This window comes from Tenrec ecaudatus, chromosome 5 (assembly GCF_050624435.1).
Source record: "Tenrec ecaudatus isolate mTenEca1 chromosome 5, mTenEca1.hap1, whole genome shotgun sequence".
In the NCBI taxonomy this organism is placed as follows: Eukaryota; Metazoa; Chordata; class Mammalia; order Afrosoricida; family Tenrecidae; genus Tenrec; species Tenrec ecaudatus.
Genome location: NC_134534.1, coordinates 55014925 through 55087013, shown reverse-complemented (window position 1 = coordinate 55087013; position 72089 = coordinate 55014925). Strand labels below are relative to the sequence as shown.

General features: G+C 38.4%; 1 pseudogene; it reads right to left on the bottom strand.

The window, feature by feature from the left end:
- Positions 1-42768: 42768 nt before the first annotated feature.
- Positions 42769-43463, bottom strand: LOC142448729 (small ribosomal subunit protein eS8 pseudogene; annotated as a pseudogene).
- Positions 43464-72089: the final 28626 nt, after the last annotated feature.

Sequence of the window (72089 nt, the reverse complement as noted above, 5' to 3'; positions counted from 1 at the left end):
ATCTGAACATACTCTTATTGGGGTAACTATACATGACTGCTTTTCCCTAGCTGATTTTATTAACTTCTCCTTTTCCTCATGGATAGTTTGACAATTATGTTTTGGTGACTTCTTCTTGGGATTAGTCTGGCTGGTGTTCTTTCAGCCTCTTGTATGGTTGCTTGATTTTGATTTATTAAGCTGGGGAAGTTTTCCTCTAAGAATTTCTTGCTATTTTTGCTGTTGACTTCTTTGTTGCTTCTTGTTCCAGTAGTCCAATTATTCTAATTCTGTTTCTTTTCATAGCATCTGACACGGCTCTCAAGTTTTGTTCAGCTTCTTTGATTATCTTATTTGACTGTTTTTTCTGTTTGCTGAGGTCTGCTTGGTTGTCCTCTAGGTCACTGGTGCGATTCTCTGCCTCCTCTAGCCTATTCGCAGGGTCTGTCAATTTGTCACTGGATTCTATTATTTCATCCCTTAACTCTTGGATTTCCCTTTGATGTGCTGCCTTTATCTACTCTATCATTTCATCTTTTATCTGATTTGCTTCCCTCATATCCTTTAAAATTTTAAGGAGCCTTTGAACATTTCTTTTTGGGCAGGTTAATATCTGCTTCTTCTGTGCACATCATTATGTTCCTGACTTCTTCCGTCGTTGTTTTCTGTTTTTTCCTGCTTTTTCATTGAAACTGTTGGAACTGGTTGCTGTTTATGTGTTATTTTAGAGGAGCCTGGAGCCATCTTCCTGAGTCAAAGATCCCTGGGCTCTCTCTTGGGGGATTTGTATGAGTACTTCTATGAACTATCTGCTGGTAGCTGTTTTGAGGGGTCAGGCTATCGTTATATCTTCCTGTGGTTTTACTCTTATCCTAGCCGTCCAGTATTCTGTTACCTGGAATGTGTGTTAGGTATTCCTCTCATGTGAAACTGGTCGGAATTTTGTGGGCCCATGATGGCATCACTTCTCTGGCCTATCTCTAAGTAGGCTTCACAGTTCTTGGAGTACCTCGACTGTCCTGTGGTGTTTTTCTCTGCATCTGTAGTGCTGAGGAAGGCGTACAGGTATACCCTCCTTGGTGTAGAGCTCTGTAGCTGGCAGGGGAATTACTGTAGGCAGAGACATCACCTTGGAGGTTGGGTGGATGTTCCCGCAGTAGTGTTGAGTCTGACAGTGGTGATCAGGAGATTCCCCCAGTCACTTGTAGGGCCTCAGGATTTAGGCTGGGGATGCCCCCACTTTTTAAGGTCAGAACCCCCTGCTACTTGGTGTGTGGGAGAGGACCGGCATGAATTCCCCAGCTGCTTGCCCAGCCAATAAATGCGGTGGGATATCCCCCAGTTTGGCCTTCCGAGTTGCCCTAGATAGAGGCAAGTAGCCTGGAGGCCGCTAGTGTCTTGTGGTAGGAAAGAGCGTGAAAGGAGAGGAAAAGGTGATAAATAGGAATACACAGACTAGTGAAATAATTCCAAGCAAACTGCCACCCACTCACCCGCGCACAACTAAAATGTACAGAGTAAACAAAGGTGAAAACAATAAAAATTATAAAAGAAGATGGAAAATAAAACAACTTAAAGGAGAACTAAATATTTTGAGGCAGTGGTAGAAAATAGAGAAACGCTTGAAGGAGAGTAGAAAAGAAGAAAACCTGTGAGAGCGCAATGAAAGAACGAGAAGAGAAAAGGAAGGAAGAGAGAGTATTTTAAAATTAGGTAAAGAAATAGCTGACCCTGTGCTGTGCTGTGTGCAGCAGTGTCTTAGAAGTCAGACTGCCCACTGGGAGGACAGGGTTGCCCTAGGCTGTGTGTAGGGGTCTGGGAACCAGCAGTGGTACGTGCAAGGAATGAGAGGGAGCAGAGAGAATCATACAAACAGAGAGAGAGGTGAAGAGAGCAAGGACAGAAAGAGGAAAGCAAGAAAAAGAGAATAAAGAGAAAGAAGGAAATAAACCAAACTGAGTTCACTAAGATTGGCTGTGATGGTACAGAGGGAGGAGAGAGAGAAGGAGGAAATAAAGAATAAAGAGATAGCAGATCCCTGATTGCTTGGATTTGGGGCAGGAGGGTTTAGACCCTGCCCCCAAATGGTAGGTTGGTGTGTCTTTTTAATGCCGGTACCCAGGGGTGCTGGGTAGAGTTGCCCTAGTTGACGAGATCACCTTAGAGGTCTCATGGAGGTTTCCTCAGCAGTGCAGCACAGTGTAGGTCTATGTCCCAGCTGCCTTGTGTGGTGTACAGCACTCCCACAGAGGGCAGGCTGGAGTTCCTCCTGCTATTTGGGTTGATTTTCCCTAAGCGGAGGGTAGTAACCTGGAAGCCAGTAGTGGCACATGATAGGAGAGAGTGGGAGAGAAGAGGAGAAAGAGGGGAAAAAGAAGAAAAAAGAAAATGAGAAAATAAAACCCCAACACAAACCTAAGCTCATTGAGAGTGAGTGCGGTGGAAAAGTTAGAAGGGCTAGTGAATAAAGTAAGAAATAGAGTAGTAGGTAAGGAGATAGCTGAAACTTGATCACCTGTCCTTGAGCCTGGAGGAGTTCCAACTCTTCCTCAAGGTAGCAGGGTGGTGTACCCATTTCGTGTAGGGTTCCACAGATGCTGTGTGGGATTACTTTAAAAGCAAGATCGTGCCCGTGAGCAGGTGTCACTTGGGTGCTGGAGTTCCCTGGTGTACCTGCCTTGTGCTGTATATAGCACTGCAGCAGGGGCTGGGGGTGAGGGGGCACTGGGGTGTACTCTCATCACTGTCTAAGGCCGCAGGACAGGCAGGGCCTCCCCAGCTATGTGTAGAATCACTGAGAGGGAAGCTGGGCTTATTGTCCCATCTAGTCTGCTTGTGCTTACTAGATCAGAGGATTTTATTTTTTAATTTTTTTATCTCCCTGGACAGCTAGAGTATAATCAATTTAAATTGTCTCTCACAGTCACTGGGCTGCAGTTCCTTGCAGTTTAAAGCTGACACTTGCTACAGGGGGTCTTTGTTATGCTAAAAGCTGCCAGGCCCTGTAGAGGAGTTCTGACATTCTTTAAGTAGGTTGCTTCTTATGATGATTTATGTTAAGGGTCTCCTCCTATGTGCTCTGTGAGGCTGAGCAACCAGACTTGGGTTTGAGTTTTAAACCAGTAATACATATTTCACCCTTTTTTTTTTTTTGCTTGTGATGTGCTCTGATTTGGGTGCTATCTGGCTGAGCCCCAGAGGGGGAGATCCAGCTTATTATGGGGGTTGTTTACTTCTTGGCCAATTAGAACTAAATTTGCTCCCTGTACCCCCGACTTTCCACATATTTTCTCCCACACTGCTATCTTCCTAAGTAATAATATCTTCCTAAGTAATAATTTATTTTTATTCTAAATTATGGCTACCCGCCACCAATCCCTTGGCCATGAGTTCAAGGCAGCCAACCATGCAGAGAGCTCCAGTGTGGGGTTCCCTCGTGTCTGGGATTCTGTCCCCTCTTGGCTGTCTGCCTGCAGAAATCGCTGCTCCTGGCTCGTCAATGCTATAGTGCTTTAAAGCATTCTTGGTTTGCATTGTGAGTAGAAATCCCACACAAAAAGGGTTCAGGAGAAACCCTGGTACCCTAGTTCTGATTTCAGGACTCCACCTCCCTGTTTCTCTGGCCTTACCTCCCAATTTTCTGGCCTGGCATCAGGAGCTCCGGAGGGATGAGTCCTATCTGGTTGCCATTTTCTCTTCTTCCCTTATCAAGCTTTTTAAGGAAGCAAAATTCATTTCTTTATTTAGTCAGTAGTTGGTTCAATGGCTTTTATCAATACAAAAGATAAAATAGTGAATTGTTAGGTGATTTTACTGGTTTCTAGAAATGCACAGGAGTAATATATTTGTTTATAATGTAATGTATTTATTCCTGTTAAATATAATCTTTTTTTTTTTTTTGGTGATCCAAATGGGTTTTATTAACGAGAGAAGGTGATAGAGAAGAGAAGAGAAAGAGAAGAGAGGAGAATAGACGAGAAAGAGGGGAGAGAGGGGGGAGGGTAAAAGAAAGGATTGAGAGAGAGACCACAGCAAAAGAGCTAAATGTAATCTTTATGTGAGTTCTTGTCAATCATAGAATAGTAACCTATTGACATTTGAATGTGAAAGTCAAGTACGTCAAGATTAGAAAGCACTGAAGACATAGTCTGGGGAGAGAGGCAAGACTGTCCAGACCACACAGAAGTAAACTAAGAGGGACAGAGAGAGTGGACCTCATCATGGCCCACCAAGCCCCTGGGGACGACCTCCCTGCTCAGAGCAGCTGATGTGCAGATAGGACTGTAGGCCAGCTCCACCAGGAGACATGACTTCCCTCACTGACCCATAACATTACAGGGGACAACACTGGAGACAATGTGTGGAAAGTGTGCCCAGTCTGCCCCATGAACAGCGGGGAGAAACGCAAAGGGAGTTCCACGGGTAAGCCAGAGGAGCAAAGTAAACAAGTCCCTGAGGAATCCTCAAAGTAGACTTCTGACTTGACTTGACATCTCATCAGACTTGATCAGAAAACATATAAGGGTCAGCAGACAGACCTCGAACTATTATTTTTCTTCTTGCTTTGTTTGTTTCTTTTCCTTTCACCCTATGTCTATCTATATAAGATAAGCAGGGCAAACAATCCTGAGGAGAAATCAACAAGACTGGTGGTAAGGGGGAATCAGGGTAACATGGGAGAGGAGGGGGCGGAGAGTGGTGACTGGGAAGCCAACGAACTCAGAGATAAGGGAACAATAAGAAACCTAAAATTAATGACGAGGAAGTCATATAATGCCTGGCAGGGTTTAATCAAGTGCAATGTCACCAAAAGTAATTACTGAGAGCCAAATGGAGGGTGAGCATGATAGTGGGATTAGGAGGAAGATTAAAGAAAGCAGAGGGAAAAAAGTAGGAGGCAAAAGCTATTTATAGAGGTTTAGCTGTAGGCATGCATCTATGTAAACATCTTAATTTTTCATGAAATGGATAAAGGCCAATGTACCTATATTTATATGTTAGGCATTAAGATAGCAGACGGACTTTGGGCCTCTACTCATGGTCTTCCTCAACACAAGAACACTGTGTTCTAATAACCTGGCACTCTCTGATGCTCACCTACAGGATGACTGAAGAAAAATGGATGCATAAGAAAATGTGGTGAAGAGGGTGGATGGTGTCCAGCTATCAAAAGATATAGCATATGGGGTCTTAAAGGCTTGAAGTTAAACAAGCAGCCATCAAGCAGGGAAGCAAATAACTCCACATAGAAAAATCACACCAGCCCGTGTGATCATGAGGTGTCAATGGTATCAGGTATCAAAAGATCCTAAACAAGCAACTATATGGATGAGAATGAGAGGGGTTGAAGTAGAAACCCAAAGCCAATCTGTAGACAATTGGATAGCCCTCCTGACAGAAGGATGATTCAACACAGGTACAATATAGCACTGATGAAACACACGTCATTCCTCTAGTTCCTGAATGCTCCCCCCGCCACCCCACTACCATGACCCAGTTCCACCTTAAGAATCTGGCTAGACCGGAGAACACTCATTGGTGCAGATAAGAGCTCTCAACACATGGAATTCAGGATAGATAAACCTCTCAGGAACAGTAGTGGGAGTAGTAATATCATGAGGGTAGGGAGATGGTCAGGGAGGGAAAAGGGGGAGAAAGGAAGAACCCATCTCAATGTTGGATATATAACCCTCACCACTGAAGGGGTCAAATAACAGAAATGTGGGTGAAGGGAAACAATAGACAGTGAGAGATACGATATAATAATAGCAATATATAATTGATCAAAGATTCATGAGGATAGGAAGGTGGGGGAGGGAGGGTGGGAAAAGAGGAGCTTATACCAAGGGCTCAAGTAGAAAATGTTTTGGAAATGATTATGGCAATATATGCACAAATATGCTTGACACAGTTGATGTAAGGAATTTTATAAGAGCACCCTATAAAATTATTAAAAAAAAGAAAGTTGAGTACTATTTGTGGCTTTTCAAAAAAGAATTTAATAACAGTAACATTAAGTTTTTGAAAGGAACTATTATTCATAGGAAATATTTAAGTTAGTCAGCTTATATGTTTTCAGGCTGAAGTGTTTTGTACTCAGATTTAATATAGAAGTCAAGAAAAAGTGACATAGTCTAATACTTTGATGGTAAGGTAGCAGACAGAAATTACATTTATGATCTGGCTTAGGAAACACACAGAAAATCATGACAGAATGTAACTTACATAAACACACCCAAGATTTACAATGTCACTTGGCCATACTGAGAAGACTGTACATGGCAGAATAATATTTTTTCATTAAAAATTGAGAAACAGCAAAATTTTTTAATCACATTTTAATTTTTGTTACTGAAACCTTTTTTACTTTAAAAGCAAAACAAGGCCACTACACTTTGGTCAAATTATTTCTACTTATTTCTTGGCTATAATGGAATTGTAAACCAGCAAGCTGAAAATTATTCTTTAAATACATTTAATTGAAGCTAAATGTGCTAAGGAATATAGTTGGAAATAACAGAATAATCAGGCTGAAATATTATTCAAGTGATATTTGTACTGAATTGAAGATTGTATGTGGATGACATTTAGGGTGAAAATGATTGTTTTTCATTCAGCCAGTCAACATTTGTTAAAAGGCCTTTTATTTGACATGCTTTGTGATTAAAACGTGAAAAATAAAGCCTAAGCACGATTGCTGCTCTCAAGGAATTAGAGACAAATATATGCTTTATATCTCCAGCAAAACAGTGACTGAATGATGGACTCAAATATAACAATGATTATGAGCATGGTGTAGGATCAAGTGGTGTTTCATTCTCTTGTACATATGGTTGCTTTAAGTCTAAAACAACTCAACCGTACCTAACAACAACAAACTTCCAACTAAGGCTGCACTTTTTTTTAGTCTCCTAATTTCCAAATTCTTAACTCTTTGGGCAGTAAACTAACATTCTATTAGTCTACCTACAACACAAAGAAAATACAACTCAACAGACTGAAATGCCTTTTACGTTTCAGTCCTTTATATGTTGTCCCTGTTGCACTTCGTGAATCCCCTGCCCTGTGCTTCTAGATCACTACTTGTTGGAATCGTAAACAGTTGCTCATTCTTCTTCTTCTTTTTTTTTTTGCAGTTCTGTATCTTCAACAGCTTAAACTTCCCTTTTTCTCAGTAATTATACATACACACAATGGAATATCATGCATTGTATGTAATACTATGCACTTTATCATAAAGAATCAGAATGGAACTGGGAAATGCCTCATAACATGGATGGAATGTAGGGTGAGTGAATCTAGCCAATCACAAAATGAAAAATACTGAATGAGATTAATGATAATGGGGTAAAAATATCAAGAAAAGGTTTACGTACCGAAAGGAGCAAATTCTGATGGTGACTAGCGATGGAAGTTCTCTCCGCCCTTCAGTTAATCCCACAGGTGTTCATTGGTCAGGTTAGCACAAGAAACCCATCACAATCCATACCTTGCCAACTTGGCACTTGTTCACAATTCTTTAGCCATATATAATTTCCAAATATTAATGAAATCATACTTATACTTAAACACACTGAGTCTAATTGTATCTGATACATCATACATGAACATAGGAAAGATATTCAATAAATACATATAAAGAAAATAAACTAACAATCACAAACCTCACCTTTCCAATTGATCATGTGATCATAACTGATTGTTAGAACTACCTTCTTTTACTGATCATTCTGTATTACCTTTGCCTCAGCAAGCACCTTAGCTGGCTGTGGTTTTTTGCCTGGTGGGGTGACCCAGACCTTCATTCCTGAGGGGTCTAAGTCATTATAAGGCCATCAGGATTGTGTCGCTGTAATTTACCATTTACTTTAATCACAGGTCATGGTAGCACTAAGAGTTGGCCTATGAGATCTCCTGGATTCCAGACATATTCTTCTTTACCTTCATTATGTAACACCAGTCCAATTTCTCCTTAGTAATCAGGATCAATCACACGTCTTAGTACAGTGACACCCTTCCTGACCTGTTGATCCAAAGGCATGAGAAGCCCAGAGTGGCAGGAGGCATTCTCAGCTGCAAGTTCAGTGGAATCCATGCTGTGTTTCCAGGTGGGAGAGTTTCTTTCTTCAGCACCAGGACCTCCAGACCTGAAGCACATAGGGTTGCTGGGACAGGAGGCAAAATGCTGCAAGCGGATCACTAGGAGTAATAGTGAGTGGTGCCACTCCAGCTTCCACCACTTGATTCCTGGATCCATGAATTCTGGCTATTGGAGACACAGCACCATATATTGGCTGCTGGTTTAGAGTGTATCCAGCTTCCTGGAGAATATTGCCCCAGCCCTGCAAGTTGTTGCCACCAAGTTGGTGCCATAATTGTGTCTGTAGGAGGCCATTCCATCATTCTATCAAGCCAGCAGTGTCAAGATGATGAGGAACATGATATGACCAGTGGATTCCAAGGGCCTGGCCCCATTATCACATTGCATTTGCTGTGATGTGAGTTCCTTGATCTGAAGCAATGCTATGTGGGATGCCATGCCGGTGGATGAGGCATTCTGTAAGTGCACAAACGGGAGTTTTGGCAGAAGCATTGCTTGCAGGGAAGGCAAATCCATATCCAGAGTACGTGTCTATTCCAGTAAGAACAAAACGCTTTCCCCTCCATGATGGAAGTTGTCCTATTTAGTCAACCTGCCACCGTGTTGCCAGTTTATTTCCCCAAGAAATGGTCCCATATCTTGGACTTTATGTTGGTTTCTGCTGCTAGGAGATGGGGCACTCAGCAGTGGCAGTGGCCAAATCAGCCTTGGTGAATGCAAGTCTGGATTGCCGTGCCCATGCATAACCCCCATCCCTGTCACCATGGCCAATCTGTTCATGTGCCTATTAGGCAATGACAAGAGTGGCAGAGGAAAGAGGAGGACTAGTCTCCAGAGTGCATGTCACCTTATCCACTTGATTGCTAAATCCCTCCTCTTCAGGGTCACCCTTTGGTTAGCATTCATATGAGGCACGGTTATCTTTATCTTCTTGGCCCATTCAGAGAGGTCTATCCACATACCTCTTCCCCACTGCTAATCCAGGTGCACATAAAATAGCAGTCACCGGAGCCTTCAGAGATGCTGGGCCCACTTCACACACTTGCTTCTGGTGCTTGTGGTGAAGGGTATGTCCTCAGGAGACCCCCTTTTTTGCGTCTATGGGAATATCCTGATAGATCCATTCCAACGTGCCCATTTCCCTAAGCTTTTGGCTGCCTTCTTCTACAGTGCACCATGGTAGATCAGGTACCTCAAGTTGGTCTAATCTGGGCTTCAATGCAAACAACTAAATAAGGAACTAGATCCTTTCTTAACCCTGCTTGATGTGGCATTTTATTACTCCGCCCTTCAATTAATCCAACATGTGTTCGTTAGCCACAATAAGCCTACCTATCACAGAGGGGGAAGGGAGAGCAAAGGCTAGAAGGGAGAAAGAAGGGAACCAATAGGTTAGAGTATATCTACGGAGTAATTGAGTGAAGGGAAATATAATGTCCTACAAGAGGAAGATGGGGAATGAAAAGGGGAGAAGAGGAAACAAGGCAAAACATTAGAAGTTTGGTAAGTTGTTGAATACAAAAATGATGATCTGATATGTAAATCCCACGTAATTCACAATAAAACATTAAAGCAAAATAATATTGGTTACCATTCTGTTACTTGCAGTCAAAAACATCTTAACAGAAATAGTATGAGGATGCATTTTATTTTCATAGATAAACAATGATTTAGGGAAATAAGACACTGTCAGTTGGAGTCCAGTAGTGAATTATGTTTTGGCCTGCTAACCTCAAGGTCAGCAGTACAAATGTGCTTTTGGGGAAAAGACGAGTCTCTCTCCTCCAGTAGAGGTTTAAAGCCTGGAAAACACACAGGGGCAGTTCCAGTCAGTCCCATGGGATTGCTGTGAGTCAGTCAACTCTTGAAATGGTATTTGTATAATCAAAACCAATTGACATCTAAAATTTGTTTCCTTTGCAGAGGAAAAATCAGTAAAAGTATGAATGTGAGTACAAGGGATGTCCAAATTCATCTCCCAGGCAGCTAATCTTTCAAAATGGAAGCAGAAGTTTGTTTGGTTGTTTTTTTGTCTTAATTGCTATAATATAGTATGAACATTTTGTAGAAGTCCTAAGCTGTAGGTGATAATTACATAGAAAATCTTTTATTTATTGTCTGAATTGGCCATCCTGGACAGACTGCCTGCTGTAGCATAATGACTTTTAAAAAACAATATTGGAAACCAAGTAAAATTGTTGAAATAATATTTATACATATGTCAATTCCTTATGGTTGACTACCATATATACACTGACTTGTGTGGGATCTATGTATGTGCTATATTTATTCATGCAATAATTGTTTTATAAAACTCTAAAAGCATGAGTTCATGTGGTAGTTATATAATCATTTGTCAATTTGAGGATTAGGAATGTAGGGGTGGAGTCTAGCCTGTCAATCAGATCATAGCCAATGAGGCCTCTGTGTGGGCGTGACCTTCTCCTGAGAAGTCTGGGAAATCCGGTATTTCCTACTTGGTGACAGAAGAGACACTCTTTCACTACCTCACTCCCTGGGAGACACTGCAGCTGACAAGACACATGGAACTACCCTAGTGCCCTGAGCCGGACAAGCCACATGGATGCAACCAGACATCTGAAGCCAAAGAAGCCAGAGAGACCCCTGGCAGCACTGAGATACTTACAATGCCACTGGACCCAAAAATGTTCTACCCACTGGCTTGTGATCATCCTGCATTTGGCTTCATTGCATGTGTTTCATGAGTCTGAAGAGGTATTTATAGATTGGTATCGGACATATGGGCTAATATCAGACTTATGACCTTGTACTGGGCTGGGTTGGGATGCTTTCTCAATGTTCAATTCCTCTTGTATATAAAACTCTTTCTTATACATATGTGTGATTATGAATTCGGTTCTCTAGTCTACCCAGACTAACACCATATATGAATGTGGTAAGTTAATGGATGCACCAAGGAAGCAGTAATTTACCATAGTTGAATAATTAGGCAAGAGCTTATTTTAAAAGGATGTATAAAGCCAGTGCTCTAATATATACCATATATACTTGAGTATAAGTTGACCTGAATATCAGCCGAGGCATCTAATTTTATCACAAAATGTATTTTTAAAATGTGCTAAAAAGCTCAGCTTATACATGAGTATATATGGTATTAGGAACTAAACAACTTAATTTGTACAGAACATGGGCATCCCAGAGTGAAGAACTTAAGCAAAATTTTAGAAAAAATGAAAAAATGTACATGCTTTCACCTGGCTGTGGGATAGTACATAGAAGAGCAGCTAAGGCTAAGAGAAGGGCAGAGAGGTATCACCACAATTTTACATTGTTTTTGAAAATATGACTTTTCAGCTTTCTTTATGGCAGATGGTTTAGCACATGCTCTCGTTTATGCTGCATGTAACCTTAGGGTCCTTAACACGTCAATCCAGGCAGTCACTGCCAAGGTGTTTGAGCGGCCATTTGAGAAGATTCCTCATTGGCAACCCTATGATGCTATATTGTTAAAGAATATTAATGAAACACATGGAATCGTGACAGCCTTTTAGAAAGCTTCCCTTGGGATAGCAAAGAGAATAATTTGGAAGGAAGCAGATCATAGATATAATTTCTCTTTATGAATTATAACATTGATTTGTTAGCCAAAAAATTAGTAAGAAAATACTCTGGCAACAAAAGAAGATTAGAATTTTCTCAAGAGTAGTTTTAAGCAGCAGAGAGACTACAATTAGGTGCACTGGGTCCTCTTGATGGCCAAATTGCCAATGGGTAGATTTTAAATAACTTCAAATTAGATAGCTGTGTATTCTCTCCATGATATAATTTACATTTTCACCCTGCAACAGTCGGGAATAAAAAACACTTCAACACCTCCTACATTTAGTCTTTCTTCTCCTCTAGTAACAGTCAGGGTACTCATGGCAAAGTCAACCGCATGAGAGCAGTATGGTAATAGTCATGACAATTATCTTCAAAGAATTAGAATGTACCCAAGTCATTCTGATCTTAAGTATAAAAAATGTTGAGGGGAAAAAAAACGCAAAAGTCTTCCTATTCCACTGCATTCTTTCTTTTCTTTAGTAATTGGTCTTTAATTGGAAATGAAATTTGCATATCAAGATACCAGTGCTCCCTTGCATTGTCATAAGGAAGAATGAACAATGCATCAGCTAGGGCAAGGTGAAGTTGATGCCTGAATTACGCCTTAGTGTTGGAGAGAGCAGTCGTCGGTGTCCTTTCCTGTTTGAAACATAACTTCTGCCGTATCTGAGTGAGAATCTCTCACTGAAGATTATATAAGGCTCAAAATATGATCCACAAATTGGGAGAATAGAATCGGTGGCTCCGACTTAACACCTATTTCAAATATACTGTTGTTGTTTTCAGTGTTGCGAAGTTTATACCGCTCCATAGCTCTCAGAACAAACTGTCGCCTTATCTTCTGTCATCTCCATGTTTCAATCAACTGTTTTGACTCTGGTGTCAATCTGTCTAGTTGAGTATTTCTCTCTGTTTGCTTATCGTCTCTTTTTTCGTAATCCGACATCGTTTTCTAGCACTTGGTCTTCCTGATGATGTATATACCTAAAGCAATGAAGTCAAATTATCTCCAATTTTGCTAATAAGGATCATTCTGATTGCATTTCTGTCTAAATTTTTACCAGTTATTTCACAGAGAGATTATAGTATTTTAGTAAAATTGTACTGTTTTCAGAAGATAAGTTATCAAATATGTATGTATACATTTTTAATAGTTAATGGGAACTGTAATGAAAAGATAACGAATTCTCCCATCAGCAATTTGAAGCTCCCTTGTTTCTGTTCTCATGGAGAAAGGCCACACCTTAATTACAATGTACATATGGGACCATAAGTTATCACTATTTTTTGAATACTCCAGTTCATTCACAACGTGTTCCTAACTATAGCATGAAGTGGTGGACCCTTGTACCCAAAGATTGACGTGACTTGGAGACAAGGGAACAGGATTAGGAGTCCATGTCTAATGTTTCAAGTTCAAAGTCTATTATCCTAGGGAAATAATGTAAACCCCACGATTCAGCTCTCTGTTCTTTAAATTTTCAAATAAAGCATATATTAACTAAATTAATGGTTATTTTTATAATCAAATAAGACAAAGCTAATGACAATACTTCCTAATACTGAATTGTCATGTGTTGAGCCACTATAAAAATGAACAATACTGTTGTTATTGCTTTTAGCACAGTCCACTTAGTAGATAAATTGGTTGAATATTTTCTGTTTATAGTTCTACACACATTGAAATGATTTCCCACATTTGAGTCACTCTGTCAATATCCTGGGGTTAAAATGGAGCCTCAATGCTAGAGGCATAAATATTTACCATTTTAAATTTCCTTAGACAAGTGCAAACATCTATGATATATAGTTCTTTGTAATACAGATTAGCCATAATGTGTGGAGCTAGTCTCCCCAAAATATCCCTAAACATTTCATAACTGAATTGCTTGGGTTTTCCTGAAACCAGAGCTCAGGATGAAGATGTGCATGAAGATAGTTTATTTGCTACATGATCAAAAGGGTTCTAAGCCTATTTTTAGTTATAGGATTCTTTGAATAACACAGAGTCGCTTCGCTGTAAGAGCTCTGACCTCAATATGGAACAAATGTAACGTTGCAAAGGATTTCCTACTTTCTCCAATATTATACTTTCTTTTAAAAACCATCTTCCAAAGTCAGGCAACTAAATCTTGAAAAGAATGTCAGAAAAAGTGGCCGTGTTACTGCAAGCACCGGAGGCAGCGACTTTCCTTTCGTTGCCGATCCTTTAAAGCATCCAAGGGACTCGGTTTGAATCAGTCATAAATATGTTCACAGACTCGCACAATTTTCCTTAAAAGCATATGTAAATGACACTGGCTTTCGAGAGCTTTTCATTATAAATGTTGACCATGTAATAATGCTTTATAGGTTTTCATTTTATATCCAGGCAAAGGCAATTAAAACTGCTGGTTTATATCATTTATTTGAGTCAGGGATTTTTTTTTTTATCATTTTAAAATGTCTTCCATTTAAATCCTGGAAGTAAAACATTATGCAGCTCCTTATTGCTTGCTGTCGTTTAGAGAGACACAGTTTTCTAAAATATTGAATTCAGTTCAGAAATAGCATTAGCAATTCAGTTTTTCTGTGCCTGGCTGACAGCTAGTAGAAAATTTACTTGTGCTTACAGATTGCTCCATGTGCTGTCAGGTGTATTGGTTAATTTTAACTGTTACCATTGCTTGCAATTGAACCATTATAATGTCATTCTATTAGGAATTCAGTCCTAGCAAAATTGCAGGCTTTTACGGTTTTGTTTTCTTTCATTACTTTTTTCTTAAACTTAAAGTTGAAATCTTTAAAAACTAGGCAAGTATGACACTGAAAAAAACAAGCAAGAGTATATGCCAGAGGGAGGATTAAATATCCTGTACATTCCCAGTGACACAACACTGTGATCACACAGCATTTTATACATGTTTCAAATTCAACAAAAGCATTGGGTGCTTCCGCACCCATAGCGCCGCTGTTGTAGCTCCCTTTTTCAGTTGTTATGCTTATCCGCCTTGTTGAGATCCTGATGCTATTCTGGATGATTCTTTTGGCTCAGTTTATTCTTGGCTTATCCTTCTTCTTCAGGACCAGTGAGAGCCAAACCAGAGCAGGGGCCTGGGAGAAAGCTAGGGAAGAAGCTCCTCTAGATATTTTGTGTCTGGAATGCTTAAGAGCTACCAATTGATACGAATGCAAGAATAATAGCAATATAAAATTGTGCAAAGTTGTCCTTTGTTCTCTTTTGTTTTTGTTTAATGCTAGAGAAGAAAAGGCAATGGTGCTTATGAGATAAATAAAAAGCAAAAGAAAGTGATTCAAACTCACTTTTGTCATTTTCTCAGATCCTTCATTCTTAGATTTAGTTTGCTCTTTGAAAAGTGGGAATAAGAGTACTTGCTCCTTCAAGACCATTGACTTGTAAAGATCAAAATCTGCATGAGGTAACGAAATGCAAATATATTCATACATGACATACTTTCCAAAATGTGTAAGGTAAGTAAAATTCTAAGACAGGCCAAGTCTCTCCTGTATAAAAAAATATAACAAGGAGCTTTTAAGAATAAAATTATTTCTTTCAACTAAATCAGTGATTTCTTAGTGAGTTAAAAAGACTGAATGTTTAACAACAGCCTAAATAGAATGTAAACTGTATATAAAGAAAATACTTAAGATTAAATGAGTCAGGTCTTTTAAAGGTAATCAGGTTCTGATTTTGTAAATTGATTTACATATCATAGGCATGAGATCAAGGATGTTATTTTATTACATAAAATAAATAACTTTGAAGCCAAAACAACTGAAACCAAATCTATGATTCCCTTCTCTTCTCCTTCACTGAACAGCGCCCACTGTTCAACTCAGCTGACAAAGCTCATTCATCAGAATTGCAGCAGGGAGGACACCTTCCTTTTTCGTTGTTCTAAGCAAAATTTTGGAAACTATATACTCTGTAAAAATTCATTAGACTAATTGGTAAATGTCATAGGTAAAGCCAGGATGTTTGAAACTACAAAGATTTTTTAAGCAGACTGAATAAATATAAATCATTTTTAGAAATACTGTAACTAGTTTTTTTTGTAACTAGTTTTAAAGTCTATTGTTTGTGAGAATTTAAAAAGAATATGCATTTATATAAATCTCAAATACCTTGGTTCATGCATTCTATTTGTTGAACTGTTCTTTCTTTCACTGAAATGATTGGGGATTGAGTTTGCATATTTTAAAAACGTATTACTTATTTTATTAGGCTGATTATGTGACACTAAATGTAGTTTTATATAAGTAGGCGTGTTTTTATGATACTATAAGTTATGCTTCTGTTGTTTCAAATATCAGCCTAGTCACCAATGGTAGACAGATTATAGAGGGATTTAAGATGAAGAAGAAAGACCTGGTTAACTAATTATTAATATTAGTCTAATGTAAACTTTATGGATCAAAACATAATATTTTTTGCCGACTTGCTTACTTTTTACATGCCATCTGGATAATCAATCAAGTGGTAAAGGGAGAAATCATGCTTGGTGAAATAGGGGGGGCTAAAGACCGGGGAGACCATCGGTAGACTGTATTGACACAGCAACCACAATGATGCACTTAATCATTCAGGCCATTGTGAGGATGACACATGGTAGCTGTCTGTCATGTATGGATACAGTAGTCTAATACACATTTTAGGTGGAAAAGCAGATGTTCAAGGATGCCATTATGGTTAGAAACCTAGATGCTATAGTCTAGCAATGACAGTATAAAATTGGTAAACTCCTTGACATCAAGTGGAATCTGACTCATACTAGCCCTATAGGACAAGGTCAAACTGCCCCTGTGGGATTCTGGGATTGGAACTCTGTGTTGTTAGGTGCTGTTGAGTCGTTTCCAACTTATAGCAACCGTGTGTACCACAGAACAAAACACTGCCTGGTCCTGCGCCATCCTCACAGTTGTTCTTATGTTTGAGCCCATTACTGCCGTCTGTGGGTCAATTCCTCTTTTTTCTTGCCCATCTACTTTACCAAGCATGATGTCCTTTCCAGGGAGAGGCATCTGCTGATAATATGTGAAAATTATGTCGGATGAACTCACACTATCTTGGCCTCTGTAAGGCATTCTAGCTCTACACCATCAAAGATAGATTTGTTGGTTCTTTTGAAAATCGACAGCACTTTCAATATTCTTCACCAGCCCTGTCGATCAAATGCATCAATTCTTCATCCATCTTCCTTTTTCAGTGTCCAGCTTTCACCTGCATAGGAAGTGATTGAAAATACCAGGGCTTGATTCTGGTGCGCTTTAGTTTTCAAAGTAATGTCCTTGCTCATCTACATTTTAAATGGTTCTTGTGCAGCAGACTTGCCCAAAACAAGATGTCTTTTGAGCTCTTGACTTCTGCTTCTATAACCATTGAGTGTAGAACCAAGGAGACCACATCCTCGGTAACTTCTATCTTTTCTACATTTATCATGATGTTACCTACTGCTCCAGCTCTGAGGATTGTTGTTTTCTGGACATTGAGTGGTGATCTCTACTGAGGGTTGCAATCTGTGATAACCTCATCTTTTCACCACACAGAATCTGGTGGTTTGGAACTGTAGACCTTTTGGTTAGCAACCCGAGGCAGAACCACTGTGCAATCAGGCCTCTTTAAATATGCCAATCGATAATATATTTTCCAGTATTTTCTTCACTCAGATGATAATCTTAGTTATAATTGAAGTGGGGATAGGTAAACTTCCTGTCTGTCTCACACACGTGCACACACATACACACACAATGCTAGAGAAGATATGTAGTCTTTGCCTCATTAAAAGATACAAGTGTAAGAAATGCTGGAAAACTCTTATTTTACCTACAAGCCCCAATGATACTTAGAGGTCAACCATTGCATCTTTCAAAGTTGTAGCTAGCTATGGCTTGCAGTACTTTGCTTTCTGATTGATGTATTTGCATGCAAGAAGTTCACTTACGATGATCAAAACTGCCTACTATGTAGTCAGAAATGATGGTGATGTGTTAAAATTATACCTTGTGCACACTTTCCTTCAGGAAAGTGAGCATTAGGGTGTTAGAGTCTGAATGTTTTTCGGTAATGCACGGTGACCTTGTCAACCTGTTGACAAAAAGGTGGCAGGTAAGTATATTGTGTATGGGTCACTGAGTTTTGTGTTTGTCAAAAACATGATCCACTGCTGTGTCTACCTTCATTTCTCAGCGGGAGCCTGTCTGAAATTTTAGTACAAGAAACTGCACAAAAGAACGGGGTAAAGCCTAACTAACGCTATTAGAGCGGGGAAACTCTCTGAGCTTCCTCACTGCTTAGCTACCTCACAGGAGGTGTCATTAGAAATACTTGAGTGCAGTTATTAGCTGGAGTTAATGTGGGACCATGTTAAAATATTTGAGCTCCCCTATCCATCATCCCCAAATTACCAGGCTTATTTCTACATCTGTTTCCATGTTGCTTGTCTTTATCCACCAGATTATTTAAATTAATATTTATATAATAAAGGTTAAATATCATTTGAGAGATCATTTTACATGTGATCTTTCTGTGCTAATGTTACATACTGATTCTGCATTTAATACAACAAATAAGGTATTTATGTCCCTTCAACTTGAAATTGCAGTTATTAACATACTCCCTATTTAAAAATACCTCCCTAGCCACGTTGCAGGATGAACAAGAGCTGCTGAGCACTGAATGTGGCAAAACATTGTAGCAGTTGCTACCGGGTAATACTCAGATGTTGCCTCAATGGTTTTCAGTTTGTTTGTTTGTTTTACTTTTGATCAGTTCTTGAATATACTTTTTTGAAGAAATTCATCAGACCCGTGGCACTTTCCCCTCTGCTATTAAATGCTTACTTATTACAGTGAAATAAAGAAGCCATTGGTGCAACACTTAAGAACGTGGTTGCTAGTCAAAACGTTGGTGGTTCACACCCACCTGGTGGTTCCATGTGGGAGAAATCCTGATGACTTTTTCTTACAAAGAAAATTACTTTGGCAGTTCTGCTGTGTCACGTAGATTCACCACAAGTGGGAATTGACGTGGCAACACCTAACCACAGCAACAGGATCATATGAACTGTTTATTAAGTTATCAATGTCATATTAATAAATGCCCAGAAGCCTGGAGCAATATTTTCTTTATTTTTTTCCTATCAGAGGTATCAGACAGCAATTCAAAAAGTATTGTACTAAGGTGCCAATTCATAAATATGAAGATGGAATACTGAAAGAGTTTACTCTAGGAAGACTAATTGAGTCCCTTGAGTATGCCAAATTTTTCATTTTAACCTGATGTAAATCCACGAGCACAGGATTTTTTAAGGGAGAGTTGGAGGCACTGTTTTTCCATGATCACATCTAGCTTTAATTATAGTCTTATTACAAAGGATGATAATTTACATATGTAAGTTTAAGGATCAGTGAATCCTATGCAAATATGCATTTTTTACTTGAAGAAGGGATTCAAGGTTATTGCCAATAAAAATTGAGGAATTATATAAATGAATAGATCCAAATTGGTTAATAATTTTGAGAGACTGTATATTATGTAAGTTTATAGCATTCAGTGAATCAAAATGCACATTATTGAAAATTCCATATTCCGTTTTACAAAGTGTGTCTAACTAATGCTTGAATTGAAAACATGTTATCTTTCACCCACCAGTAGTTTTAAATTAAGTTTTTCTTTAGTGATAAAATATTAGATTCAGAAATGTAGACAGATGCTACTTTCTTTGTGGCTAGCTTTTCTCTGATAGCTACAATAACAAGTTTTCTGTGTTCATGTAGGACCTCTCATTGGCTATTTGAAGCTGCTTGTAGCATGAAGTGTATGCTTGACCTTTTTATACAAAGTCAGAAGAAAATGCTGAGTGAAACGACACAATCCTAAGGATGACTGGGTCCATCCTCTGGTTTTCTGTTTTTCCATTTACAGGTGTATAGGTTTACTGATGACCATTGGAGGATTAATGTCTGCATCTTAACAATGGGATGGTAACCACTTCTTGGGATAGTTGTGAAGGTTATATAAGGTATATTTTTATTAAACACTGTACTAAAATAAGTTATCAAAAGTTACTTAATTCTATAATGTTATTGTGAAATATACAAGTTTACTACTTCCAGTTTTGATATAAGAAAACAAAGACTCAAATCGATATTATCACAGTCAATAATTAACGGAATAAAATCTAACTTAAATTTGTATGTTATTTTTTCCAAAACAAACTGGTTTCACCAAAGTGGCAAGATTATGGTAATTAAATATAATATCCACTATAGACAAAACAATGATCCCTGGTGGCACAGGGGTTAGTGGTGTGTTGATCCAGGTTGACTAAAGAAACAAATCCAGAGGCACTAATATGTGTATGAGAGAGTTTTATATGAAAGAGCAATTGCACACGTCCCAGGAAGGGGCAGTACAATAGGCATACACATTAAAAAAAAAAAGAAAGAAAGGAAGACCAATTGTTTATTGAGAAAACATCCCAGCCCAGTCTAGATCAAGGCCATAAGTACAATAGTATTCCATAAGTCCTGTACTAGACCATAAATCTCTCTTCAGATTCACATAGCCACACACAGTGATGCAGAATGCAGGAAGGGCACAGGTCAGTAATTGCAAAGTCTTGTGGATCCAGTGGCGGTAGATGCATCCTCAGGGTTTTGGCTGCCATCAGCATGGCTCAAAATAGCTCATAAAAAGGAAGGTGAAGCAGAGGGAGAGTGTGGCCTTCCTCCAGGAAGAAAAAGAATAAGTTCCAAGAATCGTCATGCGAAGGCCACACCCACAAGGAAGCATCATCAGGCTGTGACCTGATTGACAGGCTAGACTCCAACCCTACATTCTATTTATCAAGTTGACATGAAATTATATAAATCCCACAGACCACAGCTTGTCAACTTTACACAACTCTAGCCATATGTAATTTTAAAACAAAACAACAATAAAATCATGTCTGTACCTAACAGGACAAAACTGAAATGCATGCAATTCAAAATATGCCAGCCTCATTTAAACATAATATTCTATAAGTGAACAAAACAAAAATATTCAATGCCTAACAATTGCAGTTAAATGAACACCTATACCATATATTCAATGCCTAACAATGGCAAATATTCAATGCCTAACAATTGCAGTTAAATGAACACCTATGAGCATATACCCCCACCTCTGCCTGTTTGTAAGCCAGCCACTTCTTGCTTTTATCCTCCCCATTTTGGGTGCCCAATGTCTATACTGCCCACTCCACTCTGAGGAGACAATCATATTCTTTGATGTGAAGAGTCTTCATTCCAATTGTACCTTGTGAGTCTGCACCACTAGCAAAGTCAAATCAAGCTAGACCATTCATAAAGTCAGCGGCCACATGCACCAGTTCAGAGGCCCAGAAATTTTATCTTCATCTGGTTGGGTTCTGAGCAACATAATGTGAGTTGCCTCACTTAGCCATCCCAGGGTGACGATTGGCAACCTCACCTTTCAACCATGACCCACTTCACAAATTCTCAACAACCCTGGCCCCCTCAGGCTAGGTCATGAACTTCAGATCAGCCTACCAGCTCTCATCTTCTCTTCCAGTCTCTGAGAGTCTGTCCACAAGTGTCAGTGGCCAGACTCAAACTGTCTCTCTGTTGCTGCATTTCTCCCACTTCCACTCAATAAGTGGATCCAGCTGTTCATTAGCAAGCATTTCAGGCTGTCAACTGGCTCTTTTTAACATCCTGTACTGGAGAGGAGTTCTTCATGGTGCCAGATTTTTCCAGCTTCAGGCACAAACCTCTAGCACAAAATTCAAGAAGCCAAAGGGTTCCTTTGTTTCTTCTCCAGTGTGCCAACTCCCTCAGCAAGTCTCTTCAAATTCGAATATCTTGCACATGTAAGACACTGGGTGGGTCTTATCTTTTTAGAGCCTTCTTTGCAGGAGTGTCCTACACCCATTTAAAGATCCAATTTATTGTCTGAAGGCAAGTAGGCTTATAAGCTCTCTATTTTTACTTCCTAATAATCATTTCTACCACATTCTTTCAATAACAATAAACAGAAGAAATCAGTATCATCTTAGGATAGCCAGGTCCTAAAAACATTCTTAAAAGTCAAATTCAGTCCTTATCAAAACTTATCCAAAATTGCCATCGGCTCTGGCAGCATTACCTTAAGCCAGGGCCAGGTCTTCTATGATCCATTTTAATCTCTGTTAGCCATTTTGACTAAGCAACATGGTCTCAGAGGTATTCAAAGAGTGATTTCACCCCCTGAGCTCAAAATTTACATTTATCACATACCTTTCCCCATTTCAAACAGAAATATCCAATGATAATAATCAAAGAGAAGAATCAAAGCTGTAACTTCCCGTAGTCTTTCCAGAAAACAATTAAGTAAACAGTGTAGCTCTATCTGACCTCCGGCTAAGCCAAGGAAAAAAAAAAAACTACGTGAGGCAGTGGTCAAACAAACATGCACTCTCTGTCGTCATGATTTCTTTCTCTAGTACCCCACACCTGCTACCATAATGTGTTAGCCTGGCTTGACTCGAGAGACAAATTTAGAGACACTAATATGTGAAAACATCCCAGGCCAGTCCATATCAAGTTCCTAAGTCCAATACTAGACCATAAATCCCTCTTCAGACTCACATAGCCACACAGAGTGATGGAGAATGCAGGCAGATCACAGGTCGATTAGTGCAAAGTCATGTAGACCCAATGACGGTGGATGCATCTTCAGGGATCTGGCTGCCATCAGCATGGCTTGAAGTGGTTCATAACAGGGCAGTGAAGTAGAGAGGGAGAGTGGCCCTCCTCCATGGATAAAAAGAGGAAGTTATGTAACTACTACAGTGCTCAGCTGCTGTCTGAAAGATTGTAGGCTCAAATCCACTAACAGCTCTTTTGGAGAAAGATGTAGCCTACTTCCATAAAGATTTATGTAATTGGAAACCCTATGGGGCAGTTCTACATTAGCATACAAGGTCTCTGTGAGTCAGAATCAACATGGCAGGAATGAATTACAAACAATACTGGTCAGATTTTCTAGAGAGACAAAAGAAATTGGAGAACTGAGGGTAAGAACAGTGGCCAGCAATATTGAAATGATGCAAAATAGAGGAAAAATTTTGCTGTTGCTTCTTCAAAGTTCTCATAAAAAATCCATCTCAGTCTCATAAACTTCATTTTATAATCTGTCTCACTTCTACTCCCTCCAATCATCTGCTAACTACTAAGTAAACACAAACTCACACACACACACTTATGTATTTTTAGTGTCTCTATATGTACAAGCCCAACCCATCTGGATTTAAAATGTAAACTTTCACTAAATGTTGCAAAAGAAATTAGGTATTTAAAGTGGATTGGGCATTATTTGAGTTTATCATCTTCTAATCCAACAGTATCATGTGATATTGAGTTGACTGATTCATGGCTACTTTTTAAGTACATGAAGCTAAAATCTTAATAGTAGTAGATCTCTAAATCACTTGTTCAGAAAAGAAGCTGAAAGTTCACGCTCACTTTTCAGTTAGTCAAACATTTCAACCATTGTGTCTAAAGGGTTGCTTGATCCATCTCTAGTGATTTTTAACTAAAATGGATCAGCCTCATGAGAGCTTACTGCAAGAGGTAGCACATAACCTTAAGCATGGATTAACTCCTATGAGTGACAGTCAGCATTTTCCACTTGAAAAGTCAAACAAATAATCATAGAATTTTAGAACAATGAGGACACTGTTAAGCATTTAATTAAACCCTCCTTTTAAATTAATATTATTCTGTCCATGAGTTACTGTCACTTTTGTACATTTCCTTAAAATTAAGTTAGGTTTTGACTTGAAATACCGTCATTAATATCATTGGTACTTACACAAGCGAACTATTAGGTATGGTATAGCTAGCTTTGAAATAATTTCATAATAATATCCTCAGCGGGTGGTTTGTCCTGATGGGAAACAATAATGGAAACAATTAGGAAAGTTAGATAGCAATATTACCATAAAACACTGGAAAAATTATAGAAACATAGATTTTGGCCATGCACTGGAATTGCAGTGTGAACTTGTCTCAATTAATTAACAAGTCAGGTTTATCATACAATATGACTGATCATAAAAATGCATCTAATTATGACTTCACCACCTTTATGAAAATTTGATACTAAGACTGTAAATTCAATCCTTATAAAGTCAATCTCACATTTGAAATTTCAGATATTGTGCTGAAATTCCATTAAACTGTTCAAGATTATATTATTGAATAGGTCATGATTTTCAAGCAAACTATCGAAGTCCAACAGAATAACAAGCAGAAGTCCAAAATTTCTTTAATTTTCAGACTCCTTTTGTAATTTGCCAGCTTTTGGAATCAGGGATTTCCTCTCAGTCTAAGAAGGGCAGATGAAGAATAGAAATGACTTTGTTAGGTTTCTCGGGTGCAAATATCTCAGATAGAATTATCTCTGAAACTTGGTTTGTGATCCAAGTAAGGGTTATAAAATATAGAAGAAATTTCATGTTTTACACAGGCACCCTTAGGACACTTCACACCCACTCGTGGAGACTTGAGGTCAGGAGACTGCCGAAAGCCTGGCCAAGGAGGAGTTCGAGAAAAGTAAAAAGGGCCACAGTCTTGGGATGGCTTTTTCAGGCCATGTGCTGGGAGGTATGATCGATTGTACTTGTTGACACCATTGGCTGAATTAAGCTCACCTGGCCCAGATTTGGGCCCACTCAGGTGTACCACTCCTTCCTGGCTCAGAGTGTGAATGTTGGAGCATGCCCGGTGGACACCCTGGTCCCCATTCTGACTACCTAACAGCATCCTACACTATCATTGCTATTTCTTTTCCCAAAATGTATTCCAAGAATTTCCAGTCATAACTACCCAGAAGCAAATATAAGGGGGTAGCCCCCAAAATGGAATTGGGCTAGGCGGAAAGGAGTTTTCATAGTACATGTTTTTCCTCAGAGGCAAGCATTCAGCAACTCCTCTAGTTAGTGAAGCCAGTGGTGTTGCCTAGGAACGCACCCTGTGGTCACAGTGAGTTTGTTCGTAAAGGCAGTTTTGCTTGAACTTGTTTTTTTGTGATGGCCAATGTAAAAATGTGGCTGTGAAATTTTGTTTCCTGTTGGGGAAAATGCCGCAGAAACTGTTGTTGAACACAGCTTACCAGGACAGCGCTGCGAGGGGGAAATTCAAGTGTACGCGAGGTTTTCTTAGTTCAAAAAAGGTTATATGTTGATTGATGACAAACCTGATACTGGACGTCCGTCAGCTTCCTGAACAGACAAAAGTGTTGACTCGTAGTGCATAAGGACTTCATTCCACCAGGTCAGACTGTTAATCAAACTTTCTTTTCAGAGGTTCTGAAAAGATTGCTTAACAGTATGTGACACGAAAGGCCTGATTTGTGGCAGATGGGGACTGGATTTGCCTCTACAACAATGCACCTGCTCACGTAGCCATTTCAGTGGGCCAGTTTTTGACAAAAAACCAGCATGCATCTGTTGCCCCACACAGATTAATTACTCACCTTACCTCACTGTGTGCAAATTCTTTTTGTTTCCACAAATGAAGAGGGACATAAAAGGACAGCAATTTGATGACACAGAAGTGAAGAAAACAATGAGGGAGGTGCTGTCAGTCATTCTAGCAGAGGAGTTTGGAAAATCTTTTCAAGAAAGGAATCACAGATTTGACAAATGTGTTAAGTGTAATGGAGAGTATTTTGAAGGTGATCTGGTTTGTTTGTTTAAAAAGTTAAATATTTAGTTTGAAAACAAATTTTTGGTTTGATTTCGGTACCACTTGTATGCCATAATTAAGTTTGAAGAGGCCTCCTGTTTTATACACACACACGGACACACAGGCTTAAGTGCGAAAGGATGGCTGCTGGGCTTTAACTTCATGTACGTGCATTTATTTTAACAATGTGTCTAAGTGTCTCAGTACGCCTACAACAATTAGAAAATGTCCCATACCAAGGATATTTGCTAGTCTAGTTAAATTCAAGACAGTGATCTCAGCTCAGAAGTTGAGTGACCATTCTGGGGTAATCTCAACAGTTAGTCCTGATCAATTTTACTAAAAAGATAAAGAACCAATCAAGGAGGCTAATTAGAAAGAAGTTTTTTTTAAGCAAATGGAAAATTCCATTGAGGAAAAAAAAAGACCAATAATAGTTAGATAGGCTTTTTTTTTACCTTCATGACAATTCTCTGTTTTGGGGGAGTGAAAGGGGAAGGATTGCAGAACTGAAAGCACCATCTTCAGATGTATAGACCAGGATGGAGGCTATGTTGAGGAACAATTGTTTCATATTTTGTTTATAAAGGTTTCTATGATTTTTTTATCACACAGGGAAGTCAAAATGTATCATTACAAAATCACATCATAGGAATTATTATTAGCATATGCTCAATTAAAAAATACATTAGAATCTAACAGAAAAGTAAAGGAAAAGAGAGGATCTAAATACAGCAGACAAAGACAAGCTGGTGCTAATATCCCCTGGGAGGTTTTCTAAGGCCCGAAACAGTATACTCTTTTACAATTGGTCTCACGCATAGATGCATACTCTTATGACTACACACAGGCATTGTTTATAAGATTTCTAGATGTGCACTTAACTATTACTATATATTAACATAGCAGAGAGTTCGTCCATCTGAATTTCAATCAAACAATTGTATAAGCTAGTCACAGCAACCATATACATCAGTAGCACAAGTTTCTCATTTCTGTAGCTTTCAATCAATGCATTGTCTCTGCCCTGACGCTCTTTCATGTGTCTCCACAGAGACAGCTCATGAATGGGTTGAAGTAAATATACTAAGTTACTTTAATGTTGGTTCTCTACAGACTTTCATTCACAGAGGTGAAAGGACAGCATTTGAACCTCACTGTCACTCTTTAAACTAAGATGAATCCAATGAGAATGTAAAAGGGATGGATAGTCTTAAAAGCAGTATGCTCACCTTTGGGTGAGCGGCTTTTCCATTACGAGAGGAGAGGGTACCATTTTGTTCTGGAAGCCATCATTTATCAAATGGTACCCTCCGCATGCTAATTTACATCTAATTGATAAGCATTTTACCCTCGGAAATGCTTACTTGCCCTGTTCAACGTTTGCCAGAGTGACATTTCTTCCTGACAATGAAATCTTACTCATATAATAAAATGTCCTTTTCAGGGTCATACTACACACATCAGCATGGCAAGTCTCTTCCAAGGTTTTTGAATTAATTTGTATTAATTTGGCTCATGACAGATACCCACTTCTTAGCCTTAATTACAGAGAACGGATCATCTAATTCAAATGGGCAGGTTTCGATGACAGCTTTAAAACTCTCTCTCTTTTGTTCTTTTCATTGCACCCAGATGCCCAACTGTCACCGAGATTACCAAATAAACCCACGCGTTTGCTCTTCTGCATTCAGGGTTTGAATACTGTCCATTGCTTTCTGGCTGCTGTTAAAGGGGACTCGCTTCTGACCTCAGAAATCTCAGGCAGCCCATCTGTTCCTTTGGTGGGTCCAGTCTTTCAAGTCTGTTCTCTTAGTGCTTGGATCCAACAGTAGTTACAAACCTCTGTAAACAGTTTATATCGAAGAAGTAACGTTAGACTGTTTTAAAATGATCAAATTTACAAGACAAAGCTAAAACTCCTTAAAATGTTTCCAAGAATAATTGGTCTATATTTATGGATTGCATGATTTAAAATGTTTTCTAATTTCCCATTATTTTCCTCTGAGGTAAATGAGTTCAGGAAGTACACGATGTTAGCTTTCTTGGGAAAAGAAACTTAATGATGTATAGAATGGGCTAAATTGTTCATTGTTATTACACCTCTAATCAAAAAGCATACCTACAGCTGGGTAATCAGATATTTGTCACTATCATATTGAAACATAATTATTGCAAGAAAAGAAATAGTGTCCCATTGTAAATCACTGTAATACTTCAGACAGTAGCTAATAAAGAAACTGTTTGTCTGCATAAATTAACTTGAACATCAACTTGAATTGCTACCCATTCTGTGACCTTGAAATAATTTTTTTACTCCTTTGATCAGAATATTTGTTTCTGTAATAAGTAGATGTATGGTGGCTATTTTATGTTATATGATAAATAAATATGTGTATGATTTAAAGGTAATAGATAACATATATGTATCCCACTGCCATAGGGCCCATTCTGACTAATAACAACATTATAAGATAAATTTAGACTGCCCCTTTGAGTTTCTGAGATTTTAAATTCTCTGTGTAACATCTAGCCTTGTCTTTCTCCATCACAGCAACATGTGAGTTGAAACCACTAACCTGCAGTTATCCACTTGATGTACAACTGACTATGCTACATATTATATATATAGTTATTGGAGTCCTCTAGGTGTAGTGGTTATGAGTTAACTGTTAACTGTGAAGTCAGCAGTTCAAAACCACCAGACAGTCCATGGGAGAAAAATGAGCTTTTTACTTCCTCAAAGAGTTATAGTCTCAAAAGCCCCCAGGGGCTGTTCTCCTCGGTCCTATAGGAGAGCGATGCGTTGGACTCAACTCTATGCAGTGAGTTTGGTTCAGTTTTGGCTATAGTTATTTTTATCAACATCCATATAGATACCCATAACTAATATGTCTTTACATACATATAGATGAATGTATGCATTAGTCAGCCAGACAGTACAGTTTTCTAGTCATCCAATCACGGTCTTCTTCACTCACCCATTACAGTCACATAGGACACAGTGGACCTGTCACACAAAGACGCCTTCATCTTTCGCCACTAGAATGGCTGGTGGGTTCAAACTGGTGATCTTTTGCTTAGGAGGCAAGCACTTTAACCACTGTGCCACCAGGGTTCCTATCATTAAGTACTGTCTTACCAAATATCTGAGAATGTTAGTTTATTTTTCCTTAAGAAGAAATTTATAAGCAGCACATTCTATAAAACTATTGGTACATTTGGTATATATTTTCCACCATTGTTCACTGCATTCAAATATACTCTGACTCACAGTGACTCTATAGGATAGAGTAGAACTTTACCCCTCTGTGTTTCCAAGAATGGAAATCTTTATGGGAGAAGAGAACTTTATTTTTGTCCTACAAAGTGGCTGGTGGTTTCAATAACTAGAGCTCCTACACTGTATCACCAGTTCTCCTCTTTCTACCATACTGAGTTGAATTTCTCAAAAATAAGTTATTAGGATAAACTCTTATTACACTGAACTGTAATACATTCTCCATCTGGTATTGCACTGGACAGCTCATCCAGTAGGCCAGGCTGTTACTCTCTCATGATGATCAAATCCCAGTCCTAGGCATATACATGCAATTGCTTGATACATGCTTCCTGATTAAAAGCCCCAAGCAAAGACACCTCTGTTGTTACTTTTGCCATCCTTTCTTTTCTTAACTATATGAAGATATAATTGAATAGGAGAAAGTATTGATTGGGATAAAATATGTAATTTTGAATTCTAAATACATTAAGATTCATGCCAAGGAATCCTTCCCAAACTTTAACATGTATTAGGGTTATATGCAAGATCTTCAGGGAATGTCAGTTCTAAGTCAGAGAATCTAAGGAGGAGCCTGAACATCTCAATTTCTAACAAACATCTAAATGAAGAAACATTCTTGTAAGAAAGCCACATTTTGTCTAGAAAATGAGTGGATTATGCTGTCAAATGTTGCCAAGTTAACTCCCACCTCAAAGAGATTCCATACACAATTGTATTATATGTTATTCAGTCCTGCACTCTTCCCATGTTTGGTTGCATATAGGGACTGTTGTGATCCACACGGGTTTCAAAGGCAGATTTTCAAAGACAACAGCCCTTTCTGTCTAGTCTCCCTTGGATTGGAAGGCCCATCGGAGCCTCCACAATAATACAGTAACATGCAGCCTCCACTGAGAAGTAGATGCCGACTATGAAACATATTAGCTGGGGTCAAATTTGAATCTCCCTCATAGGAGGCAAGATTTTTACCACTAACCTCATAAGTGACCATGCACTAGACTGTTGCTGTTTTCAGTTGTCATTGAGTCAATATCTCTATCTAAGTATTATTTAGTTAGGTAAAACAATCAATGCATTTAGATACAGTTACCTATTGTATACTTTGAATATTATTTGTACAACTTTTAGGCAAATAAATTCAAAATTATTTTATTAAAAAATGTATACCCCTACAAGCACCATACAGATCTAGATGAAGGAAGACATGACCAGACTTTAAATTGCCAGTCCATTCTAGCCTGAATTTTGGACTGCTTTTATGTCTGCTGAATTTTTATTACAAGAATACAGCTGCCCATTTTCCAAGGGGAAATAGATATTGAGCTAAGTTTTAAACATCAAAAAATAATACTCCAAGTGGTTACCTGGGTGTGTTTATGACTCTCATAAAAGTAATTCAGTGCAGGTAAAGAAGACTATTTTTGTGTTTATTCCAAATCAAGTAATAGAATCTAAAATGTAAAAGGTATTGCTTTGTTGAGATTATAATTTAGCTTAAGCACTTCCCTGTTTGAGATGTAAACTGGTATTTAGCTTATAATCAATCTGCTTCAGAAGCATCAATTCACTTTATCCTATAAACCCCAAGTTTGAGTCAATACTCTATCTAACAATGCCATAAAGTCAATACTCATCTAGTATCCAGATATATAAGTGTACAAATTAAAAGGGAATTATAGTGATATTTTCTTTTGAGGAAATAAAGTAGTATAAAGTTTGAAGGTAGCTTAAGATAATTAAAACAATTCCATTGAGAAAGAACAGCCTACAATTGACACTTAGGCACAGGGCACTTCATATTATATTTAGGTCATCTGGAGGCCATTCCTTATACTTTACTGGAAGATCTCAATGTCTATTATGTATTTATAGAATTTTTAAAGGTTTTGGCTTTACATTCCTAATTAAGCACAAATGACAATTTGGGCCTGATAAGCATCTATTTAAAGCTTGAATGTCATTACTTTGGACATGCCTAATGGTTTCTATATTCATATTAATTGTATTATCACAAATGTAAACCCATTACAAGTGTAAAAAAATTTTAGAAGGAATACTAAAAAACTATATTCAAGTAGTTATATGAAAACTCGTGGTCACACCAATGGAAAAACAACACAGTCAATGCTGAAGTATGGCCAACAGCACTTGATCTGTCTAGGCACCAGCTGATGCACAATGTTCAAATTGAGCATGGAGAAGTGAGTATAGAAGTACCATTGAATATCAGATAAATATTTACATTTCATGAGAATTGACCATATGAAACCTAAGGTACATAACTAAATATTCATGGAAGCAAAACCTGGCTCTGTTATTTCCACATTTACACAAATATTGGTATTGTATGATAAAGGGAAGTAGTCTATTTCCCATCAGTCTCCCATGTTTCCAAAAGCATTCACTGGTGTTATTTCATGCTAGCAAAACTGCCTTTTCAACATTACCCTTTATCCGATGCCTGTTGCTTTGACTTGTGTTTAGTTTGAGCAAAGGACAATTGACTTGTTGGACACATACTATAACCCCCAAACCAAAATAAAGACATTTAAGCCCATTGGTAAGTTTACAAGGTTTTGCATCTATAATTTCTGCCCACTGCCAACGATAGCTGCTATAGGGCAGCATAGAATATTTCCCAAGGATCTCCAAGGGTGGAAAAGTTTACAGCCTATCTTTCCTGCAGAGCTACTTGTGGCTTTGAACTGCTGCCCAATGCTAACTCCCCTCACCGCCAAGGCTCCACATCATAGTGGTGAGTTGGAATTACTATATGACTAATTTCTAATTTTCAATACCACCTATTGTCAGGGGAAGCCAGCCCCTAACACATCATTATGGGTCCAGTAGACACAATTGTACAGCGATAATAAGTAAAGATCATAGTAAAGTTATAGAGAGCATGAGAGATAGAAGTAAAGTATTGAAATAAATGGAGTCAGACACGATTCATGGTAGCATGCTCACCTCAGTCCTGCCTGATGGTCCATGTGGAGGGAGGGAGAGATTTAATGCTAGCCCAGGCTTTTTATATTCTCTGGGGATCTGCAAGCCCCCTAATTGCAGGTGAGGACATACGTCACAGGAAGGGGCTGTGCTATAGGTAATACAGTAATGAGAGGGGATGGTCTAGGGACATACACGCAATAGGAAGATGTGACAAGATGGGCGGATTCTAGGTTTAGGATGACAGCTTAAGTTTGACCTATTCTACAGATCTCCATAGGAACCAATATCAGTAGGGTGTAAACCCCATCTACTGGAACCAAATAGATGACTGCAGGTATCCATTGTTCTTAACAGCAGGGAGTGGGGCCCACTGCAGTCTGGCAACTGATCGCCCTCCAGGAGGATGCCTGTGAGCATCTGACCTCCCCCCACAACCTATAATGTAATTGAATGAGTAAGATAAATTTTTACTAATCCCTTCCCCAAATGATACAAACACAAAACAATGAAACAAGCCCTAAACCTCTCATTTTAAGTTACTTGCAACTCTCTTTGGGAAACAAAATATTTCGGATTTTTAAAATATAGTATACATATTTAATATGCTTATATTTATCTATTATAAATACCTATATTTATATATTAAATATACTTTTTAATATATATTACAGGGAAATTTTCTGGACTGAGGAAGAATTTGAAAGATAAATTGTCAACATAGTCCATTAATATACTCTGCTTTACATCTAAACGCAGGTAAGATTTTCATAACATAATCATGTTGATAGTAAAGTATTTGCTATATTTGTGTGTGTGTTCTATGTGTGTTTTAACACTTACATGGGTTGTATGTTGAACAAAATCTGATTTTAAGAAAAGCTGAAAAATGAGAAAAACTAAATTCTATGTTCAGATGGCAAAACCTTCGCCTTCGATGTAATTCCCTCTTGTTAAAACCCTTTGCTGAGCTCTAGTCACTAGAAAACAAGGACGAGTAAGCGTGAATCTGCAAGCGATTGGAAAACTTACTGAGCAGTGGGAGAGAGGGAGAGAGGGTTTCAGAGGGAGAAGCAGGGGACCAGAGTGTGGGGCAAACTGCTGTTCACAGCGTGCCCTGTGAGAAAGTGATACTTTAAGGTGGTGAATCTGCTGATTCCTGAAAATAGGTGGGGAGTCCACCACTGTGAAGGAGCTGAGCGGTAAAATGTGGAATGAACTGGATAAACTGGGATCATGAGCAGCTAAGTGGCTTTTGAAATTCAATATAGGGAAATGAAAGCTAATGAAGCTAGGGCTATAAAAAAGTATGAAAAGAAGAAACCTCCCTCCATGGCAACAGAACCAAGGGTGCACACTCGAAGATTTAGAAACTGGACCACAACCATCTGTGCAGGCTCTCACGCCATAGTCATGTTGGGATCTCAGCTGCTTGTCCTCCCCGCTCCTCCCTTTCCCCCCCTTCCCTTCCCTCCCCTCACCTCTTCTCCATTTCCAGGATCCCAAATGCATTTTGGGTTTGAGATTTATTTTTAAAATATAGCAACTACTTTAGGCTAGGTAAAATAAAGGGGGGGGGGCATTAAGCAAATTAACATAAAGCTATAGTACTAGGTCAGGGTTAACACATAAATGAGTTGCAAAATATGCATGCAAAACAGACTTTAAGAGGCATAAGGATTTCAGGGCCAGGGAAACAAAGCCAAGACATGTAATTCATTTTTAACAAATATTTGTTTCATCGAAATGATTAATGTAGCCAAATAATGAATTTAAATTTGCCTCTCACTGAGCTGTTGTAAATATAAATGGACAAAACAAATTCAAATGAATGTCATTCATTTGAAACACAGTATTAGACTCAGAGTCCACTAAGTTCATATGTCTAAACAACTTCAGGTTAGGATTTCAAGGGACTTTTGTAATGGAAACTCAGTCTCTCGTTAGTAACTGACTTTAAAATAAACACAAATGAATAAAAGAAAGGCTATATCATCCCCAAGTAAAGCCACGGTATCTTTCAAATGAATGAAAAATGAGGAGTTGATGCCAAGGGCTCAAGGAGAAAGCAAATGTTTTGAGAATGATGATGACAACAAATTCACAAATGTGATTGTGATAAGAGTTGTACGATCCCCCAATAAAATGATTTTTTAAAGGAAAAAAAGATGAAAATAAAAGCTTTAAAGGCATCAAACACACAGACTGTACATGTGTCCTAAGTAAAACACTCTCTAAACACATATTTTAAACAACAACAACAAAAACAAAACCTCACTGCCATTGACTTTACTGCGACTCATAGTGACCCTGTAGTGTTGCCAATATAAGGTTCTCTCTTGTCTTTAAGGAGAGCAAGAATGACTGCAGTCAGCCACCGAGGCATACCTGAGGAGAGCTTTATTGAAGGCTCTGGGAGCATGAACGGACACCTGGGAGCTAGTCTATCCAAGTGACAACCCTATCCTAATAGGATGGAGTAGAAGGTCCCCTGTGGGTTTCTGAGGCTGTAAATCTTTACGAGAGTAGAAGTTTCACCTTTCTCCCAAGGATCAATTTTGGGTGGTCTCAAAGTGCTGACCTGGAGTGGTGAGCCAGGCAACTGATAGCCCGCTGCACCTGCAGGCCCTGCACAAAAGCAGATATGAGAGCACAGTTCAGCTGCCTTACCACAGCAAGACAGAATGTGTTCCATTGTTGAACCTTCTACATAATCATAAAGAAACTCAGCTCAGAATCCCTACCTTGTTCATTATTATCAGGTTTCTTGAATTCACAGCATGAAATATGCAATTATCCAAAGCATGCACACATATGATTCTACTAATAAATATTTCTAGAATACCACAAAAAATAAACTCAGAGATGAATTTGATTAGATGCAGCAGCAGGTACTTCCCATAGCTGATGGGATGATCTCATGGCCTCAGCCAAATGGTTCTTAAGTAGTGGCATTCCCCACTTCATCTGGAAATGGTAATGACCTCTTGAATCAGAATCTCTGGATTGAAGCCAGAAATCTACATTTCAATAAATTGTTCATGCAATCTTCTTGACTACTACTAAATTTGGAGAAGTCACCGAATCTGTGAATAGCCAGTTAGGCACTGAACTACCAACCAACATGTTGGTGACTCAAGCCCTCGCAGAGGTGCCTCGGATGGCCGGTAATCCTGCGAAACGCACTTCTACTTTGCACATGTGGATTCCTCCTGAATTGGAATGAACTCAAAGCAGCTAACAAGAAAGTTTTAGAATAATTCATTATCCCCTCCTATGCACACAGTGACTACTGCTTTAGTTCTGAACCAATCCAAATCCTTGCATCACTGAAATTCTGTTCCACATTACTTTTATCTCCTCTGAATCAATGCCACAGCCAACAAATATGAGAGGGCTTCCAAAGGTTCATGGGAAAAGGGAAATAAAAGATAGCCGATTTTTCACCAAACACTTTGAAGCTTCTTCATAGATCTTTACAAGTCCAAACAATAGACCCTTCTTCACACAAGGCCAAAGTGATCTTGCCAAACAGAAATCAGCTTTCTTTTCCTCAATGTATTCCACCCCAGTGTATTGCCATCACAACGACAATAAATTCATACGAGGACATGCGACTCATATGAACCAGTCAGTCGCATCGTTATTACTCTTCTGACTCAGAACGCCTGTGCTTCTTATTCGCTATGCCTGGAATACTCTCTGCAAAACATGTTCATGGGTTCACTCCATTTTATTCAGGTTTCTGTTTAGATATCACCAGCCTGCCATGATCATCTCCTAAATAGCAGACACCCAGTCTCCCATAACTATATGCATATATATATAGTTAAGGAGTGATAGTTACCATTGCCTAAAATTTTATCCCAGGCGTCTCTGTTAATCATCCACGAGGAGACATCTTTATGTTCTCACCACTGCACGTCCTATCGACCACAGCTGCGTGTACAGACCATCTTTCCGGTCAAGGGTCCCTACATAAGTCCTTATTGTTGGGCAATGTTTGGAAAGGTATGTGATAAAGTTTTATTTCCATAATTATTTGGGGACAGAGATCCTGGTTTTAGTTCTGTATTAGTGAAAAAGCTCTTTATGATGTTGTTTTTGAGTTTTAAACACATGCTAAAATCCCATTGTACAAAAAACACAATATAGTATTTCCACAGTGTCTTTTGGTGAAAGCAAGACAAATCAGGCCATGAGCAACAGCACTTATAGTAAAGACTCACCAATACAGAAAGCTGAATATGTCTATATTGTTGAAATCTTATTTAGGGTGACACTGCATATTGGTGTGAGCTTCTGAGCTCCTTATTATACATATTGTGAGGTTGTACCCTAACATATACAGAAAGAGTCTATATTACCTCCTCCCCACAACAAGCAAACATTGCTATAGAGTTGACTACAACTCATGGTAGCCCAATGCAGGGTCCCCAAAGATGTCAATCGTTACAGGCGCAGTCCCCTCATCTTTTTCCTTCAGAGTAGCTGGTGAGTTTGACTCCTGCCCTGGTGGCGAGTAGTTCAATGTTTACCCACAGTGCCACCAGGGCTACTAATTAGCCCAATATAAATTGTACTTTGTGTTAATTCTCCTTCCATGACCTTTCTGAGTTTGTTCTGATTTTCAACGTATTTTAGGCAATTATATTATGTTGAATTTGACACCAGATAGTAAATGTGACATTTACAAAATGTATGTCATAAAAATGATTGTGTTAAGTTTAACAAGGTTTGAAATCAACTATTTGCAATCAATCAATTCATTCAACTAGATTCTGGAGATGGAGTGTGATTCACGAATTACTTTTCACCGCTCCATGTATGCCCCAAAGGCTTGGAAGCAGTGAGTGAAACAGAAGCATGCACTCCGTGTTTGGAGCAGTGCTGTTTCCAATATTTTAAAGGTGGAAAGAATCCACCTATTTAATCCATAAATGAGAAAACAAAACACTACCTATATACAATGTAGTATTACTCTGCTACTCAGAGAAATAAATTGCAGATACCAATTCTTGCTGTAAAGCGCCATGGTGTCGTTTCCAGCTCAGAGAGACTGCATGCACAACGGGCGGCAACACGGCAGGTCCTGCTCGGTCCTCGCGGGGGTGCTTATGTTGGAGCCCAGCGTTGCAGGCACTGTGTCAGTCAACCATCTCCAGGAGGCCCTTTCTCTTCTTTGCTGCCCCTCCACTCTCTTGAGCAGGATTTCCTTCTTCAGGAACTGGGACCTCCTGTAAACGTGTCCGCGCCATGTGAGGCGAAGTCTCATCGTCCTTGTTTCTAAGAAGTTCTAAGAAGCAATGGTGGCTGTCCTGATTCCAAGACATGTGTGTGTGTTCTTTTAACAGCCATGGTGCTCTGCATGCTCCTCACCAGCACTGGAACCCAGATACCTTCAAAACTTTCGAAATAAGCCAGAAACAGGGCCAAACACTGTCTTCTCATTTACATGAAATACTGCGAATATGCATATATTCCAAGACAAAAAACTATTATAGACTGGAAGTTAATATACATTTGTATATAAGTATGTACTTATATATGATGATTATAAATAATTATCAAATAAACAATTTTCAGGTAAAATAATTAATTAATTTGTAAGAAACAATTCATACAACTGTGCTACATAGACAAATAGATTTATTTATAGTAGAAACCAAAGAGTTGTTAGTCTTTGATCTGAAGAACAGTCGTAAGTAATATTTCTGTGAGATTCCACCTTTCAGATCCTGAAATGTATACCCCCTTTGTACTAAAATGATGGCATACATGACATAGTGCTGGAATTTATTGAAATATTAAGTTCTTATAAATGTTACAACATCAGAAAGTGTCTAGAGATATAGTAGACATAATAAATTTGTAGTCTAAAATACCACAGACTATCAGGCATTAAATTCCATTTTCCTTTCAACTCATATCTGTATAACCGAACCATCAGAATAGAAGGTAGTTAAGATAAAATCCACAGCACAGTTGTATCTCAGAAATCCCATAATAATTTAGAAAACAAAATGATTTACATCAAATCTATTTGACTGCTTAAATGCTTGCCTTATATTTTGGTTTCTTTAAATATAACTTCATTTCTAAAGAGTCAGCATTTTATTAATATAACCTGATACAGATCCTGCTGCTACAATCGCTAATTCTATGTACATCTAAGATTTCTTTGCTCCTTTATAAAGTGTTCATTTGATTCTTGCCCTATTTTAATAATAGTTCGTTAACAAGAACCTAATTTTAAATGTATTCAGTACATTTTTTTTATTATTTTAGGAGCTTGAAAGAGCTTCTGTAATAAATAAACTTCTTGAGTATTGATTTTTCTTTGTATCTTCAAATCAACAAATGTAACTATCTCAGCTTCAGTTCACATTTACTGTTTTGTCTAATTTTGTATCCAACCATAGATTTTTATCTTAAAACTAATGGGCCTTTTTGTATAGATATTCTTTTACAATAAAGCACCTTTTACAAACCCACGTTAGCCCATCAAAATATGTATTTCTTTTGAAGAAAATATTGAAAATCAAAATACATTTGGAAGACAAATGTATATAACCTTATAAATTTTAGTTATATAGAAAAGAGAATGCTCACACAAATAAATTCATAATAATATCCATGTAAATAAATTGGAAACTAGCAACAAAAATTTTTGTATGAGATTAAGATTTTCTAATCACAACTCATAAAGGAAATAATGGTATTGTGTTAGTCTGGGTAGACTAGAGAAACAAATCCATAGAAGACATTCATATGTATATAAGAAAGAGGTTTATATACAAGAGCAATTGAATATTGAGTAACATCCCAGCCCAGTTCAGATCAAGTCCATAAATCCAATCTTGACCCACATATCTGATACCAATCTATAAAGTCCTCTTCAGACTCATGAAACACATGCAATGATGGTGAATGCAAGAAGATCACAGGACAGTGGGTGGAAAGTCTTGTGGATCCAGTGGCATTATAAGCATCTCATCACTGGCAGGGGTATTTAGGCAAATAAGGGTCCTATCAGCATAGTGCCATGTGTCTTGTCAGTTGAGCATCTCTCAGGGAGTGAGTAGAGAATGTGTGTCTCCCGCCTCCAAGGAGGAAATACTGGAGCTACCAAAATCTTCAGGGGAAGGCCATACCCACACAGAGGCCTCATTGGCTATACAGTGATTGACAGGCTAGACTCCACTCCTTCTCTCTTAATCCTCTCAAATTGATAAAGGATTATATAACTAATAGGGACCATCCAGGGACAATTTGACAGTTTCACATAACTCTTTAGCCATATATAATTTTCAAACAAACAATAATAAAATCATATCTGTGCCTAACAGGATAAAACTGAAGTGGATACAACTCAGTATGTGCCAGCCTCGTTTATATTTAATATTCTGTAAGTGAGTAAAACAAAAATATCCTATACCTAACAATTGCAGTTAAGTAACAGCTACCTTAATCATATAATCCCATGAATATATTCCCTCACCTATGAAAGTTTGTAAGCCAATCACTTCATGCCTTTCTCGGCCCCATTTTGGGCATCTGATTTCTATACTGCCCATTTACACCAACCAGTGCTCTGAGTTGCTCATATTCTTCAACGTGAAGAATTTTCATTCCAGTTGGAACCTTGGGAAATCCTCATCCATAAGCAAAGTCAAATCAGGACAGGCCATCCATAAAATGGTAGCAATATATACCAGTTTACAGGCTCAAATATCTTCTCTTCATCTGGTTGGTGTCTGGTCAACTCAAGGGGGGTTGCCTCACTTAGACTCACCATGGTGCCCATTGGTTGGCTTGCTTTTAAACCATAGCCCCATCACAAATTCTCAACAACCCTAGCCCCCTTGTGCAAGGTCATGAACTTCAGACCAGTCAACCTGCTCTCTCCTCTGCTAGTTCTTGTAAACCAGGTCCACAGGGGTCAGTGGCCAGACTCAACCTATTTCTTTATTGCTGCATTTCTCCTACTTTCACTCAACAAGTGGATCCAGGTGGTCACCTAGCAAGCATTTCAGCCTTCCTGCTTCCTTTATCATTTAGTCCCAGAGAGTAGTTTTCTTCATGGTTCCAGATTTTTTCCAGCTACTGACAAAAACCACTGGTTCAAAACTTCCAAGTCCAGAGTTCCTTTTTTTCCTTTAATCTGTCAGTCTTGTCCTTAGGCAGATTTCTTGGATTGCAACTATCTTTAGTACTCCAAAGCACTGGGTGTAGTTTATCCTTTCAGTCTCCAAGTAGTTCCTCCACTTAAGGGCAGTAGCATAGTTCCATGTATCTTGTCAGCTGCAATATCTCCCAGGGAGTCAACTGAGAGAGAGAGAAACTCTCACCTCCAAGGAGGAATACCAGAGCTTCCAGAATCCTCAGGAGAAGGTCATGCCCACATGGAGGCCTCATTTGCTATACAATGATTAATGATTGACAGGCTAGACTCCACCCTTTCACTTGTAATTCTCTCAAATTGACAAATAATTATATAACTACCACAGGTAGGTCTTCTTTTAAAAACTTTTTAATCATTTTATAAAGACCTCTTATAGATATCATAACATTTCATAATTCAATCACATTAAGCAGTATTGTACAATTGCTACCACAACCAGTTTCTTTTTTTCCCCAACCGGTTTCAAAACATTTTCTTTCTTCTTTACCTACTTGATCTCAGCTCTCCTTTATCCCCTCACTCTCCCCTTCTAGCGCCCAGAATACTATATTTATTAATTGTTTTCTTATAGTAGGGTTTTTATTTTGGTCATATCTTGCACAATCCAATATATCCACTCACACGCAATACTATTGTTTGATTCCAATGAGTAGTGGGGTTGTAGTGTCCTTATCAATGCTATCAGCTCCCTATATGCCCCACACACCCTCTCTTACCATACCCTCAGGGAATCATTACTCCTGTTACTGTTTCTGAAGGGTTATCTATCTTGGCTATGAGAAATCATGTAGTAAACGATCTTAAATATACAAATGAACATACACAAATCTAATGTGATTAATGAGGTAAAACAAATAAAAACTATAAGAATAAGGGAGGAAGTATTAAAAAATTAGAGGATAATTATTATGTGGTTCATCAGTGCTTTACCACATCATTTCTTCTGCGTGGCGCTTCTGAAAGAGGCTGTCCAATTATCTTATAGGTGGGTTTTGGGACTCCACTATATCCACGCGCCTCTGCATCAATTTGGTTGCTTGTTCCTGAACCTCTAACACCTCTTCCGTCAACAGCTCATGATCACAAAGGCCAGTGTGCTTCTTCATGTGGGCTTTGCTGCTTCCCTGTTAGATGGCCACTTGTTGAACTTCAAGCCTTTAAGACCCCAGATGTTATAACTTTTACTAGGCACCATCAGCTTTATTCATCACATATGGTATTAGTATTATTATTTTTAATTTTTGGTGTCTATTTACACAAGAAAGACAGGATAGGGGATATTATAGAGACAGCAACTTGTCCAGTCATTCCTGGGGAGCATGGGAGAGGAGGGGTAGTGGTAAACAAGGAACCAACAATGACAGGTAAATCTTTATATAAATGACCCGTAAATATCTCATATATACAAGAACCGTAATAATTTCAGGAGAATATCACTTCATTGGGGTATAAATGTACCTTATAAAAATCAGAAATTTCTAAAAGTGTTTCATTACTTTGAAGATTAGCATACATATTTTCTTGATATATTTGTTAACTCATTATAGCATTAAAATTTGTACAATACATATGGCAGAAAACCCTAAAAAAAATCTGTTGTGTTTCACTGAGTCAATTCCAACTCCTTTTATCATTTTTGTTAGTGGTATTGTGTAGGTTCCCACCAACATAGGCTCTGCACACCAGAAGGAAACACTGCCCGGTCCTTCAGCATCCTTACCATTGTTCCTTTGCCTTAGCTCCTTGTTGAAACCACTACGTCAATCTATCTCAATGAAGGACCTCCTCATTTTCTCTGCCCCTCTACTTTACAAAACATGATGTCTTCCTACAGCGTCTGGTCTCTCCTGACAATGCGTCCAAAGTAAGCATTGTTTGTGGACCCAAGAAAGACTAAATTGTTGACAAATTTTACCCTTTTTCAGTTTATCATGGTATTACCTATTGGTCTAGTTATGAGGATTTTAATCTTCTTTACTGAAGACTATAGTCCTGATCTTCATCAGCAAGTCCATCAAGTCTTCCTGACTTATGCAAGTAAACTTTTGTCATCTACATATTGAATTTTCTTACTCACTATTAATTGGATATGTTGCTATGTCTTTATTTAATATATTTTAATTTCTAACTGAGAGAAATAAGTAGTTGTGTTTCCATAGATATTACTACTCTATAAAGGAAGATTTCTATGAGGAACTTATCTTAGAAATCATCAACCTAAAACTTTCGATATAATTACACCTGCAGATGTTATGAGATGATGTTTAAGATGAAGAACAAAGTGATTTTCAAAAGCTTTACTATTCAATTATTTCATTTCTTATTAACATAGAAGATCTAAATATTCACTCATCAATTTTTCTTGATTGAAACTAATTTGTGTAGGCGGCTTCAAAAATTTATAGTAAAATTGTATTGAATGAACATGGAAATTTTCCACTAATTTTTGAAAACCCTCATATTAAAAATATATTTGAGAAGTCTGTGAGTGGCACAAATTAAGTGCTCAGCTACTAACCAAAATATTAATGGTTTGAATTCACCCAGAGCTACAGAGCTACATTGGATAAAGGCTTGGTAATCTATTTCCAACAGACCAAACACACCCATTTAAACACGTTACCAAGATTTAGCACCAACTGGACAGTAACTGATCAGTTAGCTTTTAAAAAAATATTAACAAAATAATTCTCATAAATAAACAAAACTGTGTTTAAATTCAAGATATGTTTCAAATAGAATGCATTTATTTTTATCAAAATATGCAAATTAACAGAGATCCTTCAAATAGTTTATTCAATAAGTAAATTTTTTAAAAAATACATTAAAATGTAAATATTAAGCATGCTAGTCATTCAGATGTAATAATCATTAAAATATTTCTTCTCCAAATGTAAAAGAAAAGGATATATCAGATTATGTAGATTAGAATCTGCTGTGTTTTTTTTTTAGTTTTTTTTTTTTTTAGAATAAACACCTTTAATACATGTGCTAGGATGGGAAGATTTATTTCCCTTTTCGAGCTTTGATTTTCCTCAGATAAAACTCCAGCTCCTTCCCCTCTAGCACGTAGCCGTCTGCTCGGCCACACTGGCCTGGCCTTGAAGCAATGCAGGTGAGGAGCTTGCCCTGCTGGAACTGCTCCTCCAGAAGACTGCTGATTTTTGCGTTCTTTTTCCGTTCATCGTATTTGTTCTGAATTTTCTTTGACCGCTTCTTATTTAGTATCTCTTCCTCTTCAGGAGTCAGCTTAGCCCCTTTTTCCGGCCCAGGGGCAGTGCATAGTGGGACTCGTATCACTGTCGGTACGGTGTGCTGTCAACAAGCACGATGCAGTTCTTCACCAGCGTCTTGGTCCGGACCAGCTCATTGTTGGATGCGTTGTAGACAACATCAATGATTCTGGTTTTGCGGGTACAACACTCGGAGCCCCAGGAGAAGTTCCCCACGTCCAGCCTCAGGGCCCTGTACTTCTTGTAGCCTCCTCTCACACGAACCGTGTGGATGCGGCGGGGGCCGATCTTAGTGTTGGCAGCCGGGCGCCCCAGCTCATACTTCCGCTTCTTGTGGTAGGGCTTCCTCTTGCCCCCGGTCTTGCGGCGCTTGTGCCAGTTGTCCCGAGAGATGCCCATCGCTCGGCGCTGGCTGGAAAGAGCTAGAATCTGCTGTTTTATGTAATCAGTTTTAAATGAAATATACCCATGACTAATAGGCACCTTATCAAAAGAAAACTATAATTAAATGAATAAAAGTCATATTTCATGAGTTCATTGTAAAAACTGAAAATAGAAATTCACATTCCCCAAACTAAACTTTGTACTACACCCAAAAACTAATCTTCATTCTATCTTCCATATTTTATTTAATAACAATCCCATTTTTCCAGTCCCTCAAGCCAAAATTTTTAAGCATTGACTGTTTTCTTTGGTTTACAATAAAAAAAGAAAATGAGTACAATGATCTACTTGGGAAATTTTACCATAGTTATACTTTCCCTAGCAAAACTTTACATATTCTACTATTTCACAGTATTTCTTTTGGGTATTCCACCCTGGATTCCCTGTGCCTCCACCTCCTGTCTGCACCAGTATGCTTCCTCTGGTCCAGCCAGATTTGCATGGTAGAATTTAGATCATGATAGTGGGGGTGGGGTGGAGGAGGAAGCATTTAGGAACTAGAGGAAAGCTGTATTCTTCATCGGTGCTACATCGCACCCTGACTGACTCATCTCCTCCCCTAGACCCCTCTGCAAGGGGTTCTCCAATGGTCGACAAATGGGCTTTGGGTCTCCACTCTGCACTTCCCCCTTCATTCACTATGGTAAGATTTTTTGTTCTGATGATGCCTTATACCTGATCTCTTCGACACCTCGTGATCGCACAGGCTAGTGTGCTTCTTCCATGTGGGCTTTGTTGCTTCTGAGCTAGATGGCCGCTTATTTACCTTCCAGCCTTTAAGACCCCAGACACTATCTCTTTTGATAGCCAGGCACCATCAGCTTTCTTCAGCACATTTGTTTTTGCACCTGTTTGTCCTCAGTGCTCCTATCATGGAGGTGTGCACCCAATGATATGATTTTTTGTTCTTTGATGCCTGATAACTGATCCCTTCAGAACCACATGATCACACAGGCTGGTGTGTTCTTCCATGTGGACTTTATTTCTTCTGAGCTAGATGGCCGCTTGTTTATCTTCAAGCTTTTAAGACCCCATACCCTATATCTTTTGATAGCCGGGCACCATCAGCTTTCTTCACCACATTTGTTTATTCTTGCATTGAGGGAGTACTTGAGTGGAGGCCCAATGTCCTTCCGCCACCTTATACAAAACCTATAAATATAGGCACTTAGATCTCTTTCCCCATCCTCATATATACATTTGCATACGTGCATGTCTTTGTCTAGATCTCTATAAATGCCATTTGCCTCCCAGCTCTGTCCTCTATTTCCCTTGACTTTCCTCCTGTCCCCCTATCATGCTCCATCCCCACCCGAGTTTCAGCAATACCTCTTCATTACATTACCCTTGATCATGCCCTACCACACCTGCCACACACCTCACCACCAATTTGGATCACTTGTTGTTCCCTTGTCCCTGGGTTTGTTAACACCACTTCCTTACCTCCCACTTCAACCTATCCTACTTCCCCTGGAACTGTGGGTCCTGTTGATTTTCCTCCAGCTTGTTTATCTAGCCTATCTTATTTAGACAGACCTGCAGAGATAACAAGACAGAGCAAAACTAAGCAACAAAATACAACAAAACAACAACAAATCACTGACAAAGAACAAAACAAAATAAAACAGGAAAGAAAAACGTGTAGTTAGCTCAAGGATCGTTTGTTGGCCTTTAGGAGTGTGTTCCAGTCCAGTCTGTTGGGGCACCATGCCCTGACCCCAAAGTCCACCTTCAGCATTCCCTGGGGACCTTGCCACTCCATTCCCTTGCTGTCCAGCTGGACTCCCCCGGTGCTTTGCCTCAGTGTGGTGGGATCAGGTCGGCCGCAATTCCCACACTGTGTCTCCAGTGCTGTCCCCCGCAGGGCCATGGGTCAGTGAGGGATGTCATGTCTCTTAGTGGGGCTGGCCATGTGGTCCTCTCTGTGGACTGGCTGCTCTTATTAGGGTCATTGTCCCCAGGGCCTAGTGGGCTAGGATGTGCTCCACTCTCTCCTACTCCCCCTTCATCTACTCCCTTGTGCTCGGATCAGATATGTCCCTCTCCCAGAGCTGCAGATTCAATGCCATCCTTTGAAATAAATTCTTCTGAGGGGAGGGGCAGGCAACCACTTAGTATTTGGTACTGGGGCCAGCCCCCCAGACCTCTGGTGCCAATTGCTTTATCAGTTCTTATTTTTTAGTAATAAGTATAATTAATCAATGCAGATACATAATTTTGTGACTATTCATATTTATCTCTTCTCAGTACCACATAGCAGTGGACACATTACTTCATACAAATATAGTTTACCTGTGTATATTTTCATTTGTATCTACTACTCTGCATCATAGAACCCAGTAAAGTTAATCTGGGGGACTGATGTCAACAGTACATGCTCCTATCCACTTTAATATTGGTTCTATTCTTTCCAATTCACCCCTTATCTGTGAAATCTCTACTGTAGCATAATCTATACTATAGTGTAATCTATACTGTAGTACAATGGGGGCTTTCACACATCTATTTCTCTCTTTCATGGTTTGATGTCTCAAGTGTCTCTGGACTCCATTGAAGATAAAATTTATGTGTTTGTCATTCATTTTGTTGTTTGTTGAGTTCTGGGCATGAAAGGGTAAAACACCTATTTTACAGCACTATCTTTAAACTGGAAGTTTGATAAAAGAATCTTCCTAAGTATTATATATCACATTAAAGATTTGTTTGATAACATTTCCTACCATTCTTTGATGATCTGTGATTTTGAAACAAATACTTCATCAATAACTCATCATGTTAAAAGTGAAACAAAGGATTAATCATTTACTTTCTGATATAACTCATTCTATAATTATATGGCTATGGATTCAAGAAGGAAATTTCCAAATGATTGGGTTTTAGCTTCATTTTACCCAGCCTAAAATTAAGGCAGCAATATAACTTACTTCAGTATTCATTTGAGTTTTCTCTTGGTTCAGGTGAGCTTATATGGAATGATGCACACTCTCTCTCAGAGGGAGAACCAAATGAACTTCACAACTATATAATTATACAGTTAGCTAATTTCAATATCCTGGATGCATGTGGTAGCAAACGTGAATTTCCAGCTTTATGTAAATGCAATTCAAGCTACAGTTGCTACATATTATCCTACTTATAGCGAATAGTTATCACATAGTCAATCTTTATTAGTAGTTACATTGAATTTACTCTGATATTTTGTTCTTTCATAACTCTTTTAAATTTACCTTTGTCCTCACGATTTACCCAGCATATATGATCAGGCATATTTAGTCACATAACTTCAGCTTTCGACAAGGTACTTTCTTCTTTATTACACTTTTTGTTTCTTTCGCTTAAAAGGCTGAGATTGAAAAAAATACCTGCATATTTTAAAACATATTCAGTAAGAAGGGTATTCTACTCAATGTTTGTAAAGTCTGATAACTAAAATATTATTTAAAACCTAATAAAGCAATTCTGTCAAAAAACTTCTGGGTTTTTCCTTTTCTATTCATTGGAACATTTCAATCTTGCCTCTTGTCATATCTGCAAAAGTATATTGGTCATAAAAATGGACAATTTGTTTTGTAATGAAATATAATATTTCTCATTTATTTATTATAATCTTCAAACTGTACTTCACTTTAAAAAACAACAGCAATAAAATACTCAAATTTCATATAGCTCTTTAATGATTTAGCCATCATCATCTATTTTCCTGAATTTTCAGATATAGTAAGAAGGAACTAAAGCGAGATCAATGATTACTTACAGAATTTGTAGATAACTACTAAGTTTGGCAATTATTATTATTATTTTAATCATTTTATTGGGGACTCTTACAGCTCTTATAACAATTCATACATCCATTCTGTTAAGCACATTTGTACATAGGTTGCCAACATCCATTTCAAAACATTTTTGCTCTACTTGAGCCCCTGGTATCAGCTCCTCATTTTTTCCTCCCTCCCCCACTTTCCCACCTTCATGAACCCCTTATGAAGCATAACTTATTATTATTTTTATGTCTTACATTGACCGCTCTCTCTCTGGGTTCGTCACCTTGGCTGGGGGTGAGGTGGCTAAACATTGATCATTGTGATCAGTTCCCCTTTTCTGCACCCACTTCCCCCTACCCTCATAATATCACTACTCCCATTATTGCTTCCGATGGATTGATCTGTCCTGGATTCCACATGTTGAGAGATATATCTGTACCAGGGTACATGCTATGGCCTAGCCAGATTTGTAAGGAAAATTGGGGTCATGATAGGAGTGGGGTGGGGGTGGGGGAGAAGCATTAAAGAACTAGAGCAGGGGTTCTCAAATTTTTTAAACAGGGGCCAATTCACTGTCCCTCAGACTGTCGGAGGACTGGACTATAGTTTAAAAACAAACTATGAACAAATTCCTATGCACACTGCACTATCTTATTTTGAAGTACAAAAAACAAAACAGGAACAAATACAATATTTTAAATGAAGAACAAGTAAAGTTAAATCAACAAACTTACCAGTATTTCAATGGGAACGATGGGCCTGCTTTGTGCTAATGAGATGGTCAATGTCCGCTTCCATATCTGTCCCTGCTAGTCGTAACAAGTGATGCAAGTGTGCATCACTTAGTCTAGATCTGATTGGAGATTCCAGATGTTTCATTCCGGAAAAAGTCTGTTCACAGACATAAGTGCTGCCAAAGATGGTTGCCATTTTCAGTGCATGGTTCCTGAGACTAGGACATGTGTCGGAGGGGGAGATGCATAGACATAGGGAGGCTGCTTGACCTGAATGCGTCTTTCAGAGAGTCACAGTTCTGCAGCTCATCCAGTTCCATTGGGTAAATTGTATCCACATTTCCAATGTCAATAGAAAATGGGTTTCGGAAAAGCAGTATGTCCTGTTCATGGAGATGAAGCTCTTTAAATCTAAAGTGGAACTCCTTTTGCAACTTTTCCAGTGAATCCACACATGTTTTGTTTGGGAACGCAGCCAATGTTTTTTCTGCTAACAGATTTTGAGTTGTGGGGACAAGGCAGAAATGTTCCTCCTTCACTTGTTCAATGAGGAGCCCTAATTTTACTTCAGATGCTTTCACATGCAATTGCATCTCACAGACGAGCTTCCCCTTTCCTTGATGTTGCACATTGAAACTGTTGAGTGGATCTGTTACATCTGTCAGAAAGGCAAGGTGCCATTTCCATGCTGCAGCATTGAGCTCTGGAACTTCTTTGTTTTTTGAAAGCAGAAAAGCTGTAATCTGTGGAAGTAAATCCTAGAAATGTTTCAAAACTCTCCCTCGACTCAGCCAGTGGACTTCTGTGTGGTACAGAACATCTTCATAGGCAACACTTAACTCAGACAGAAATTCCTGAAATTGTCTGTGGTTAGTGCATTAGCTCTAATGAAGTTAACACAGATTCCACAATTTTCATAACAGAATCTCACTTCAGTGATTTACTACACAGTGCTTGTTGGTGGATGAAGCAGTGTATGGCTATTGGATCAGAATGGTTATGTTTGTCCATCTCTTCATTAATGCAAGCAATCACTCCTTTCTTAGACCCCGCCATGCTAGGAGCACCATCAGTTGTCACACTGGCTAGTTTAGCCCAGTCCAGCTCCAAACCATTCGCAGTTTGGCAAACCTCTCCTGTCATTGTTCCTTTAATTCTTTGCAGTGCAGCAAGCTCTTCTGAGACTTCAAAATAGGCATTCATTCCATGAATAAAAATGAGAAGTTGTGCAGAATCATGAACATTATTATTTTCTTCGTGTGCCAAGGAAATCTGGATTTTTTGTGGAGTTTTACAAATGCTGATGCAAATTGTCTCCCATTTCTTCAATCCTTCGTGTAATTGTAGTTCCTGAAAGACTCACTGTACTAAATAAATTGGCTTTCTCTGGACACATCTCTTTGGCAACAGAAAGGAGGAAAGCATTCTTTAACAAATTCTCCCTCCACAAATGGTCTGCCAGTGCACGCTATAAGCTCAGCAACTTGAAAACCTGCTCACAGGGATGACATATTTAGCTGCTCCTGCTTCACAAAAGTATTTTGCTGAGTTGTCAACGTATTTTTCAGTTTTAATATTTTATCTTTTCTCACTTCTCCGTCCAAACAATCATATTTATCTTTATGTTGAGTTTGATAGTGTCGATGCAAATTGTACTCTGTGAACACAGACACTATATTCTGGCATATCCAACACAGCTCTTTCCTTGTACTGAATGGAAAAGTAATCATAAGTCCACTGTTCTTTGAATATCCTACACTCCAACTCATTTTTTTCTCTTTCTTGATATCATTGTTTCCTAGGGATTCCAAATTGCTATTAGTAAAATGCACACATATATATACATATGTATGTATGTATACAGTGATACAAAACAATATACCAGCAGTAACTTTGCCTACACAGAGACATATAGACTACAATGCAGTCTGATCAGTGCCCATCAATGCAGTCTGATCAGCGTCCATCAATGCAACCTTGCCAGTCCATATCATTTCAGCCTCACCAGTGCCCATATTGGTGGAACTCCACTTTTACCTCAGGCTCACACTGGTGCGGTGCGGGAACCGGCACGATTACACAGCCAATTCCTCCACCACGTTTCCAGTTCACACTATCCTGTGTGAATCACATTGCAATCTGTGAACTCTCTCAGCAATCGGATCACATGGGTGAGAAGACCCATGTGATCAGATTCCACTGCAGGAAAAAAAGAAGGCACGTATTCCTTTTTCCTTCTGAATCTAATGTGAGTGCAGCCATAGAAGCATGTGGTTTAACTCCCACTGCTCAGAGATCGCAACAGTGTGAACCGGGGCTTACACAGCACACACCATACACAGCTGAATAGCAATCAGAATATAAATGCACTTACTGTCTATTAAATTGGGTTTCCTACTCCTCGGCTATCAGCAGAGCTGGATTAAGTTCCCGTGGGGCCCTACGCAGATTACCAGTTTGGGCCCCTTATGCGATAACACCAAGCACTGATCATTTGTGATAACACTGACTGCTGAAAATTTGCATTAATACTGAGTGCTGACCATTTGCATTACCTCTGAGCACTGACAATTTGCATTAGCACTGAGTGCTGACTATTGGCATTATCACTGTGATGCAACCCCCCTATAAACCACCCCCAACCAACTAACCACGTTAAAAAAAAAGGACCTTCTAACTTCAGTGGAAAAAAGGCCCCCTTTAACCACAAAAAAAGACCCTACTAACTACAAAATAATTTTAAAAATAGACCTCCTAACTTAAAAAAAAAATCTAACTTGTTCTTACCTCGGTCCTCAGACAGCAGCAGGCTCTGCACAGGCAACCTCATGACTCATCAGATCACACCCAAGACTGAGAGGAGGAGTTGAGAGACAGAGAAAAGGAGGGGAGTCAGAGTGCGGCACACATTCCACACATGAGCGCTGCGGGTCCGGGATGAGTTGGCTGCTAAGCAGGACAGGCAGCTGTGGCAAAAACACCTGGTGGGCCAGATAAATGTCCTCGGTGGGATGCATGTGGCCCATGGGCTGTAGTTTGAGGACCCCTGAGCTAGAAGAATGCTGTAAGCTTTGTTGGTGCTATACTGAACCCTAGCTGTCTCATCCCTTTCTTGTAACTTTCTGTGAAGGGATATTCAATTGTCTACAGATGAGCTTTGAGTCTCCACTCTACTCACCCTCATTCTCACCAACATACATGATTGTTTGTTTGGGGTCTTCTGATGCCTGATACCTGATCCTGTCAACACCTCATGATAACAAGGGTTGGTGTGCTTCTTCCATGAGGACTTTGTTGTTTTCCAGCTAGATGGCCGCTTTTTAATCTTCAAGCATTTAAGACCCCAGCTGCTATATCTTCTGATAGCCGGGAACCATCAGCTTTCTTCAGGACATTTGCTTATGCACCAATTTTGTCTTCAGCAATCATGTTTGGAAGGTGAGCATCACAGAATGCTAGGTCTTAGAACAAAGTATTCATATTCAGTTATTATTATGAGGTGTCATTACAGGACAAAATATGGAGAAATTTTAACAATGAAAATGGAAACATTTTTACACTTCTCATTATTAGCATTCAAAGTAAAAGGTACTCTAGGTTGGAAATCTAATCCTTCAGTCTAATCTATCAGTCACATCTTTTATAATTTTCCCCTTGGGAAAGCAAAACTATTTTTTTTAATTCATAAATAAATGCTGACTCAATTGTTTTAAATTATTTTTTATCCAATTTTTGTTTAGAAGTGCAATCCTGCGCTGTGCTTTGTTTTTGTTTTGATGCAACCCAAATTGTTAAATACTTTATGGAACACAAGAATCACTTACAGTGATTGGTTATTTGCACAGGTAATATTGTATGTGTAATTTCTTAAAAATTAGTCTTTGAGATAGTATCAATGAATAACACTCACACACAACTATTAATACATACGTGGACACTACCTTGAATGTGATCTTACTTGACAAAAACTGGGTAATTTGAGCATTTTTATGATTATAGTAATGGGTTCTGAGACACAGGAGAGAACATTTTACAAAAGAACTACAGATAAGTTAGGGGCTTTTTATACTCAAATAAACATGTCAACATGTATTTTGAAAATATTATAAATTATGTTAAGAAGGCATTACAGAACTTTGTTAGACAGATTATTATGAAGATTAGAACGCACACCCAAATATTAGGATGCACACCTCTGAGAGATAGAAAGAGTAGCAAAATGATACATATAGACACTCGTGGAATTGTAGTTAAATGTGTGTGTGCTTATTCTAGGAATGACGTAAGGCAAATATCAAAGTTAAACCATCAAACCAAGAGCATGCATTTATTGGCATGTCACAGGAATATCAGCTAAAATGTGCATGTTAAACCTGCCAATTATTTTTCCCTCCAATGGTTAAAGCTAGAATTTGAAGAACAAACAAAGTAAATAAAGTCATATTTAAATAGACTCTGATGCATTAAATATATAGCCATGTGGTCATGCTGACATAAACAAATGATTGAAAAAATAGAGACATAAAGGGGAAGAGAAATCATATGAAAAATTCAAAATAATTTGGGCAGCTACACCATCCTGCAGGAGATGAAGCATAACTCTCTACTAATCAAATACACAGTGTGCATTGTATATAGGGAGGGGAGAAAAAATCCATCACTTTGAAGAAATCAGACATTACCTCCCTTGGATGATAAGGATTATGACAACAGCGATAAATTGAGAGTAAGGTTCCGTGATAAAAAGTGTTCAACACAAAATTATAACTTTTGATCTTTCTTCCAAAAATATTATGATGTCAGTTGACTTGCAACCAAAACATTATATAAATGGCAGATGAAAGGTATTTGACAAAATACCTGACCCCAAAGTATCTCCTGAAAAGGGATAAAGCCATCAGAAGCAAAGGATGACTGAGAACCACTCACAGTCAAGAGAAACTTAAATATACATGCAGGCTAATTATGTATACTGGATTGTATCTTGGGACGTTACAAAAAGAGACAGCAGGTAAAAAAACTAAAGAAATCTAATTAAAGCATAAACCAAAAATCTGAACTAGATGGTGTAGAGTTGATTTCTCCTCAAGGCAACCTGACACCCTATGGGATAGAGCAGAGCTGTGTCCACAGATCTTTGGATAATTATGACAATGTCGTTAAGCAGGCCTATCTTCCAAAATGCTTCTGGGTGTGTTCAAACTGTCCACTCTGTAGATAGTAGCTGAGCTCACTAATCTTTGGCACTATATAATATGGGCTTTACTGAATAATAACATAATAAATATTCAACAATAATGTAAGGTGCTACAAAAACAGAAAACCAAACTCTCACTGCTATCAAGCCGATACTGATTCATAACCACCAGGTAGGGCCCTTCATGGGAGTAGAAAGGCTCGTCTTTTTCCCAAGGAGGTGTTAGTGGTTTCGAACTGTTGACTTTGTAGTTAGTAGGCCAGCGAGTAACAACTAGGCTACCAGGGCTCCTGTAAAATATGAAGAGAAGGATAAATTGTGTGGATCATATGGGACTTTTGATATTATCTTCACAAACTCTCCAAAATTAAAAATGGACTGAAAATAAAGATAATACTTTAAAAAATCATATGGTATTTGCTTGTATTATTGTTTGATCTTCAAGTACATAATCATTTTTCAAAATTAAAGGTTAAAAAAATAAGTGATTTATCATCAGTGAAGAAATGGTTTGCTGCCAAGAGTTGAGGGCTGAATACCCAAAGCACATATTTTAATATTGCTTTGGATACAATTAATTTGTTTTTAATTCTTTACTAGTTATAAGCAATTAGTTTCTAAATATGTTAGTTCACTCATTTGTGAAATTGAGATATTACCTTCAGTACTGATCTACTAGACTGCTATAAAGGCAATACAATATGAAATGAAAAGTGGTGTGGTCTGAATGCACTCAGAAAGGATGCTTAAAAGCAATCCATAATAAATTAATACAAAATAATAAGTTAATTTTAAAAATAAGCAGAACTTCAAGAAGAAAGCATCTCTCACATTCATTAGGACAATAGTTTATATGTCCGTTCTTTACATAGTTCCTGGAGCAAACCTGATGAGATCTTGATTTAGATCACGTTCTCTTTTATTTACTGGTCATGCAATTTCCTCTTCTTATTTCATATATTAAAAATTCGGTACATTTGCTTAATGAAGATGCACATTTTGAGTCTCAGTCATAGTTTACTATGATTGGCTAGAACTTTGTGTCTGAATGCTAAGAATTTTGTTAGCTAGATTGTAGAAACCACTACCTCAGTAGACTCTTCTTGATACAGCTGCATAAATAATTTAAATTATACAATGAAGGTCTTATGCTTTGCATACTTAGTTATTGCCACTAATTTTCAAGGGTGATTCAATTCTTTCTGGCCTATGTAAGATTGCATTATTTTCTTATTGTTAAATAAATTATCATTTCATTGGTTAATATTATTGTAAACAATACCCCTTTTACTAATTGCACCTTCTCAAAATTCTATGAAGATGGTATTTGGATACTGGATGATAACTTTTAAAGAAAACCTACATAAATAAAATATGTATTGTGGCAAATGGGTAGAAATGATAAACTAGAGGGAGCATACTACACACCTGGGTATAGATATAAATATTTCCACAAGAAAAATTTTGCCCTTTAACTTTGAAAATTCTGAAATTGTAAACACATTCTGTGAAAACAGGATCAGTAGCATCTGATCTCATCTGATTTCATTTAGGAGATATAACACCATTGTCAGTCCGAGCCAGAGTACGATGCGTTTAGGCATACCTCAACCCTCTAAAGTTTTTACCAATCCTGACACTAATTACCTCTTCCACAGCACACTCTGCTGGTTTTGATAATCAGTTTCAATGGCTTCACAGAACTCACAAACACTATGCATGATTAGGGGCTTTATTAGGAAAGTTACAGACTACCATTTGGGGTCAGAAATATTCAGGACTCAGGTATCCGATTCTCAGTCATGTCTGCAGACACAAGTCTCTGGTCCTCAGCTGTCAGTCTCATGGTCCTTTGGCCTCTTCCATACTGAGATAACGTTACTAAGTTATTTTAGTACTGCCAATGAATGCTCCTAGGGAATGCCTCTAATTTACTATCATCTGTAGGAGGCGGATTGGCTGGTCCAGGTGCTTCTTGGTGGGTGACCAATCAGTCCCCTGTGCCTCTGTGTCTTTGCAGACAAAAGCATTGCAAAATAACTCAGTTATTTATGACCTTGCAGCTAAAAACATTGTGAGATAATTCAGTTATTTACAACCTCTTAAAGATTCTTTTGAACCCTGCATATTCTTTTGCTTATCTTAGAATATAGTGCTTTTATTATTCAAATGTTAAGAAAGTGTGACTAGTTAAGTAACCTTTGCATAGATAAGAGATTAGGAATGTTTTTTAAAAGCAAATTCTTTGATATTTGTTTTATAATCATTCTCTTGTAAGAAGAGTATAAAAACCAAGCTTTGAATATACTCTGGACGTCAGTCCATCAGACTGTTGTCCTCCCAATCCCATACTTTGTACATGTTTCTTTCTTTTCCTTTCATCCGCACGCCTCATTTCAGATGCAGCTTGATGTGGGATAGCTGGTCTATCACCCACATTCATCAAATCAATTCTTACTCATGACTCTCCTGTGGGACAGGGTAGAAATGCCTATGAAGTGTTCCATAATTGGATCTCTACAGGAGTAGACTGCTTCATCTTTCTCCCTCAAAGGGCATTACCCTCTGTTTTACTCCTCAGCCCTAAGGCACTCAGCTCTAGCTCCATAGGTCAGCAAACCTTGCTCCCCATTTAAGTGAATGGAGGTATTTAATTCCATGAGTGATATTCCCGCTGGAGGGCCTCAGGTTTCCTTGCTGTGTGGAGTGGAAAGCCCACACCCTGTTCCATGCCCTTGGTACTTCTGCTTTTACTACTCCCACCTCCTTGGGCCAGTTCTCTCTCCAGGATTTAAGAGATTCCATGCCCAAGTATCTCAGAATCCAGTCAAGACAAGGGATGCACCCCAGTCTTTCTTGCTGGTAGGAAGCATTCACTTCTTGCTCTGAGACAGATCATTTCCTACCCAGTGGAATGACAAAATTGACCACTCCCATGTTTCCTGTGTACCATTTATATCTTTCCATTCAGTTAATTGATGGGGGTACAAAGACTATGAGTAGAAGACCCAGTTCACTGCACAACATATTCTTCTTTCAATAATAATAATAATTAATAATAAAACAGCTAAAATATCCAGGTTTTAACTTATAACTAATATGGTTTTTAGCATTACTGCTTAAACCAAAAAATATTAAACCATACTGTGATGTATTTGAACAGATGCATATAATTACGAATATAAAAGGATGCTTATTTTATATGTGCTCAAATGTTTAACAGAAAAACATTAATTAATACTACCAAGGTAAATTATTAAAAACTGGAATATTAAAATATTTTTGAAAGCAGGTTGCAGATAGATATGTGTAGATATGGGAATTGTTGAAGAAAAATTGTTACATTAAACATGTAAAATATAATACATATATACATTGTAATTTATAATAAATATATAATTCCTTTAGGATATATTTTTAAAATGCATAATGGGACTACATAAGTAGGATGTTTGAAAGGTTTTGTTTTTCACTGAATAATTTTACTTTTAAAGTCAAGAGATAATGAGAAAGCTGTGTAGAATGCAAAATTTTACACAATATGTAAAAAAAGTAGGAAGCCATGTGTGACCAGCTGTACTTCAATAGATTACTGTACAGGCAAATCTGGTGGTGCAGTAAGCAATAAATAAATGTTTTAGATTACATGTGAAGATGAAATAAATTATTCTTATGTTAAAATGATAGATCCGTGAGCAATAATCTGCTTATCCTCAATTACCTCTTAGCATAATATCAGTATTTTACTGACAGACGTGATTCTGTTTTAGATACCTATTCAAGTTCCCACCCCAATGCCAGCACATATTGTCCACAAGGATAATATCTACCAAGAGACCCCAAGAAAACCTAGGTGTAGAAAATGCAAGTGTTATTTATGTGGTGGGATTCCCCCCAAAATATATTTTTTAAACTAAGTAATTATTTTATAAAGCAACCTTATCACCTTCAAAGTACTTTCCATTACACTTAATGCATTGTGTCAAATCTGTGATTACATTCTTGGAAACCTTTTTCAAACATGTGCTTGGATTGCTGAAAGCATCTCCCTCAATATTGCTTGACCTCTTCCACATCATCAAATGGCTGTCCTTTCATGTCCCTCTTCATTTGTGGGAACAAAAAGGAGTCATAGGGAGCGAGAGGTCAGGTGAGTCATGTGTGTGTGGCAAGAGAGGAATGCTGTTTTTTTGCCAAAACCTGGCTCACTGAGTTGGCTCCATTTTTGGCCCCACTCTGTTAAGTAATTTTCTCTGAACCTCTAAATAGAAAGCTTGGTTAACAGTCTGACCTGGTGTGATAACCTCCAAAAGCACTGTGAGTCGACATTTTCCTCTGTTCAGAAAGTTGACGGACATCCAGAGCAAGGTTTGTCATCAGTCAACATTGCACCTTTTTTTGGAAAGAGGAAAATACTCATACACTCGGGTTTTTCCCATAGTTCTGTCCTTTTAAACTGTGTTCACAATCACAACAATTTCTGTAGCATTTTTCCTGAGCAGGAAAAAAAATTGCACAGCTGCATGCTGTTCTTTTATACCTGCCATTTTCAAAAACAAGTTTTGAGTGAAACTGCTTTTAAGGAAATTCAATGTAACCAGAGAGAAACTGCCCAGGCTACATCACTAGGTGCACTAACTCAGTGAGTTAATTGTCACTCACTAAGCAGGGGTCAGAGGGAGGGGGGCGCGGAGGTGGAGTAGGGGTGGGAGTGGGATGTGTACTATGAAAATTCTCCTCCCAGTGCAATTATAGTTCTGAGGGGGTACACCCTCAAATAAATATGTACAATTGGTTACATAAGAGTTCATCATAGAACATGTAAATCTGGACTTGAAATAAAATCCTTACTTACCTTTGTGAAATTATCCAAAATACCAAAGAGTTCTGTGTTGTCATTGGCACAGATAAATGGGTATTAAGACTACATAGTTCATAAAGATGCTGAACATAAAAAGTCAGTGCTATATATGGTAAACACTTCAAGGAATTTCAAGCATACACATATAATAAAGTATTTACTATTATGGTTTAAGTTCTATAACAGCTGACAAATGTTATATCAGCTCAATCAAACTAATAAAAATTGTCAAGAGATTACACAATTAAAGGAGCAGAGCCAGAGTTACCTTGAGTTTTTGAGAAACTAATATAATGTATCCACATTTTAATAAAATGGTACATAATCACTTTATTTTGGACCAGGCATATAGATCAGATTTCTAGACTTGAGAACTTTTGGGCTAAGGCTTATAGTTTTGAACGTTTATTGGCAGCACCGAAAGAGTTGTATAACACCGTACTGCCAGAGTGCCCCTTGGAGGCAAGGATGACAAGACTTCGCTTTACATACTTTGGACATATTGTTAGGAGGCGCGAGTCCTTAGAGAAGAACATCACGCCTGGTGAAGTGGAGAGTCAGCGATGAAGGGAAGGTCCTCCCTGTGCTGGATTGGTACAGTGGCTACCACAACGGACTCAGGCATTAGAACAATTGTGAGGATGGACAGTAACTGGGCAACGTTCTGCATCAGAACTTACTTGGTTGTATTTAACAACAACAACAAAAACATTTCCCAAGCAATGAAGGGGCCGAGGGACTACAAAGGTCTGCAGAGGGAGGTGTGTCTACAGACACGGCTGGAAATAGGATGTCCCGATCAAAGGACTGTATCCAAAACAATTTTTAAGCATAAACCATAAAGCTGTGTGGATCGGCTAGCTAGATAAATATACATTTTGTGCTCTAAGAATTCAGATACAAAATAATAATAATATGATCTAATAGGTTTTTTAGAAATTGGGTGTTGGAGATATATAAAATGGATGGTTCAAGTAATTAATGCACTTGGGTGCGATCTAGAATTTTGAAACTTTAAATCCGCACAGGAATACTTCAGAAGAAAAGTCTGGCTATTTACTTCTGAAAAAGTAGTCATTGAAAACTCGAAGAATACAGTTCGACTCTGGGACACATGGGTCACTGTGACGAGGAGTCATCGTGAATGCAGCTATTTTCATTTGGGGACTTTGCTCTTGGGTTTCTTTTTTTCCTTCATCCGTAAGACAGCCATTGGAACTACTAAAACAGAAAAAAGCTACTCTACCACCTAGTCTACATTTCACACCCAAAATGTGTGCAAACACAGAAAAATAAATGATAATTCATAGAAAACACAGCGGAATAAAATACATTCATCAACCAAAATATACATAGGTTTTAATATATGCGTATAGAAATGTATGTATGTGTGTATATACATATAAATGTATGGATGCATACGTGTGTATATGTAAGTATAGCCACAGAGATAACTCAGAAGCAGAACTGACAGAACAAGTTCTCTCATTTGAAGAACACTAGTTCTCCTTAGAATCTTCTCTTTTGTATGTTCCTACATGATTTCGATAGTGATAAAATATTGTCCTAAAAACAGCTAAATTAAAATCCAGTTAGTGCTGGTGTAGACATTTTATATTACATGTAGACATATAAAAATGTATATTTTCACTTCTTGTTTTTGCCCAAATATCTAATAACAATTCTTTTGTCATGTAAGAGTTTATACTTCAGGAAAATGATTGTTAGTTAATGGCTAGTAAGCTGCCCAAACTTAGAAACATAAGAATAATCACAACCTAGAAATTATAAAGATTACATAAATTTAAAAAGTATCTGTAAAACAGAAAATCAGGATTTTTAAAATATGTGATATCCATAAATCTACTTAAACATACTTCAAAGATGAGATAATATGTCCACATTCAACACAAATTAGTTGTATTTTACAAATATTAGGTACTCAAAGAGTCATTAGTCAGCATTAATTGAATATTTGTCATCAATTGGACCTAAAAATAAATAAGACAATCTCAAAAAATCTGTGGGACCATACATTCTAATGAAATATAATGAACACACGGAGAATCTCACTACTATTGAGAGATAAAACTATTTTATATACCAAGTGGAGAATAAAAGTTTTATTTCACATATAGCATATTGTCAAATATTTGTTGTCGATACTTATGATTTCATAAGTCACATATTCATGAAAGCACCTCATTCACAAACCTTTTGTGAGTGCCTAGTACTACCTAGCACTGAATGAGACACTGAGCATGCTTGGAAAATTAGACGATTTAATGAAACAGGAAAATAGAGGATGCTAAATCCTAGAGCAATATGCAAAGCAATATAATATTTAAAAATTGTTTTCTATTTCTGTGTAGTGCCAATGATTATTGTTTAAAGGGAAACCCATCCGAAAAAAATATGGTGCCGATTTGTGTAAGCCACAAGGATCTTTGTCCATTGCTGTTCCTTTTCTATTTTGCTTATTTCTTTATGAGGAAATGTGTGTGCTTGTGCATGTGGTTTATGTGCAAGTGTGTCTGCATGTTTCTTTGAATATTATGGTAATCTTCCTATAATGAAGAAGTATCTTAAGTCTATGAACATCCTAAAAAAATTAAGACCACTGATGATGAAATACCTTTAATAGAATTTACTGGATTAGATCAGGGCCACCTAGAATAGTTTTTCTTTTCTTAATAAACTTAAAGTTGATTTTTCAAAATGCTTATCATGTGAGAGATGTTACATTGCATTAACATGTTTCCCCACACTCATGGAAATGCAATTATTCAGGAAACAGTAAAGGAGCCAATGAAAACCATAGGAATTAGAATGCTTTAATCCAGAACCAATCAAGAGGGTGACAAGTAATAGGACAGCATTTTATTTTGTTTTGCCTGAGAACTACTTAAAACAAAAATCTATATTTCTGTCTCTAAAACTGTTCTAATAAATAATAGCAACTAATTAACTTAAAATTGACAAAATTCTGGTGTTTTTAGAATTAAATGTTTGTCTAGAGCAGCGGTTCTCAACCTGTGGGTTGTGACTCTTTTGGTAGTTGAACAACCCTTTCACAGGGGTCACCCGATTCATAACAGTAGCAAAATTATAGTTATGAAGTGGCAATGAAAATAATTTTATGACTGGGGGTGGTCACCACAACATGAGGAACTGTATTGAAGGTTTGCAGCATTAAGAAGGTTGAGATTCACTGGTCTAGAGCATAAATTCATCATGTAAAGAAAATGCCTGTTAATTTTCTGACGTCTGATTTTCCTATCCTTGCTCCCTGATGTACTGAGAGGAATAATAATGATTAAAGGGGAACTTTAACATTTTTCCCATCTACAATGTGGATAGAAAGTGGACTTCCTTCAAATAAGCAATAACGACAGGTGCTCATCAAATTCATCATTCAAAGGAGCTGGAATTTGAAAGAGTGCTTTGTGCTCATTTCCATAGCTAATCCTCATGTATGGAATATCTGGGCTCAGAGTCTAATATTTTAATTGATAAGGTACATTACAAAGAACTGGTAATTTTAAAAGGAAGAATTTTTCTCATTTATTTACGATCTTAAAATTTATATATTAATGTTGCTTTACTGGAATAGATTGGCTAGTTTTTTTCCTCCAAATCTGTAAGATCAAAAATAGTGCCTCAGATCTCTTGCTTAATTTCAGCCTTCCCACTCACTTTCATAATCACATTTCTGACATTTGGCATAAAGAGGTGCGATGCACATGTGATAGCTTCTTAAAGGGATGGGAAAGAACCATCAGCAGCGTTAGCTGCCAAGACAGCTTCCTAAAAAGCCAGGATACGGCATGGGGGTCATCCTTCTTCCAACCAACACCAATGGTCCCTCTGACTGTTTCTCTCCTTTTCAGCTTGGTTTGATCATTCATTGCAATGGTGGTGCATAAGTCACAAACCACACTCACATAAGGGGGTTTATTAGAGGAGGTCATCGGCCACAAGGGCTCAAGATACAATTACACAGACAGTAGAGTCTCGTCTCAGCTCTGCCAGCAGGCAAGCCTTGCTCTGATTTTGGCTCCTCAGCTGCAAGGCCCATTGGCGTTTGCTCTGTTCATGCAATGCTGCATGCTCTTTTAGGGCTTCTAAGAAATGCTGGAAATGTATGGCACTTTGTTATAAGCCTCAGCCTGAAAGCACACAATTCTACCTCCGTGGGCCAACAGACCTGTAATTGTTGTTAGGTGCCCATGCACCGGGCACAAACCATAGTGGCCCTATGCGCAACAGAAGGAACTGCTGCACGGCCTTGCCCCCTCGTCATAACAGTTCCATGCCTGAGCTGATCAGTGCTGCCACTGTGGCAATCTATCTAGTTGGGGTCTTCCTTGTCTCTGCTGCCCTTCCACTTCATTAAACCTGTTGTCCTCCAGGGACTGGTCTCTCCTAATGAAATGCCCAAAGTATACAAGGAGAAATCTTGCCATCGTTGCCTCCAAAGAGCATTCTGGCCATTACTTCTTCCAATAAAGACTGGATTGTTCTTTTAGCAGTCCATCATACTTTCATATTCTTCTTCAGCACGACAATTCAAAAGCATGCATTCTTCTATAGTCTTCCTTATTTAATTTCCAACTTTTGAATGCAGATGATGCAATGGAGAATAGTATGGCTTGGGTCAGGTGAGACTTAGTCCTCCAAGTAACATCCTTGTTTTTCAATACCCTAAATGCTCTTTAATACTTTTCAGAGGTCTTATGCAGCAGATTTACCCGATATAATACATTATTTGATCTTTGCTGTTTCCCTAAAAACTATTATGGAACCAAGGTAAGATAAAATCCTCAACAACGTCAACTTTTCTCCATTTGTCATGATTTCATCTCCTGATCTAGTTGTGGGGATCTGGGTCTTCATTACATTCAGTTGTGATCCATACTGAAGGCTGCCATCCTTGATCTTCATCAGCAAGTGCTTCAGTACCTCCTCACTTTCATCAAACAAGGCTATGTTATCTGCATTATGCAGGTTGTTAGTAAGCTTTTTTTCCAAAGCAGATGTCATACTCTTCTTCATATAATCCAGCTTCTCTAATGATGTGCTCAGCATATAGATGGAACAAGTATGGTGAGAGAATACAACCCTGATGAACACCTTTCCTGATTTTAACTGATGCAGTTAAACAACTTGTGATGTTTGTACAAACCTAAAAACAAACAAACCTCACTACTCCAAATAAGCAGTTAGAAGCACCTTGGTCTACAAGCCAATCCTCTGCCAGAAGAAACTCAGTTTTTACTTGCTCTGTGTGCTGGGAAGTCCACTGCTCTGCTCTGGCTTGTGGGGCTGCTGCCGCCACTCTTCTGCCATTCATTTGCCATCAAAGCTGTCTCCTGGATGAAGGAACCTCAATGGGCAGGGCTGTTGGCAATGGAAGGATACTCTCTACACCTGGCTGTTCTCACTTTGCTGAAAATTGGATACTTTTTTTCTGAGAAGATGATGGTCCATTTTATACCCAGCAAAATGGCAACAATTAAACTTACCAAGGGAGATCAGGATTGTAGCCTTCAATATGAATTACAACTCAATGCCAAGAAAAGCCAAATCCTCACAACTGGACTTGGAAAACTGAGTAGAATGGTGATCAATGGTGAAAAGATTGACATTTGTCAAGGATTTCATCTTTCTTGAAAAAACAATCAATGCTCTTGGAAGCAGCATCCAAGATATCAAAACATGCATTGCATTGAGTAAATCTGCTGCCCAAGCCCATTTTCACATTGGAAAGCAAGGATGTTACTTTGAGAATGCTGGAACCAAGCTATGCTATTTTCAAGCATGTCTTATGCATTTGAAAGATGGATACTGAATAAGGAAGACCAAAGAAGAATTGATGTGGTTGAAGTATGGTACTGGTGAAGAATATTAAATATACCATGTCCCCAGAAGAATTTATTTCAAAAGATGACATTGAATCTGCAGCTCTGGGAGAGGGATCTATGTGATCAGAGCACATGGGTGCTGATAAAGGGGAAGGAGGAGAGAGTGGAGCACATCCTGGCCCACCAGGCCTTGAGGATGATGACCTCCAATTAGAGCAGCCAGTCCACAGAGAGGACCACATGGCCAGCCCCACTATGAGACAGGAAACCCCGCACTGACCCATAGCCCTGCAGGGGACAACACCGGAGACACAGTGTGGGAATTGCACCCGATCTGATCCTGCCACACTGAGGTAAAACACTAAGGGGGTTCAACAGAACAGCAAGGGAATGGAGCAGCGAGGTTCCCAAGGAATGCTGAAGGTGGATTTTGGGTCCAGGTTGTGGTGCCCCAACAGACTGGACTGGAAAACACTCCTAAAGACCAAAAACTATCCTTGAACTAACTACGAGTTTTCTTTCTTGTTGTGTTTTGTTTTGTATTTTTGTAATTAGTTTGTTGTTGTTTTGTTGTATATTGTTACTTGGTTTTTCTCTGTCTTGTTTCTGTGCATGTTATTATATCCGCAAGTCTGTCTAAATAAGACAGGCTGGATAAACAATCTAGAGGAGAAAACAACAGGACCGACAGTTCCGGGGGGACATGGGAGAGGGGGTAGGTGGGGGAAAGGAAGTGGTGTTAAAAAACTCAGGGACAAGGGAGCCAAAAGTGATCCAAATTGGTGGTGAGGAGGGTGTAGGAGGCCTGGTAGGGCATGTAACAAAGAGGAATTGCTGAAACCCTGGTGGGGACTGAGCATGATAGTGGGACAGGAGGAAAGTGAAAGGCTAGAGGAAAGAGCTGGGAGGCAAAGGGCATTTATAGAGGTCTAGATAAAGACATGTATATATGCAAATATGTTTATATATGAGCATGGGGAAATAGATCTACGTGCAAAATATATTTATAGGTTTAGTATTAAGGTAGCAGAGGACATTGGGCCTCCACTCAATGCAAGAATACTTTCTCCTATTAAATTGGCATTCTATGATGCTCACCTTCCCAACACAACTGCTGAAGACAAAGCGGGTGCATAAGCAAATGTGGCGAAGAAAGCTGATGTTGCCTGGCTATCAAAAGATATAGCACCTGGGGTCTTAAAGGCTTGAAGCTAAACAAGCGGCCATCTAGCTCAGAAGCAACAAAGCCCACATGGAAGAAGCACACCAGCCTGTGTGATCACGAGATACCCAAGGGATCAGTTATCAGGCATCAAAGAACAAAAAATCATATCATTGGGTGCTCACCTTCATGATACGATCACTGAAGACAAATGGGTGCATAAGCAAATGTGACAAAGACAGCTGATGGTGTTGGCTATCAAAAGATATAGCGTCTGACATCTTTAAGGCTTGAAGGTAAACAAGCTGCCATCTACCTCAGAAGCATCAAAGCCCACATGGAAGAAGCACACCAGCCTGTGCAATCACAAGGTGTTGAAGGGATCAGGTATCAGGCATCATCAGAACAAAAAATCTTACCATATTGAATGAGGGAGCGAGTGCCGAATGGAGAACCAAAGCCCACTTGTAGGCTACTGGAGATCACCTTGCAGAGGGGTCTTTGGGAGAAGATGAGCCAGGCAAGCTGCGATGTAGCAAAGATGAAAAATACAACTTTCCTCTAGTTCCTAAATGCTGCTCCCCCCCTCCCCCCCACCCCCACACACACTATCATGATCCCAATTCTACCTTGAAAGTCTGGCTAGACCAGAGGATGGACACTGGTACAATAGGAACCAGAAACACAGGGAATTCAGGGCGGATGATCCCTTCAAGACCAGTGGTGTGAGTGGCAACACTGGGAATGTAGAGGAAGGGTGGGTTGGAAAGAGGGACCCAATTACAAGGATCTACATGTGAACTACTTCCTGGGGAAAGGACAACAGAAAAGCGGGTGAAGGGAGACGTCAGACAGGGCAAGATATGACAAAATAATAATTTATAAATAATCAAGGGTTCATGAAGACAGGGGAGCAGGGAGGGAGAGGAAAAATGAGCACCTGATGTCAGGGGCTTACATGGAGAGCAAATGTTTTGAGATTGATGAGGGCAATGAATATACAAATATGATTTACACAATTGATGTATGTATGGACCGTGATAAGAGTTGTATGAGACCCTAATAAAATGATTTAAAAATAAATGGATAGATAAATGCCATGGACTGCCAGAAGAACAAACAATTCTGTTGAAGGAAGTAGAGCCAGAATTCTCCTTAGAGGAAAGGGTGGCAAGAATTCTTTTCCAGTACTTTGGATATGTTGTCAGGAGAGATCAGTCACTGGAGAAGGACATCATACTTGGTAATGTAGAGAAGAAGAACGTCAATAAAATGGACTGACACAATGGCAGCATTGATGGGCTCAAACATGAGAACAATTATGAGGTTGGCAGAGGACCAGGCAGTGTTTTGTTCTATTGCATGTAAGATCACTGTGAATGAGAATGAATGGATGGTACCTAAAAAGACTAACATCCGCGTCTCTGTAACTCCTGCCCTATGATTGGATGGAACTATGCAATTAGAGTGTATTAACACTGATAGAAGAGATTGGTCAGTATTAGTTGCTACTCCCCTGGCAAAGAGAAATCCTAGAACCATTGGACGAAGAAGCCACAAAGGTACTATATTCAAGATCTGTGTCTGAAGTAGTGGACGCCAAGACCAGAAGCACTAGAGTCCAAGGTAAGGAGACCACGAAAACAAACAAAGGAACATCTATGAGATTTTGAGACTGTGAGTCTTCTTGGCTCATGAGGACAGAGGCTAGAAGACCACATGCCTGAGAGGCTGAGGATGGACGGAGATTGAGCTGTTGGCTATAGAGAGGTGCTGCCATGGAACCATGACTGTGTTCTTAGGGTTTTGTGGTGACTTATTGGCCCCTCTCATATCCATGCATCCCCTCCCCGCCCACCACATACATCAATTGCATTGTCTGTATGGACACTGCAACAAAGTTTGAACCCAAGGGAAATCTAAATTGTGGTTGGAAGAATAGGGCAAAGAAAGGTGGAGGAAGGAGGCATATCTGGCCCTGCCTATGGAAGTAGAAAAGCCAGAAGAGGTCAGGCATGGCCACTTGCATGCAGTGACTCCATATCAAAACTAAAAACTTAAACATGCAGTATTAATTTTTATAGATGTTGTTAAATTAATGTTAAAAATAATACTAAGTCGAGCCTAAATTTTGAATTCAGAATTGTCTGCTTGGTTACTGTTTGTCTGGAGAGGCTTTAATCTATGTTCAGTTGTATTTTTTCGTGTTGTCAATGACCAGTCCTTGACTAGGCTTTGTCTAACCAAGCAAAAGAGGGAGGGCAAAATGAATGAAGGAAGAATGAACAGTTAGACCTCTTTATCTCTTATTAATATTCCTTTGTTTAGCAATCTCAAATTCTATTTCATGGTTATATTCCTATTTAATTAATTTAAAATTAGTCATATCCATTTCAAAATTATACATTAAGAAATTAATGCAATTAATTAATTGTGACATATTATACTTGTGAGAACCAAAAGCAATAGGAAGATGTATTATAAATGTGAATAAGCCTAGCAGCCAAGATAAAACAAAACAAAAAAACTATAGATGAAAGTTTTTCTCATCCAAAAATTCATAATTGAGAGAAGAGAAATACTAGTGACATTGCTGAGGGTAAACCCATAGTGGTTTTGGTGTTGGGTGATTTTAATCAGCGTGCTTTCCAACAAACATTTGGGAATTTAAACAGCCAGACATCCTAGAGGAAAATAATCCCCAGTGTGACATAATGTTAGTTAATTTTAGTAGTCACTAAAAACCTCTAAAATCTCATACATATTTTCTTCAATCAGATTTTGTGTTTAGAGAAATAAGAGTAAAATATATAGTGCTTTGAAATGTTCTTTTTAAGACAATATCATGATGCGATAAAGCCTATTTCCTTAATTTAGAAGAAAATTGCACAATTACATCTGCAGTGTCATAATAATCATGGGATAACTCTGCCTTCAACTTAGTCATTTACATAGACAGACAGAAATTCATTACTTAAAAAAAAATAGTTGCAATGAATAAGCATGCAAGGTACAAGACCTTTATTGAATTGATTTTTAACAAGATCATTGACATTGTGGAATGAAGATGTGGTAATCTGTTGTGTTTTAGGAAATGCTATTAAATACCATTTAGGGTTTCGGTTGTCCTGAATTATAGACCTATTACTTTTCACATTGATTTTTATCTTTTAATTTCTTACTCTTTACTGTGAGATGTCTTTAACATCTCATGAACGAGGGAGGGGAAAACCTCACCCTAGCAGGTGCTGCAGTCTCTACTGGGGTAAAAGATTTCTGCTGCAAGTGGTAAACATAAAGAAGCATAATTTCTTTTCTTTGGAAAAGCAATTAACTACTAAAAAGGAAAAGAAGGTATATCAAATAGAAATACACTTGCTTAATAAATGTGATTTCATTCTGATGTATACTATTTGGGGTAACTGGAATAATAGGAAATCATATTTTTAGTACAGGCTTTGTAAATGTGAATCACAATTGTTTCACTTTGGACTATATCTCTTTTTATAAAGATGTAGCATATTTAATTATATATAAATATCCATTTAAAATTGGCTTTTAAATGCAATTGAAATTAGAGCATTTGGATACCACTTCACAGTCTTAAAAAGGAGGTTGAATGCCTATCTTTGTCTTATATTTCATCAGTCTCTTAAGGTAAGTATTTTTTCCATTTGTTAAGCTTCACTTCTGCTTTTTTGTTTAGCTGTCCTTTATTTTTATGTATTTGTTTATTTTGCCCTTGCAGGTGAATAAAACAACACAAAGTTATAAAATAGAAGCCACTCTGAGCAGTTCCTAGTATCTGGCGAAACAGCTGTGGTTGACTCTCCTTGATAATTTTCCTGCATTTTCCTAATAAGTTTCTTTAATTATCATAGCAGAGGGAGATCTCTTTCTCATTAATACAAATAATCCAACCCTAACTGAACTAATAAGGAGACTAGAGATGACTTTCCTTTACTTAATTTTCAAATAAATACCAAACTGAAAGCTAAACAAGAATTAATTGAAAGCAAAATTGCTAGAAAACTCATGCAAGGTAGCATTTCTTGTCACTTAAAATGGATATAAATAGAAATGAAAGACAGAATTAATATGATTCTAACTAATTAAGATGGAACAACATTTTGGAGACCTACATTTGCTGATGGGAAACAAAATGAACAAAGAAAGGTGCAAACAGCAAGTGATAATTGGAATTTGAAATATATGAAACCTGAATCGAGGAAAATTGTTTACCAACTTCCGAAGCCTGAAATTTATCAAATGTGCAATCAAAATACAAAGTTGGAAACAAAGAAGAAGGATCAGAAGTTGGAATATACGGTATTAGTGATAGAAATGAAGTTGGAGATTATATAATAGAATCTTTCAAGACTAAGAACTAGGTATGTGGACTTCATCAACATGAACAATGTATCCAAGAATAAAATCAACTACATGTGTAAAGAGATGATGGAGAAGATCCACATCGTGATGAGAACAAAATCAGAAGCTGGCTCTGGAACAGACCATCACATTCAAATTGGAGGTGGAGAAAATTACAATAAGTACACAAAATCCAAATTACAACATTGAGTGCATTCCACCAAATTTAGAGAAAATCTCAAAAATAGATTTGACCCATTTGCTGAAAATCAAACAAGTTGTGTGGTCATCCATGAAGAAACCAACTATTTGGTAAAACTCAGGAAATAATTCAAAGAGGAAAATCAATTTCAGTAAAGACTCTGAAACTCGGTCTTCAGTTTAAACCAGCTAAAGAAAATGGCAGACATTAAGAATAAAAGAGATAAATAGTATTTTTTTAAGTTTAACTGAGAGAGAAACAGAAAAGTATTATAACCAGGAAAAGCGTGTACCAGGCTCATATCTTTTCACCATATTTATTGAACTGTATGCTGCATAAATAGAGACATTGAACTATCTGAAGAACAATGAAACAAATCAATGGAAAGCTCACTCATTAACCACCTACTGTATGCATATGGTACAATCTTGCAAAATTGCTTGCTTAACGCTAAGCAAGATTGAAACAGCTACTTATAATGATCAGACTATAGTTTTCTATGTGGATTATACTTATGAATATAGAAAACACAAAGTCCCACAACTTGCTTTGTGTTTGTGTATCCTCCTGATACATGGAGAAAAGAGTGACTGTGAAGAATTTACTTTTACGGGGGTCCATAATCCACCCCCTGGAAGCAGTATTTGGTAAATCAAATGATGTTTTGCATTGGGTCAATCTGCTGCACAAGTTTTCTTTTAAATTGTTAGCAAAACAAAGACATTATTTTTTTAAGATTAAGGTCATTTGATCTAAGTTATAGTATTTTCAATGGTCTCAAATTTGTGACAGAGCTGGACAATGAATAAGAAAGACTGGAGAAGAATGGACACTTTGAATTGTGATAAAGAATGCTTAATATGTCCTGTCCGGCAAGAAGGACGGTCATACCTGTCTTAGCAATATAATTAGAATGTTTCTTAGCCGCAATGATGTTGAGCCACATTTCATGTATTTTGGCCACGTGTTTAGTGGGGAGCTGACTCTGGAGAAAGAAATGATTCTGGGTAAAGCAGCAGGCCAGAGAAAAAAAGAGACGTGTAATGAGAGAACTTGAAATAGTGGCAACAATTGGCTCAAGCAAAGCATGACTTTAAGGGTGATGTGGTACTGGGCAGTTTCCTTCTCTTGTACATGGGCCCCTCTTAATCAGGACCCACTCAAGGACACCGAAGACAATTGTTTAGGGTTGCATTGTGCCACGTCTGTCTTTTGCAAAGAGATTGAGGGGTTCAAATATTGCAATTTCAACTAGCAGTTGAGTGCTTAATTTTTAGCACTGGGGGTCTTCTGGGCCGACGTAATGACTCCCCTAGTGTGGAATCGAACTCCCAGCCTTGCTGCATTGCTGGCATAGAGCTCTTCTCACACGTTTCCGAGACTGTAGATTGTTACCCAACAGGTAACCTGCTACACCATCAGGGCCCTTTGGGCCTACATCCTCCCTGCCGAGAGTCCATTTCAAATCATGGTCACCTGATAGGGCAGTATAGAACTGCCCTGGAGGTTCCTTTAGGGTCTGTATAGGGGGTGCAATATATACACGGTGGAATGATTCCAGGACTCTAGGAGTAACAAAATGAACAGATGTGCAAGTCCCAAATAAAACACAGCATGGTGTTTGTCCATGGCTTGGGCACATGCTCTGTTGTCGTTGTTAGGTGTGCTCAAGTACGTTCTGACACATAGCTACTTATACACCACAGAGAGAAACACCGTCCCATCCTTCACCTCCTCACAACTATCTGCCAGAGCCCAGTGTAGCCGTGGGGTCGATCCATCTCCTTCAGTGTGTTTTTCCCCCTCACTTTTTCACCTTCTACTTTACCAAACATGATGGTCTTCTCCAGTGACTGGTGTCTCCTGCCAACATGATTAAAACATGTAGGACAAAGTCTCTCCATACTTGTCTCTAAGGAGGATGCTGGCTGTACTTCTTCCGAAACAGATTGGTGTGTCCATTTAGCAGTCCATAGTACTTTCAGTATTCTTTTCCAGGACCACAATTTGAATGCAGTGATTCTCCTCCAGGCTGCGTCATCCAATATCTAACTCTTACATGCATATGAGGCAACTGAGAATACCATCGCTTTGGTCATGGCCACCTGCATCCTCACAGTAGCGTCTTTGCTTTTCAATACACTAAAGAGGTGTTGGCAGCAGATTCACCTAATGCAACTGGTCTTGGCTCTCTTGACTGGTGCTCACACGAGAAAGGATTGTGGATCCAAGCAAGACAAAATCCTGGACAATTTTAACCTTTTCTCCATTTACCATGATGTCAACTCTTGGTCCATTTGTGAGGATTTTTGTCTTCTTTCCATTGAGTTATAGTCCTTTCTGAAGGCTCCACCGTCTGATCTTCATCAGCAAGCACCTCCAGTCCTCCTCCCTTTCAAAAGGCAAGGGATTATCTGCATGAGGTAGGTTGTTCATAAGCCTTCCTC